Here is a 61,794-nt window from a genome sequence, read left to right as displayed (position 1 = left end):
CAAATTAAAAAAAAAAAAAAAAAAAACAACAACAACACCAACAAAAGCCAAAAGAAACCCCGGAACCCCCCCCCCCCCCCCCACAAAAAAACCACCATAGCAAAATCGCAACACTATATCACACCCAAATTAGAGGAAGTTGAAGCCTGGGCCGAGGTTGGCCATGATGGCATGGGCAAAGGTTTTGATAGAGGGGAATATAGTGTTGGGTTTGGAAATAGGGAGTGGATGGGTTTGGAGAGAGAGAGAGAGAGAGAGAGAGAGAGAGAGAGCTGAGACTTGAGCAAAAAAAGAGAGAAGACAAGAGAGAGGGCAGGGAGAGAAAAAAATTAATTAAAAAAGAAGTAAGAGATGTTATAATAACTTCTACTAGCTGCAAATTACTATAGCTAAGTGTTAAATTTTGATATATCATCTCAAATAGAGTAAGATTTTAGGTGTTTGAAGTGCTATTTTAGAAGCTCCAATGTTTTATTTTTTATTTTTATTTTTGGATAGGAGAAGCTCCAATATGAATAAAATGATTTTAGTCCATTCATTCCATATTACTCAAAGTGCAAAACTTAGGTACATAAGTGATATTCCTTAGGTTTTATTCTTAAAATTCAGCCATATGGCTATTTAAGTTAAAAATACACTTCCATCCTACAAGAAAAAAAAGGGGCCCTGTTTGGTATGCGAGTCCAAACATATGTTTTTAGTTTTTAAATAACATTATATGTATTTCCACACACTTTTTCATACACATGTATTTCAAAAAAACTGAAAACTATTGTTTAAATACACGTACCAAACGACCGTAAATAATTGAATTTTAAGGGTATGTTTGGTATATTGAATGAGGATTACGACAAAAATTGTAATCTTTATTACTAGTAATAAAATGTGTTGTAATGTAATAACTAAACATATTCATTAGTTTAGTTGTGAGTTATAATATTAAAATGAAACTTAACATTTATTTTAAGAAATATATTACTCATACAATTATATCTCCTTAAAAATTGTTATTTTTAAATTTAAGAAAGATATGTGTTATTTTTTATGATTTTTTATTTTTATAATTGATAGATTTATATGAAAAGTTTGTTTATTTGGAAATATATTAAATTTTAAAATTATTGCACTTACTAAGACATAGTTAATACAACATTTTAAAGAAGAATAGTTATTTTTCATTTTGAAAAATATCTATTCATAAGGAATGACTATTCCTTGTAATAAAAACATAATCAAACTAAAAAATAACTAAACTATAAGAATAACTATTACATTACAATACCTATTACAGTCTATCAAACATGCCTTAAAAAAAAAACCAATAGAATGTAACCAAAAATGAATAATAATACATTCAATACTATTGCATTAACATAAAACTCCCACAAAAATACTGGGCCTTATTACCCAAGTAGTACCCGATTTACTATAAAACTGCTGGCTCGGGGGGTTCGAGCCCCTCCCAAAAAAAAAAAAAAAAAAAGAAACTCACTCAAGAATTGTTTGTAGTATAGACTGGATGGTCTATAGTCTAGACTACATGCCCGACTTAGGTTGGCTGACATGTACACAACCCTACATGCCTAAACGATCAGCACGAATCTTTGATTAAGCACCGCGCAGGCCAAAGAGGCCCCCACTCCTCTCCACTATTCTATTATACAATCCCTATCCATTGTTTTTTAGTTTCCATTGGCACTTCTTCGACTCGACTCCCTCCCCAGCGTACAAAAAAAGCAAATATTTTTAGGCACAATTTATTCTTCTATTCTATATCAGCAACAAATCAGGCAGAGCCGCAGGAACAAAAGTCTCTCACACACTCAGAAATCCAACTAGTCCACCTATTATTTGCCAAATCCGTGCAACTGTTGTTTCCTTTTTATACCTAATCCATCCATTCCAACCCTTGCTCGCTAGCTCGCGCGGGCCTCAATCAAATAATTTCCTCTCTCTCTGCGACTTTTCATCGAACAGGTTTGCTTCATATGAACCCTTTCCTTGATATCATCGATTATTGTATTATTTGTCAATATTTCTTTCCTTATCCGTTTTGGATTTTCTCAATAGATTTCGCACTGAACCCAATACAGGTTTTCAGATTGTTTACTTGAAAAAACGGAAAAAAGAAAGAAAAGGAAAAAAAGCAGTTTTCACTTTTCATTACTTATATAGCACCTGGGTTTTGGCTTCTGATGTGGTATTTTTATTTTGGAATTTGGGTTTAAGTAAATTCATATTTTTTATGACCAGTTCTAGGGTTTCTTGCTAAATATATATATATATAGATATATATTATATTTTTAAAAGTAGTAACCAATGGTTAAGTTTCTTGCTAAATTCTATTTGAATTCATAATTATTAGAAGCAACGTTATCTGCATTCATCTTTGAGTTAATGACATTACATGGTGTGTTAGTATTGGTCGGTCCTTTGCAATCAGGGAATTATATTGGTTTAGCATCGGATTAATATATATAGTCTTTGCCAAAAGCATTGCAGCTCAACTAGCACCTCCTGATGTTTCCCATTGAGACATCCGGGGTTCCAATCCCCTTCTCCGCCCATTGTAATTATCGAATTTATAAAAATAAAATAAAATTTTATATTGTGCATCAACCGGTGAAATGCCATCATATAAACCCGATTTCAAACCCAACAGGTGTTAGAAAATTCTAAAGCCTAGTAAGAGAGAGTTGATTTCTACTAAACAATGACAACTTTGGAGAACATATCATATAATGCTTTTCTGTTTCATCTTGTTACATGACCAAAAAAAGGGGGTATGTAGGATGTTAATGAATGTGTGTAAGTTGTTGAATTTTTTTGAAGTATCCTGTTACTTGTAGGGCTTACAAGACTGTTAATCTGAGAATATCTTAACCAAAAACAATAGGATAGTTACTACCACAAGTTTAGGCAAAAAAGGCGAAGAATTCAATTTGAGAATGAGGGAATGTAGTGAGTAATGTTCTGAACTGGAAAGGAAGAAAATTTTTTTTTTTTTTTTTAATAAAAAATTTACGGTTGAAAGTATGGAAAATAGGTTTTACTGTACTTGAGCTAGATGCCAATTGCTTGTTGTTGCACACTTAAAATCAACTCTATTTGATTATTGACACGCAGTCTTATATTTTCGTTTTGCACTGGTTTTGTCTGATATATGCCATAGTGTTATAGTGTTGTAAACTTCTTCATACAAATTGGTGGATGGAAGTCTACTTCTTGGTTCGACTGGTGACAACATGCTGTGTCAGAAAAAAATTAGGGTTTTTATACTTTTATTTACTAGTTGGTTAATGGATTGATTTTTTTTTTTTTATTTAATAAGTAAGATTTAACTCGCTATTGTTTTTCCTTGTGATCCATTCAGTTGTTCATCTAAGTGATATTTAATATTTTTCAATGATGTTGATGGATTTGATTATTTGTGAAGCACAATGATATGTTGCAGGCTAATTGTAATACCCTTTTTTTTTTTTTTGGGTAGGAAATATGATTAGGCTATTCAAAGTAAAGGAAAAGCAGAGAGAACTTGCTGAAAGTGCCAATGGTGGGGCACCTATTAAGAAGCAAAGTGCTGGAGAATTGCGTCTTCATAAAGGTTCTCTTATCCATTTAGTGATGACACCATTTTGCTTTTAATTTTAGTTTTCTTATGGCAATATATTTTCTTTATCTATTGTTATTCTACTGTTTTATGTTGGCTTGCTTAGTTTCTGAAGGGTTTTATGAAGCAATGTAAGTCATTTTGGTAATAAGAGTCATGATAACTCTTAAGGGTTAGGGACTTGAGGAAGAAATGGAGCAACATGGATTACTGCTTAGATGATATCTTCAGTAATTTCAGCTATTCTTTTGGGTGAAGGAAGTTTGAGATGGATTAGGGTTCAATGGGGAGTTTATAGCCATTGATAATATGAATTGGTTATAAAAATTCATATACAAGCTCATCTGTTTCTACAAATTAAAGTCTATTTTATGAAACAAAGTCTGGTTGTTGTTGTTGGTTTTTTTTTTTTTTTTTTTTTCGTCGTTATTTTATTTTATATAAATTTTTAAACTGATACATTTTTTCCTGAAGGTGATGTTGCTTTCAATACACTTCTGTAGAGAATGCAGGGCCATGGTACATTTTGCTTTGTGTTCTATCATCTTAAGGGTTTCTGATTTTTGATTCATTTATTCTTGTTTAGCCCCAAGTTGCAGTCATATGATAGGGTCAAGACTATGTTAGAATAGGCATCTGTTGATGTAATGTCATCTGAAAATATTGAGTAGGTAGTTCCATCTAGATTGAAAAGGGATTGTGAATGGTTAGGATTATGTCATTGTTGGATGTACATATGGGATGAAATATTCAAATAAGATACCTCATATTTTATTGCCCCCACCCTTGGTACCTCAGCGGTAAAGGAGAGTTCCTGGACTAACTGTAAACCCAGAAGTCTCTAGTTCGACTCCTAGCTGAGACATTGCGCGATTTACCCAATGCCTGCTCAGTGGGGGAGTGTAGGCATCCAGGGTTTACCCCTCAGGGGTGGTCCCACTTGCCCGTACCTTGAGGGGGTTCCTTGTCATCAAAAAAAGAAGAAGAAGATACCTCATAATTTATGCCCACTAAGGGTGGTGTTTAAATCAACAATCAATTTGTGAGCACTACTGAAGTTTAAGGCCAACATCCTGATTAGATCCATTCCAAAATATTTTAACGGGATCATAATTTTTCAAGTTGGCTCCAGATTGAATAGAGGGCAGATCAAGTTAGGGTAATTTGAGAGGGGGTTCTGAGGATACACCAGTGGTTCCATCACCTCTTGTGGTGCCTGGGCACTGGGGTTTGAACCTTACCAGCACCCCGTTCCCCTATTTACCTTGCCAAAAAAAAAAAGTTTGGGTAGTTTGAGAGACGGACAGAGTCATTGGAGGTAGAATGATAATTGAACTTCTCAATCTTCTTGGCTGCAAAGGTAGCTGGTTGGTGCCATTATTGTTTATTTAGGTGGGGTTATAGGGGCATAGGACCTATGTAGCACAAGTACAAACATGATACGAAGTACAGCGACATGACATTTCTTGAAAAGCTAGGATACGACACATCGAGAATACGGCAATTAATTAATTAATATTTATTTATTTTTAGGTATACTAACAAAAAAAAAAAACAAATAATATTAATATTCAAAAAGTCCAACTTAGAGAGAGAAACTAAAAATAATTAGCAAACTAAGTCACTAACCAGACTAGCCAAAAATCAATTAGAAGACATGTTTAGTGACTCACAGAGTCACTGACTGACCCACCAAGTAACAAACTAAACATAGTAAAAAACGTTAAGTACAAAACACAGAGAGAGAGAGAGAGAGAGAGAGAGAGAGAGAGAGAAGACTTACTGATCAGCAGTCGATGATCTGTGGCTATAATTGGCTGTGAGTGTACTAGAGTGAGAGAAACAGAACTGTACGAGAGAATGAGCTAGAGTGAGAGAAATAGGTGTGAAATTTAAGGCTAGAATTGAAGAGGATTTTCGCTAAAGAAAAGATCGAATGGGGTGGAGTTGCCAGGTGTAATTATCTTTCTTTTTTTCCCCCTGTCTTGGTCTTTCTGTTCTGCAGATATGTCCTGACTGTGGCTGAGCCATGTCCGAAATAAAAAAATTGATATATTTTTTTCTGCTGGGTACGTACTTTGACACATTCGGACCTGTGTTGCCCAGTGTCTGTGCTTCTCAGCATAGGACAAGTTTAATAATGTTTGAAGCATGGTCCCTGGCTGATCAATTGACCAGCAGAAATGTTTACTCTATTGTTGGTAGTAACATGGTTCTTTGTGTTTGATGTGGACTATATGGGGGTGGAATGTAATTGGTGTATATTCAGAGATGCAGAAAGTACGTGGAATTAGTTGACAAACTTTTTCTTGCTCTTTTTTTGATTGATCTCATGCTTGAGGTTTTACAAATGGTGATTCCATTGCAGCCTTATTTTAGAGACATTTTCTTTTTGTATATAATTATTTCTTTTTATTTTTTTTAACGCATTTTCATGTTCATTGTCAATCTTTCTTCAATTTAATAATTCTTATCTAAAAAAAAAAACTTCTTATTTTGCTGTGAATTACCACTAATGTGTTGCTCCCTATGAGTGTGTTTGGTTGAGAGGATTTTGGGGGTGACAGAAGAAGGAAGAGGGAGTGAGGTTTTCATCTCTTCAATAGAGAAGAAAATAGGGAGGAAGGATAGAGGCATGGGACGGTATTTTCACCCGGTCCCACACATTTTGATCCACCCAAAAGGGGGAGAAATCGGAGAGGAAAACAAAGTGTAAGCTGTGGTTACCATTTGGCCATCCATGACTTCCAATGAACCAATCCTATCGGCACTTTCTTAACTCACAATCACAGACCTGCCTCGTGTTTCGTCATCTTCATCATCATCCCATTTGCATCCTATTTCTGTCACTGTAGCTCAAGGTTTTACCAGTTGCTAAGCTAAATGCTTGAAATTCCAATTACTATGGAACAAATTCACTTTAACACTGCTCCCATGACCCAGAAGTCATAGTTGTAGATTCCTAGTCTGTCATGCCTTTGATTGGGAAACAGTTGAACCTTTGAATTATGAACATAAAGATTCTGCCATGGATGACGAAGACGATATCTTTGGTGGGTTTGAATTGATACCTTGACTTCTTGTTGTCAGCCATATGCATCCCTTTCCACTGACCCTTCTCTATGTTAGGCCACTAGAAAAATCACGGGTCATGTATGTTGGGGTTTCTTGTTACATTTGTAGCAAATCATGTAGTTTGGAGAGCAATGGAGTAATGACATTATCATGGTTTGACTTTTGGTTAATTTTGGTCTGACTTCAATACCTTAAGTTTCTCTTTTCTTCAACTTTTTATATAGTCTAGTTTTTAAAGCATTGATTCTTTTCCCTCTAGGTTGAGAATCACAAATTGTAAACCATTGGTAGCTACTAGAAATTGAGGCACCATGGCTAGTGCTGGATGTGTAAAGAAATAGTAAGGTTGTAAATGAACTGAGATGTTTAGGCTTAAGTGATTGACTATTAAACAAGCCAAGATCAAATATAAGAACTTGTTTGTGAACAAGCCCATGAGTATGAGAAACGGTTTAAGTATATATAATGTCATATGTTATATGTATACAAATATATTTATATAGACTTGAGATTTGATTGTATAAGTTTGTACATAAGTTCGTTAGATATAAAATTATTATTTGTAATTTCTTGATAATATTAACAGTCTAATTTCTTAGATCATTTATTTCCTTCTACTTTTCTATTCTCCCAATCGAACAGAGCTTAAATTTCAATGACTTGCTCTCTTTTAGAATGACTGGCTTCTTATAGAATCTTAGGTTTCAGAAACTAGAGGTTCCCTTTCTTTTTGAAGCTTAGGATTCTACCAAGGGTTTCTCATAGGGAACTAGGGACAGACTTCCTAATTTCTGCCATCTAATACAATGTAGAATTTCTTCTAACAGATTTGCCTTGTCACCTCTTGCAGATATCTCTGAGCTCAATCTACCAAAATCGTGTATCATATCATTTCCCAATGGCAAGGATGACCTGATGAACTTTGAGGTTTCCATTCGACCTGATGAAGGATATTACTTGTATGGAATTTTTCTAACTTTAGTGTCTAGAATTTGTTCCAACAAGTGCATTTGCTTTGAAACAATAACAATGCATTTTAAGGGCATTTGCTTTAGATTAGAATTTTATTTGTGACTAGTCCTTAATACTGAAAGCAATAACAATTGAGCTGCCTTTTCTTCCATTTGTGGTTACAGGGGTGGCAATTTTTCGTTCTCCTTCCAGGTTTCTCCCATCTATCCACATGAGGCACCAAAGGTTAAGTGCAAAACCAAGGTAGACCTGTTCATTCTATCGATTTTGTTTTTGTTTTTTGTAAATTTCTCTTAATGGTATTTTCATTGGTTTATATGGTAAGCTAGCTTCTTATATAGAATGGTCCTGCTTGCAGCTCTACCATCCAAATATTGACTTGGAAGGCAATGTTTGCCTCAACATCTTACGTGAAGATTGGAAACCAGTCCTTAATATAAACACTATCATCTATGGATTGTATCATCTTTTCACAGTATGACTTGATGCTCTGGTGTTTAGATAATTAGATCCATGTGATTTTGTTGCCATCTAAATATGAATGCTGTTGTTCTTTTTCTTCCAATTATGTGTGCAGGAGCCAAATTATGAAGATCCCCTTAACCATGATGCAGCGGCAGTGTTGAGAGACAATCCCAAGATGTTTGAAGCTAATGTGAGGAGGGCTATGGCCGGGGGGTATGTGGGGCAAACCTTTTTCACGCGGTGTATGTAGGCTTTGTAGCACTGACTGCTGGTTCACATATTTCATCTATGAGTGGATGCTCACTGATTGGATTGTGAATTTATTTGAAAATTACAATTTCTGTCGTCCCTTTGTGATTTCTGGGTGGAGCTAGGGCATTGTTCCTGAAAGAACAAGCAATTAAAACCCAAATGAAGGTGGTGTGTTATTGTAACTTCTGTGATGCTGTTTGTATATTGATATGCAATATGTTAATGTGGGACAAGGATAGACTGGATATCCATTATTGGCATAAAAGGACACATTCTCTCTCTCATTTGTGGTACTTTACAATGCGTTGAACTTACTATACATCTACTGTGTTTATACTCGAGCGTTGGACTGGAATGGGTTCAAATTTTTTTTTGGGAGATCCCAGATGATTGGGAATCCCGTGGTGATGAAATCATACTGAAAAGGGTCTGAGGTGCTGTAGATGACTGCTATTTGGTAAGTAAGAACTGTGACATTAGAGTTTAGATGATCGGGAAGAAAACTGCATTTGGTTTTTTTTCCCAATAATTAAAAACTACCCCTTTTTCGTCCCTTCTGATTGGCGAAGATTAATGCCTTACAAGTTCGAAGTTCTAACTGCTGTAGATAAGAAGGTCCATCTTTCTGTTTTAGTGACATATCCCCATCTCCGACATGCTCAACACCACATTTATCCTTTTTAGTCAATCAAAGTAAAGCTGCCCATGAGCTTGCACGCTCGGCAAAAAGCATACATGATTGTGATTGTGATTGTGATTGTGATATTTAGATGGAGGATCCGTATGGAGAGCAACTCATTGCTCTTGATGTATAAACTTGTCGTCTTTTAACTTAAAAAACTCTAGAGTTAGGTTGAATTATGAAAAACGTCATTAACGGAAACTTAAGATTTTATGTGAACTCATTATACTGGTCAAGTCGTGATAAAGTTTTTGATAGTTGAATAAGAGTTTTGGAGTTTAGTTTCTGCCTACATTAAAAATCGATTAATGTTTTAATTTGATGATAAAAAGTGCAATTATTAGAAGCGAATGTCATATATTAAAACTTTATATATATAAAATGATATTTAAATATTTGATATTTCTATTTCTATTTTATCTTTAAGAGAATGATACAATAATTGTTTTATCCTTACTTTTTGCACCCACTTGAAATCACTTTTGGCCTAAAGCATTTTCACTGTTACCGTAGCATCAAATTCACAAAAATAGTCCCGCATATGGTAATGCAAAATGCAAAAAAAAAAATTTGCATTTTGCTACAATAGCATCTAAAAATAGGGAAAAATCTCTCATGCACCAGGCACATGAGATACCAACTCCTAAAAATAGATATCCACTATAGCAACATATATATCTGAAATATAATTATTTTATTTCATATCCAGTTATTTTAATCTCGGAAAAAAATAGAGTATTAAATGTAAGGCGTATTGTTAAAATGGTAATGTAAAACAGATAAAAAAAAAAGGAATATTTAAATAGAATAGTAAGATAATAGAATATAAGTTGTATTGTTAAAGTAATAATTTATAATAAATAAAGTAGTTTTTTTATAATGCTCTTTAGCAGTTCCGTTTGGGACACTCATCAAATTACAAATTGTCTTTTCTTAAAGGAATTGTACCCAACCAACCAATCAATATATCTTTTACTCTATATATAATATCTGAAGTCTAATCCTCAATTCTCTCTAATAAGACATGTTTCATATGAAATTCCCGAACCATCGCAATTGGCAATTCTCAAAGATACCGTGTAAAACACATTGCTAAGACACTTTTAAACTTCATACATTTCATGATGTCTTCTTTCTTTTTCTTTTTTTCTTTTTTTTTTTCTCTAAAATTTATATGAGAAACAATTGATTTGAAATATGATAATTTTGGCTCAAATTTAGTTTCTTTTGCAACAATTGAAACAATGTCCAACAAAAGGAAGAAAAAAAAAATTAATATCACACAATCAAGAATGTATAAAAATAATTGAAGGATATTTGCATTCTTGAGTTGGCATGAATCATGTCTATCTATATCAGTCATTATATCATGCAATTTTCAATTTTGTAAACACATATAATATTATCAAATCACCACATCACTCTTATTGTCTTTCTATTTTATCTATAAAGATTAGATTTTTTTTTTTTTTTTATAAGAAAAATTATTGAAATATTGAAGAAAACTAATAACAATTCTATTGCAGAACGAGAATATCACATACTTATCAATATAATATTACTAAAAACATTATCATGCGTCAAAGTGCCACTTATAATATAACTTTTTCTCTTGAGTTGGGTTTGTCTCGTTGAACACCATAATCATATTGTTAATGCTACTTTTACTTTAATTCACTTGTGACATATGGGGTCATAAATATTTCCTAAATATCATTGTGGGGGATAGGGTCTAAATAAGGGATATCACCCAAATAAGTTCGCGCCGAGAAGGCAATTGAGCCCAAATACTCATGATCTCAAGCTCAACACAATAAGGGCAATCTAGATAGAGAAACCGAGGAAGTCAGTCCGCCCAAGGAACCCCAGAAATGTACATTCCTCGGAAGACTATAGGCGAACTACCAGGATCATGTGATTGAAGACCGAGAAAGGAAGTAGAGACGTGCAAGCAACGCAAGGAGGAAGCTTCCAGGTAAAGCACCCATCACCTTCACATTTAATGCACTGCACCAATTTAGCCAGCCACATTAATAGCAAAATGACCCCTGAACAATGTTACCACACCTTGAATCCTACTCCACCACCACTAGCAGAGCAATGATGGGACAAGTATCTCTGAAATGATCAATAACCCTCCAACTGTAAGGCAAGGATGTAATCCAAGCAACTATATATAGTAGGAAAGATCCTCCTAAAAAGGAGGGGAGGGAGAAAAAAGAGAAGAAAGAAAGCAAAAGAGAAAGGAGAGAGAAAATGATAGGGAATTGTGTAACCTAAAAGCCTAACTATTATAAGAAATATCTGTTCCTCAGACAGACCCGAGAAAAGAGTTTGAGTAATATGACTTGTTCTTCCCATGATTAACTTCTTCACCTTTTGTTCTATGTATTGCTTTTCCTCCAAATTCACCAATTAAGGCTATTAAGGCTTAAAGGGTTGACCTTAACAATCCACCTATACATATAAATTGCATCAAGTTGGAGCTTTAGCCCACACCTATTCCTATTAGGCTTGGGTTCCCATCTTAGCCCCTACAATTATTGATGATTATACTAGGGGCATGAGTATATCTAATGAAATAAAAATCTATCACAAATTATTTGCTTTAATCCTTTCACCAAGTCATCCAACATGATCATTGGAAAAGGCCACAGCTACTGAGATCAATAGTAATCAAACATGGACCTTAGTTGATCTTTCAAAAGGAAAATGATCATTGGATGCAAATGAATATGTAAAGTAAAATACTAATCTCGATTAGTTGCAAATGAATTTTAAAGGGAATTTAGATTATTATGAGACACTTTCTTCAGTTGTTAAACTTACCACAATAAGGTGTTTCCTTCGCAATTGGTTTTTGACCCATCTAGATGTAAACAATGCTTTCCTGGTGATTTTAGCATTGGTATAGAGCCTTTACATAAAAACGGACTATTTAGCTTGCATAAGCCACAAGCAACTTTCCTTTCCTTCATGACTTATTGGATCTATTAAACACTCATTTAATATTGGGCCGTAGTTTGAAGTTGGATTTATGACAAACTTGCTTAATCTAAGCCTTAAGTTTTTAGAGAGCCCAGATAAAATAAAGCTTGGTTTGGTCCAGCTCAGCATAGCTTAAATAGTGGAGTAAACTAGGCCTCTTTTTCATTCATCGCCGCAAACACAAACCTAACCTTAACGCACAGCACAGCAGATAATTTAGAAACTTTATCATTATCCAATAGCAATGGAGATTGTGTCGGATTCCTTGTTTTCAGAATGAGAGGCAAGTCCAAGAGCATCGTTAATAATCATAGGTTCACTGTTGGACTTGCGTTTCATTCGCAAAACAATGGCTTCAAGACTCTTGAGACTACTTGATCTGTTAGCCACATATATATGGCTACACTTTCTTTTAGTCCAAGACTCGGCCACATATGGGTGATGAAAGAATATGGTGTGGCCGAGTCTTGAACTAAAAAGAAGTGTATACCAATTGTAGGAGTTGCATGCATCTTTGGCTGCATCATCAATGGGGGAAACTTCGGATCCACAAGTGTAGCTATCGTCAGGTAAAATGATCCTCTGGTCTCTGTTTTCAGAACCTTTCATTTGACCTTGTGGAGTGCATGGTTTTACTGGATGGCGGGTCATCTAAATACGAAATATAGCAAGTTAGAGTTTCTAGCAAGACACATCTTTTTTAAATTCATCTCGACAAGTATGAATCTGTTATTATCTTCTATTTTCTTTCCGAACTTTCTAGCCATGAAAGTATTGCTTTTGATATGGAATTTTTCCACCGCTTTGTTTTCGATGTAAAATGGTTTGTGTTTGAAAAAAGTGTTCGGTGTGTGAAAAAAATTGTCATATCACAACCTACCACGACCACAAGATTAGCACAATCCAACCCAACCACCCAGTAGATCGACGCAATTTGAGAAAATCGGTATCTGCCAAGCTTGCCACCACCATATCGGCCTAAAACCTGACTAGATCTACGGCACCAACCACTAGATCAGCGCGACCCCGTGGGATCCACAGCCCCTGCCTCAGCTGCGGTTGCCAAAAGCCAACCACCACGAACTAGGCTCCGACGACTACCTTTGTGATTGTGAGCAAGAGAGGTGAGGGGTGGAGGGTGGAGGTGTATGTCGAGTGTTCAATTGAATCTGTACTTGGGCTCTGGGTTAACAATAGCTCTATAAAGCTAATCAATGAAATTTACATACTAAAAGTTTGATTGGTTTTTTTTTTTTTATTGGTTGCATTGACTCTGATTTTTTGGTAGCTCAAAGCTCATCATTCATCTGGGTACCATTCTTTGGCATCACTGGTAATTAGTTTCATACGTATTTATTTCTTAGTTTTAATGTTGTTCGGAATAGAATGTTAGTCAGCTTTTGCAAGGAACAGAAAACTGTCTACAGGTGGAAGTTTAAAGCGTAGACCGGTAACATATGGCAGTCCTTTTATTTTTGGTAAAATCAGATTAGTCTTTGATGTTATAATAAATCATAATTTTAATGACAATCAACTCTGGTGTTCAAGAACATGCTCTGGAGTAGTGCTAGTACGAGACAACAGAGACTCGGTCAGACATTGTGGTTTTGAGTGAGAAGCATGTAGCAAAAGCTTTGGTAATTCTTACAATTTTAGGGTGATTCTATACAGCAAACGTTGGTGACTTGGTTCTCTCTTCTTCTTCGCAGTGTCTCTCACACGTAGGGCATATTTTGGATGAAGCCAGCGCTGGATCCTCTAGAGTAAATTTTTTTTTTCCTGTTACTAAATATAGTAATGAAGCTGCTCAGGGTTATTTGGTTTTTTTCTGTTACTAAACATAGTAATAAAGCTGCTCATGAGCTTATGCAAAAGGCATACATGATTGTGTCATTTGGATTGAGGATATTCCTGTGTAGATTGTAGAAAAAGTCATTGATGAATAACACCGTAAATAGCAACTTTAATTTATATGTTAACTCATTTGTCCTTGGTCAAGTAGTGATATTTCTTCCCCCCCTAATTTATATGTTCATTTTCTTTTCTTCCCCCCTTTTTTAAATAATTTGAATCTTGAGCAGAAAAATGAATTTTTGTTGTTTGGAGCTGTGCTTTTTGATGGAATTTGGAAATCTAGGAATCAATTTCTTTTTGAAAATATCCCTCTTAGTATTGATGACTTATATGCTAGTATTGGGAGGCTCCTTGCTGAATTCAAAAATTCCAAACCTGCTGAGGTGAATCCTGTGGGACCTACGGAGCGGCTTCAAGATTGGTCACCTCCTAGGAGATTCTTAATTAAAATTAATGTGGATGCTGCAATTGGGCCAAAATTTTCTGCTGTTGCTGCTGTGGCGAGAGATTGGAGAGGGAAGTTGGTCTTTGCTTGCTCTCAAAAGGTGAAATACCATTTTCCCTCTACAAGCTGAAGCTGTTGCACTGAAATGGGCGTTGTTGTTGGCAGCCAAGTTAGAATTTGAGGGTATTTATATTGAATCTGACTCTTAAGATATGTTGTGATGCTCTTATGAATCCTAGTCAAGCTTCACCTTGGAGGATTAGATCTATAGTTTTGGAGATGCAGGTTTTGCTTTCTGAGCTGTCTAATGTTTCTGTCTCTTGGGTTCCTAGATCAGCCAATATGGCTGCCCATTATCTAGCAAAGTGGTCCTTTGTCTTGTAATTTGTTTGGATCTTTTGATTTTGGTTGCTGCCACCCTAATTTTGCTTCTGTTGTTTGGGTTGATTCTGGCAGCTAATGCGTTTTTTTTTTTTGTTGTCTCTTTTTTCTTTTTAATATGGATTTTTCCTTCATCAAAAAAAAAAAAAGTAGTGATATTTCTATTATCTTGGCATATTGTGAAGAAGGCCTCAAGAAAATCCCGAAAGTTATTAGAGAAGTTAACAAGTGTGTTGATGTACTACTTGACAGAAGGGGAGCATGTTGTTTCTGTTGTTTAGTTAATGAATTTCACTTTTCTACCAAAAAATATTTCTATTACTCATCTTTTATTGAGTGATTATATTAGTATTTTGTCCCATTTCTGGCACCTAACTTGTTGCATCTAAAAAGACAAAAAAATCCCCACAACTCTCTTTAAACCAAACCCAAAAAATTTCTAATGAATATTATTTTCATTTCCTTATTTGAAAGTTTAAACATAAGCCTATCTTTTAATCCCTCCAAAATTAGGAGTAAAAATTAGAGAAAACAGAATTTGCTTTAATAATTTTTTATTAAAGTCTCCAAAATACTCTCTCTTTTTTTCTTCATAAAACATCCACATTTCTATTAAAAAATAAATGGTATAATAAGATTGTTATAAAATGATTCATTTCCATTCAATACTTAAACAATGTTTCTTTTCATTTCATTCCTTTCTTATCAAATATCCAAACAAGAGAGAGATAAATATGTAATTCCTTTCCATTTATTTTCATTCTTTTCTGTTATCTCATTTCATATTTCTTGACTTTATAATCTCCCAAACATAGTGTTAGTATATATTTTAGATATATAGAGTTCAATTAAATAAGTGTATATATTATTTGTTCTATTATCATGTCGTTGGCTTTATGATGATTTTTTTTAACCATTAGACTAAAATAATAATTGATTTTTAGTATACGTGGGATCTATGAATAATATTTTACAAACTTTTTCTCAAAGAAAAGAAAATATTCGACAAACTTGCAAAAAGACTCATTTATAATGGGTCATAGCTTGAATTTGGATCTATGACAAACTAGCTCAATCTAAGCCCTGTTATTAAAGATCCCAAATAAAGCTTGGTTTGGTCCAGCATGGCATAGAGCATGAATACAGAAATCTAACCTTAACGCACAGCATAATTCAGAAACACAATCAATCTGCCTCCGATCAGTCCCTTTGTGATGGTCATCCATTCGACCCACCAATGATGTCTGGACCTACGAAACATCAAATTTTATTATTGTCTCAACGTCTTCCGGACGACATTGTCTATGACATCCTGACTCTGCTGATAGCGAAATCCTTAATCCGATTGAGCTATGTTTCCAAATCTTGCTACTCCACCACCACCAACCCGGATTTCAAATTTTCAATAAGGCACACCTTGAGCAAGCTAAATCATTATCCAACAACAATGGCTATTTGTTTTTTATAGCAGAAAGAGAGCATCTTTCATTTTTTTACAAGAATTGTGTACATTTGCTTACAATACATTGACAATGACACCCCAGATTTCTGGGTTTGAGATGCCCTTTTCGGATGCCCACCCTACAAGCTTGGCTTTTGTAACGACATGTTCTGCTTTGATAGGCATGACGACCATGGAAATCATATAATATTTGTGAAGCCCAAGCATTAGAAAGCCTTAAGATGCTCTCTACTCCCAACTTCATTGACCCTAATCATAGGGTCGCTCTCGGACTTGTGTATCATTCTTAAAACAACGACTTCAAGATTCTGAAACTTACGTGGAAAGGGTTTTGTTGGCGAAGGCTAAGGTTTACACATTGAGTAGGATTCATGGAGAAGGGTTGTGGTATCATTATCAGTGGTTCCCGACTCATTACGTTTATTTTTAAATGGAGCTCTGCACTTTATAGCATATTCTGAGTACCACAAATTCATTTTATCCTTTGACGTCAATGATGAGAGATTCTATGAGATATTGCTTCCTCAAAATTACTTGGATGGTTTTGATGGAGTTTTTCGACACTGTCTTACAGTGTTCAAGGGAACGTTGGCATTGATTGCTTCAGTTGTACTCTACCTCTAGATTAGGAGAGTGACACTTGTGACATATGCCCCGAGTCTTGGATTAAAAAAAATGTACAGATGAAAGAGTTGCAAGCATCTTTGGCTGCACCATAATGGGGAACTTCTGATTGAGAATGTTAGTTCCTTTGGTCACCCTTTTCAGAGCCTTTCATTTGACCTTGAGAGTTTAAATGAGGAAAATCTTAGAATTCCACACCCTAGATGTATGCTTTACACAACTAATTTCTTAGAGAGTTTGGTTTTACTTGATAAAGGAGAAATTCTCATCTGAATACAAAAATTAGCAAGTTAGAGTTTCTAGCAAGGCAGCTGATAGGAAGTTTTAAGTTTTTGTTAATTATGTATTTTTCAATAAATTGAATTTATCTTGTGTTTTCTTTCTGTTTGTTCTTGGCATGAAAGTATTGATTTTATATATAAACTAAATTTTATTAAACTGCCTTAATGAGTACAGAGTACTAGTTTTGGAATCGAGTTGATAATTAAAATTTGTTTTGCCTATAAACTATTGATACTTGGTGGATGGTACCCTAAATTTTGATTTTTCTCAATACACCTTATTTGGATATCACAATTTGATCCAAGGCAACAAAATAAAAATAAAATAATGGACTAAGGTTTAGGGACACATAATTTTTCACAATTGCTTGTGGAATGTTGTAATGAAATAATGATAAAAGTGATTTTAGTGAGTGGTCTATGTGAAAGTAATGTTATTCCAATCACAACTTGTCACTTTATTAATAAAATGTAAAAAAAGTTGCGGGAAAAAAAAAAAAATTAGTCTGTAGCATTGCTATTTCCTGGGTCAAAACCATAATCACTTTTTTTTCTACAACAAAAATATGTCAGATAAAATAATAGCAACACCAGATAGAGCATACGTGCACAGCATCAGCAGAATATGCTAAAAAAAGCAGACATCATCAGAACATTGAGTCTTCTAGGCATATGCAATTCAGTTTTATTATTCCTTAACGAGCCATCATCTTTGCCGTGCTAGCCAACCCCAGAACTGTAAAAGAGAGTTCAAGTTGGACATACACCGGGACGAGGAGTGTTACCATTAAAATTTCATGAAATTGTATGAAATAGAAACTGAATTATACATAATTTTCTCATTAAAGCCAAAAAGGATCATCTTTTGAAGTTAAAAGTCCATCTTGTGTAGTTTATTTCAAGAGACAATTTGAACTAAAACTCTTGAGAAAATTTCCTAATCTTGAAAGTCATGAGTCCTAAATTTAAACTTACAGTATTGTTCACATTTGGTACTTCTGCAACTAAATTGATATTTCTCGTGTCATATCTTCCTCTTTCAAAGTGGCCAGTCTAGCATTTTCACGGTCCCGCCTAAAAGTATAATACAAAGGTGTGTAAAACAAGCAACACAAACCAAATGGTACCGCCATCATCGAGAGAAGTCCCTTAGACAATGCCAAAGCCTCTGGTGCAGACCCTCCTACTGGATCCACGGATTTTGAATCATAGCCATATATCTTTTCTGATATAATTCCAACCAAGGGAGCAGCAACAGAAGAGAATGATCCTTCAAAAGCACGATCAAATGCATAAATCATAGTCCTGTGTTTAGCAGGAACCACCTCAGCAAACACGGGGGCATTTACAGCAGAGCCATTCCAGCTAATGGTTAGACCCATTAGAAAGAGGGTGGTAGCAAAGGTGTAATAGCTGCTGACTGACTGTGGGATCACTCTAAGTAGGAACAATGAGAATGGGATGCCCATGAAGGCGCTGAACTGCGCACACATGATACGACCTGAGTGGGGGTAGATTTGAGATAATCTATCAGCAATTAGACCACCAAGGAGGGATCCCAGAGCACATCCGATAGCAAAAAGGCTAAGGAGGGTTGCTGTACCATTATGATCAAAACCTGCAAAAAGAACTAGATGGCATCATACCTCATTCATTTAAAACAGATAAATGGAATAGCTATACGCTACTCATCGAATGCCCATATAAGTAGGCATTATATACATGACTTACCAACTTTAAATTTTTAATAAATATAAGTGAAAGGCTAACAAGATAAGCAAATAATTTTCCCTTCTTTGTACTGAGTAATCTTTACTTTGGCACTCTATCATGATGGCAGGCTACAGATGCAAATGGTATAATATCATCTTCAATTTCAACATCTTTTGCTTGAAATAAACTTGCGAAATCATAGAAGTTTGCTTTTGTGCTCACCTAGTAGTTCAAACCACATAGTGAAGAACACCATGGCAGTCCATGGTAGCGACCCAACAATGCCCTGCAAGACAATGACCTGAAATGTTTGCACTTTCATAACAGTTTTCATTGCCATCCAAGACTCTCGCCAAAATGATGCCGTGCTAATAGCATTGCCCTTTTCCGTCAAAACCTTCCTGAAACAGAATGCATCCATTCAGCTAGGTCACCAAAAAACTGACATAAGAGGAGAAAATGCATTTGCTTGAAAATTACTTGAGTTCATTACAGCCAAGTCTATCATTCATTTATGATGACATGATTAAATAATATATGCACATGGAGGCAGCATTGAAACAGATAACAACTTGTGGTAAAAGGGAAAAGCAACTTTACTTTTCTTCAGCCTCTCCCGTATCATGATTGATGCTAACTGTTTTTCTAGGGTCTACCACAAACAAGAAAACAAGGAACCCAATTAGTGAACTCAATGCTGCCATCAGAATAAAGGCAAAACGCCATCCAGGCACACCCCAGTATTGGTGACCAGCCATAATTGTTGCTAGAACACCACCTCCTATGCCACCCAAGGAACCCACCAGGCTTAGCAGTCCAAATCCTGCTCCCCTCACACCATCCATATAGCTATCAGCAATGAAGGACTGGAGTGCTGGTATCACAATTGCTAAACCAAAGCCATTTATTGCTCTCCAGAATGCAACTTGAAGAAACTGCTGGCTAGCACCCACTGCAGCCGTTGATAGGGCCCAGCAGAAAGTGCCCATTGCAAGAACTGTAGGGCGATCATGGTTTATAACTAGTACTCCTGCCAAGGGTGATGCAAGTCCCTGCACAAAGTTCCTTATGAATGTAAGATACCCCAGGTCAGATGGCCCAGCATTGAAAGCTTCACTGACTTCTTTGTAAACAGATGGGAGGAGATTCTCATCAGCACGCTCCATTATGGCAGCCAAATTGATGAGAATGAGAGAGAGAGAAACCCCAAAAATCTTTCTTGTCCTGTGAAAAGTGAGCAATTGTAAGGATACATCAGAAGTCAATGCATTGAGTGAAACTCCTTTAAACAGGAACAAAATCTAAGGCATGAATTACACATCTTCAGGCATAATGTTGATTGTTTAAAATGGGATATGGACAGTGTCTCCCTACTAGAAAGAATTCTCAAAATATTAACTGATTTCTTATCAATGCTCCCCCTAATCACTCATTTTAAACTGTTAAATTTGCCAATCTTTTGATCCTTTTTGAGAACTGAGAAGCTATCTAAAGAATAGTTGCTGTGTTGTTTGGTTCCTCATACTGATTCAAGTTCCATCCCCCAAGCCTCATTGTGATACTCTGCTTCCTGTTTCTACTTGCCTAGCTCTATCCAGAAATAGGACCCCCAAGCTACTTATGGGCTATCTAATATCACGATTTAGTTAAAGGAAATCCCATTCACTCAAAGCACAAAAATCTAGCCAATGCATATGTTTTATGTAACAATAAGACTCTTCTTATACCAGCCAAACAATGAAAGGGTAACTACAGCATCTACAAAAGCATTACAGTAGAATTGTTCCCCTATGGCTACTCACTGATTTCTCTCCACATTTCCTTATTTAAGAATTGGCAAAATTTTAGAAACTTGAGTAGCAGCAACGGAAATAATTCATTGAAACATGTTGAATTTGGCTGAAGCTACAGAAGAGCTTAATTGTTCAAATTATTAAGAACGGACATTGTAAAAAAGTTATTACTATATACTTGTGAATTATGAACAATGTTGATGAAGACAGGTATAAGACTATATATCACTTTGTTATCATAAGACTATATGATAAGTAGGAGTATAAGACTATCACTTCTTAATCAAGGTCTAGGGTGTTTTTAAAGTCCAATAACAAGCCAAAGAAATACCATCTAAAAGAAGCCCTAATCAATTCCTTTTCAATCCTAGAGGCAAATCATCAACAAAACAACGACTACCTCTATAAAACAATAATAGCAAGATGTTAGTGCCAGAGATGTATAATTGCTCCAAGAGCATTTCAGAATTTTTTTAATAATTACAAGTTAGGAGTGGAGGATTTGAACTCTTAGACATCTCCGTTAGAAACACCAAAAGATGCTAGTTGAGTTACAAAACTCTTTTCTAATAGCATTTTAGATGAAATGTGCAATCCGCAGCTTTGAATAGATATTGAAGCAACAATGTCATTCTGGCACTGTAATTATCATTTTTTGCTCAGTAGTGTCAAACAAAAAATTGTAAAGGTTATGTGGAAGTATGTTTAGTATTTTTGTGTCTGTTTCACATAGACAACCTAAATCAGACCAACAAGTAATTAGAATGAATCTAATATTAGTATCATGTCAAAAAGAATTGATGAAAATGCAAAATTTATACGTCATACAATGTTATGAATATACAGTCTCAACTACCCCCACCCCCTCTCCCAAATTGAGCTGGTTGTTGTCCACTGAAGAGAGTTCTACCTTCCAAATCTTTGGTGCTTTGGTCATTGACCAAATTTAGAGAACTAGGAATGCAATTCTTTTTGAGAAAGCAGCGGTTGACATGGATAGAATCCAAATGGAGTTAATGGGCAGATATAAAGAGCATTTAGCCTCTGCCGTTCCAGCCACAACTAGAGAGCCCTTGACAAGGACGGTGGCTTGGACCCCGCCACTACACGGAGCCATTAAAATAAATTGTGATGCTGCTGTTAGCCAAAACAAATCCTATGTGGCTATTGTTACAAGAGATTGGAGAGGGACAATGATTTTTGCAATGACAAAAAGAGTAGAAACCACTATCCCTGTCCAAGCGGAAGCGGGGCAACACAGCAAGCACTTAGTCTTGGCACCAGACATGTTATAGTTGAGAGTGATGCAAAAATTTGTGTAGATGCCCTAAGAAAGCCAACTAAAGAAAGTCCATGGAGAATTGCAGTGCTGATTACTGATACGTTAAGGCTGGCTAAGTTCTTGCAAAACATCCAATTTAGTTGGATTCCTAGATCAGCTAACAATGCAGCCCATAGTTTAGCATCTGGGCTATTTTAAATAGGGTATCTGGTTCTTTTGTTATAGGCTGTGCCCCGCAAATATTTACTGAATTTATTTTAGCAGAGCAATCCTTTTGATGTATTTCATCCTAGTTTGTACTTGTCTCTGTTTTTTTAATTAAATTCTTCATGTTGCTCATCAAAAAAAAAAAAAAAAAACTACACCCCCTATCTAAATCTAATACCACACAATGGTATTGAATACAGATCTAAAATTTACAAATGACATATTGAAGCCACATCCTCAACGAAATCCAAATAAACAGTGATAAATAAGGACTTAATTAGCTTGACAAAACAAACAAACAAGGTATTTAATCCAACATAATAAAAGAAAAACGACACGTAAAGAAGAGAAAACATGGGAGAGAAATCATGAAAACTGACCTCATGTTCATGGCTTCCAAATGTCTGGGAAAAAGAGGCCTGGATCGAAGAGGAGCACCAAGCCTTGGAACCATGAATGAAAGAAAAGAATCCTCGGAAACTACGAAAGCGAAAGGACAAGACAAGGTCCCTCAGCATCTATGGTGGATCTGGTGCGGTCACTTGCACTGTCCGAACTCCAAACTCAAAAACTCAGACCCCACAACGGGGGACTGATCAGGCATTTCCATGAATAGAATATTCAAGCTTTGATTTTGTTTCTATATAAAACTCCCAGTATATCTATATCACAAGGATAACGAATCAATGATGCCCGTAAAAAATACGAATAAAATATCTGAAATTTATTGATGTCTTAATCGATTAAAACCCTCTAACAAGTTATGAATAAAAGTCTGTCACTCTGAATAAAATAGTCAAAGAAGGTTGTTGCTAGTTAGTCGTCGTGGGATCCGATTGTTTAAACTGTTTATTTTATCCATTTGGCCTCTTGTTTTCGAAATCGCTTTCAAAACGTGCGCGCCACGGAACTTATTGATCACTAGCTTTTGAAAAACTCTGGCCGGCAGTCTGGGCGTGGAAATTGTCCAATGGAATACAGGGAAATTCTAGGATGCCTGATCTATTTTTTGAGGTATAGATTGTTTATTATATTTATACACACAAGTCACGGTTTCTTTTTTGGATGAACAAGAAGTCCCGATTTTTCTTTTTTTATAGGAAAATATTGCAGAATAGCATTAAATTAAAAACAATCCGGTACATCAGAGGTTATAGCAGTTTCTAAGAAACTGGGGGTTTCTTCAACCCAAATCTTAAAATCAACAACAAATTTAGCATGATGAGATAACATATGGGCGGGCTTATTGCACTCCCTCTGAAAAAATAACAGAGAGAAAAATAAAAGTGTGTCAAATTTTTTTTTTTTTTTTTGAGAAGCATCAGATGACAATTTTTTTTTTTTTTGAGAAGCATCAGAGTGTCATCTAAGACATTAGCAACAGCAAGTGGGGAAATAGTAGGTCCCTGTAGAGCATTGCAGACAAGTCATGATTTCTAAGTACTTGTACTTACCCTTTTCCATTACCATAATTAATTTTCAACTTTTCTACTTCTTCGTCCTTATTTTTTTAATAAGTTTGAAATAGGTAAAGACTGTAAGAGTGTGCATGAGCCATGTTGGGTTGTGTTGAAGGGTTTCTTAATCCGGCCCACCATGGTTAGTTTTAAAAAATCCAACCCACCTTGATCAAGCTAGACTTATAGGTTGGACGGTGTTTTTTAATTGAATATTAGCACCAACTCAATACAAAATATTTATTATTAGTACCTTAAAGTTTAAATCAATACAAATAACAATAGATTTATATTAGTAGTGCATCAAACCAACACAACTCATCAAACCAAATAACATTTCATTTAGTTAATAAAATATTAAATAGTTTTATCTCAACCCAGTTAAGAAACAAACAAACATGAACTAGTTTTATTATTCTTTAATTAATAGGATATTATATAGTTCTATTCCAACTCAAAAAATATTTTTTTTGAGAATATCTCAACTCAATTGATAAACAAAAGAGTAAATAATAAAATCATATAATATCTATACTATCTATAAAAGGATTCCCTTCGTTGGACTAAACTATTTTTAACAAAATTACCCTCATCTATTATCCAATAACTTCTCTTATAAGTGTTTAAAAAATAGGGTCAATAATGTCAAATCAATTTCCCCTTTTTTTTATACGTTTAGACTTGCCCTTTTTTTTTTTTTTTGCTATATATATATATATTTTTCACATTCTTTTTCATTCTGTAAGGATGAGTTTTTTTTTTTTTTTTTGGATAGAATTGTTGATGTAGGTTACTGTGGGATGAGGATAGGGTTTTTCAATTTTTTTCATCTTTTTTTTTTTTTGGTAAAGGTCTTTTTCATCTTTGATGTAATCTTCCCAACAAAATAAGCAATGTTTAATTCCCACGTTTAACTCTAGTTGATTTTCAAACTAAACAGTTACTTCATTTTCACTTTTATTTCTTTCTTTTTTTTTTTCTTTTTTTTTTCCTTTTTTCCATTATCGATACTTAATTCTTCTTTTTTTGCATTTAATAAAAAAAAACTTAACTTTTTTTTTTTAAATACCCATTTTCCCTTCTTCTTAATCTCATCTCACATTTGGCTTCCCCCCCCCCCCCCTCAAATCTCTTTTGTTTTAATTTTGAAGAAAAAAAATATATTAAAAAGTATAGATAAAACTTAGGGATACATGCTAAAAATAATCTCTAACTTTCATGTAAAACTACATACAAAATAGGACAACTGTCACATTAGTTACTCAACTTCTTCAATTTATTTCTTCCTCAATTCCTCTCAGTTCTATGTTCCTTTTCTCTACACTATCATCATCATCTTTTCTAAATTCAAATCCAATAATGAGAAAACTTTACTTACAAAAACAAAAGTGCAGTTCTAATTGTTCTAGTTCAATGGGTATGTAAATGTACATTGCTCTTTTCTATTTTGTTTTATAAAGAAATCAACATCCTTCTAATTATTTGGACTTTGGGTCCTCTTCATTTCTTTATTTTCTTATGATTATCCTTTTTTTTAATATGCGTTTGAGGGTTAAAGCTTACTCATTACTTTTCTTTGATTACAATAGTATGGTGCTTTTCTTTAATTACTATTACAGTAGAACACAGACTGAATTAGAACACCAACTATGCAATTTGGATAAGTGTCAAATTGTGTAAAAGAAACACAAAAAAAAAAAAAAAAGGCCTTTACCCGAAAATGTAGTAATTCTAAATTATAGTTGTTGCAAATTATTAAACTATTATCCAAAAAATAGAAGATCACGCGTATGCTCAGAGGTTGGTCCTTTTTATTTGTTTGAAAAAAAAAATCATGTGCTACTTTCAGATACAGTTATTGAAATCATGTTTAAAAAAAAAAAATCATGTTCATCTCTTTTTCTTTTTCTTTTTTTTTTTTTTTTTTTTAATTATCTTTCTTGGATTTGACTTTTATGGGGTTCCAAAATACCCTCAAAAAATAAAAGGTAGCTCCTCTTAGAATTAGGTCAACAATGTCAAACACCACTCAACCTCCCCCTAAAAACATAAAACTCAGTGAACAAACTCAATACACAATCATTCACCTTCCGTCTCACACTGTTTTTTCAGACCCATTTTATGAATCAATACTACTGAAAAGGTATGTAAACCTTTAATTTTGGTAGCACATCCTCTTTGTACACAATATATATACACTGAATTTGTATTTTGTTCATGCAGATTTTCGCTAGAGCCATTTTATGATAGAATTGCACAATCAACATGGTTGGAAAGGAACGTATGCAATAGTAAACCTTAAATTTTGGTAATAATTAAATTTTCTTACGTTCATTAAATTTTGTTTGACAGGGTGTTTTTTGTTTATGCTGATTTTTTGCTAGAGCCATTTTGTGATAAAGCTGCACAATCAACACTACTTGAAAGGAAGGTATGTAACCATAAACCTTAAATTTTGGTTGACAAAGTGTTCACTAAATTTTTTTTTTTTTTTAGAGAAAAAAATACAAAATTCATGCATAATTTTTTTGCTAGATCCATTTCGTGATAGAGCTGCACAATCAAAATTGCTGAAAAAAAGAGAGTATGTAATAGTAAACTTTAAACTTTGGTAGTCATTGAATTGATTATTACTGTTCATTTGAGTTGTATCATTTGAGACGTATCATTTGAGTCGTATGGTAATGGATTGGATGATCTTTTATCCAAATTATTGTCATATGATCTTTCATCATCTTGATTTGGGAAATTCCGTCCTCAAAATGGAAATAAAAAGAGAGAAGGCTTTCATTAAAAAAAAAAAAAGGGCTTTCTTATAAGCAGGTAGCCAAAGTACCAAGTGACGCAGTAAGAGTCCACCAGTAGGCTTCATACCTATCCTGCGAAATCATAACTTCACATCGCATTCCCAACTTCAACCTCGCCAAAATTAACCCAACCACAAAATTAACTAACAATGAATGATCAGATCACATGGCCACACCACAAAACTTATCCAAAACAAAACCAACACGTCTACAATGCCAGAACACTACACACTACGCACCAACCCCACCACCCCATTTCTCCTCATGTAAATCTCCAAGTGTCCGTCCAGACCCTTAAAATAGAACGTGGTCGCTTAGAGACTCTTCTATTTTTTGGAGTAAATATTAATAATTTACATCTATTATAATTTGAGAAGACTACATTTTCTGATCACAAAAAAACCTAGTGATGTAATGAATATTATGCATTTATGGAGATTTATGCGTTTATGAATGAAATAATTTTTGTGCTACATTTCATCACACTCCTAGGAATTACGGTGAACGGATAATGCACCAACCCCAAATTAGTATATAAGAAAGTTTTACTCTTTAGAAGAAAAAAAATAGAAGAGGCTCACGATTGTGATTTTTTTTTTAAATGAGAGTTATTAATGTTTTTTTTTTTCTTTTTTTTTAATCCTAAAAGGTAGCTACTTAGTCCTAAAATGTAGCCTCTTAGAGCATTCCCATAAGCTCTTCTATAAAAAAAAAATGTTATTTTGACATACCAAAAACTTACTTTATTATTTTATCACATTATTTTACAGTATACCATTCATCGCATGTTCTAAACATTAAAATAATATATACAACATATTAAATAATTATTTACCCAAAACCTAGCAATATACAAACACACAACCTAGTGGCAGTCACCACCAACCATGAACCAACAACCACTGCCACAAACTACAACCACAATCACCAGATCCTCCAACAAATTCCAAATCCAAAAACCTCAACAAAAGAGAAAAAAAAATCTTCAACAAAACCTCAACCCAACAAACCAATCAATGACCAAACTCAACCAACCATTGGCGGCGAGAGCTGTGGAGGACGACGCAGCTTTAGATCAGCGAGCTTCAAATCAGCGAGCAGAGCTTTAGATTGGTGAGCTCTGCTTCAGATCAGAGAGCAAAGATCAGCGAGCTGAGCTTCAGATCGGCGTGCTGTGCTTCAGATCGGTGAACAAAGATCTTGAGCAGTGGAGAGAGAGAAAGAGAGAAGAAATGAGAAATACTCCCATCAAGTACAAAAGAAATGATAAAAAATTTAGGCGAAAAGCACATTTTAATCCCTACATTTTCAAACGATTTCTATTTTAGTCCCTACATTTTATTTTTACCACTTTTAGTCCCTATTCTGAAAAACGGTTTTTATTTTGGTCCCTGCCGTTACATCATAAATAGATATTGCTGACGTGGCAAACGGTAAGAATAAATAATATTTGTTTAATGTCTATGTGGCTTAATTAATAATAATAAAAAAAGTTTTTTGGCATTAAAAATTGCCACGTCAGCATCTAAATTAAAAAAAATTAATTTATTAATTTTAACTAAATAAAAAAAATTAAAAACAGAACTAAAAACAAAAAATCGTATGAATTGAGATTTGAGTGGATTTTGAACCTAAAAATTTTGAAACCCAAAAAATTATCCTTTTTTTGGGAAGAATACAAAGAACTCTGAACAGAACATGAATTCATGTTCTTCAAGCTCTGGATAGCCCCAAATGGAAAAAATAAACAAAACAAATATTATGTCGAAGAGCCCCATACTATCTTACTCAATTCAAACACAAACCAAATTTAAAGCCCCTCTCTCTCTCTCTCTCTCAAATCAAGATCCATGGCCTCCTCAAAGCCCCTCTCTCTTTAGATCAAGACCCAATCATCACCTTTATGGCCATGGTTTTCAGATCTCGTCTTTTCTTATCTCAAGCTCTCTTCTCACACAAACCCTCAGCTCTCTCTCTCTCTAGATCGATCTAAACCCTCGGCCACTGTTGTATGGTGTTTGGATTTGAAAACCATAAACCAAACCCAGAAAGGACCCATTGCCGTTCGTGGCTGTGGTGGTCAACGGTGAAGGATTAAAGCTTAAGGAGCTTCGGCCTGGGTTCCTCACGGTGAAACAAAAGTAGAAGATTGGATGGTTGTGATTGGTTTGAAGATCGGTGAAGGATTAAAGCTTGTGGATGTGGATGTGGTGGGTTTGAAGATTTTGGATCATTGGTTTGAGTTTAGTTTTGGATCGTTGGGTTTCAAATCACGGATCGTTGTGATTTTGTGTTTAGATTGTTGGGTTGTTGCTGAAGATGGATTGATGGGTTTGTGTTTGTATTTGTGTTTGTTTTCTTGTTGATTTTTGGGTATGTGTTTTCTTTTTTGTGTTTGGCTGACAAGAGAGATCTACTGCTGGGTTTGTGTTTGTGTTCTTACTGGAGATCAGTTTTTGTTTTTGTGTTTGGTTGATAAGAAACAGTAAGAAAATACTAGAAAATCTGGGCATGTGTTCTTATATTTAAAATCTGGGTTTGTGGCCTTTAGTGTTCTTGTTGAAGAGGAAGACAGATCTAAATTGTTTTGTTGTTGTTGTTGTTGTTGTTGTTTTTTTTTTTTTTTTTTTTTTTTTTTTTTTTTTTTAATTTCTGGGTTTGTGTTATTGGATCTGGGTATGTGTTCTTGTTGTTCTTATTCAATACACATTTAGATCTCAATTCATACGATTTTTAGTTTTTAATTTTATTTAAAATTTTTTTTAGTTAAAATTAATAAATTAATTTTTTTAATTTAAATGCTGACGTGGCATTTTTTAATGCCAAAAAACTTTTTTTATTATTAATTAAGCCACGTAGACATTAAACAAATATTATTTATTCTTGCCGTTTGTCATGTCAGCAATATCCGTTTATGATGTAACGGCAGGGACCAAAACAAGAATCGTTTTTCAGGATAGGGACTAAAAGTGGTAAAAATAAAATATAGAGACTAAAATGAAAATCGCCTGAAATGTAGAGACTAAAATGTGTTTTTTGCCAAAAATTTATGCAACATGCTACAGTGCCGTTTCATTTATCAAACCGCATTATAGCATGTTGCAAAAAAATTTGGGATTTAGAACATCTCATGAAGCATGAAAATTGGTGTTTGGTGTGTAAAATGCCAAATTTTTGGCATTTGACACACCTGATGGTAATGCTCTACACATCCATAATAAAAGTTTGAAATGCCCAAAAAAAAAAAAGTTAAATAGTATTTTTTTTTTTTTTTTAATGGGAAAGCCTCTCAGCTTGTCAAGTTTTTTTAGTCCTAAAATGTAGCCCCTTAATACACATCCATAACAAAAGTTTCCAATGACAAAAACATCACAAACAAAAGAAAAAATTAAATAGTTTTAATTTTTTTTTTCTAATGAGAAAGGCTTTCACATGAGCAATAATATCATTTAATTTAAAAAAATGAAAAGAAGTTGTAGTGAAAGCCTGAAAGACACAACAATTGTTAGGGATAAATATAAAGCTAAACTATAGGAGTTTCAACATAGAATTACACAAATTGATAAAATATAAACATAGGCAAGATTTTTTTTTTTTTAAATAAAAAAAGTCTTAAACAACTTCATTTTTTTATTATATTTTATTATTTTGGAGGAGAAAGATTGATAGATTTCATTAAACAGAAATTAGCCATAATTGGCTATGAGTACATTATTAAACAACCACTTGATAGATGACTACCACTTTATTATATAATCCTTGAATCATACAATAATACCATCTCTCACCTGAACTCAATGTGCCTACTCTGCAATTTAGCAAAATTGTTAATATGTGACCCTAAAAAAAAGAGATAAAAAAAATTAGGATTAAATATAAGAAAAACAGAAAACATTAAATAAATAGGATAGGAGGATAGTTCGTACGAAAATAAACGCAGTCCTAAAATAGAAAAAAAAAATAAAAAAAAAAAAATAAATAAAAAACAGATAGTCTAGCAAAGGATAAATATCAAAACTTTATAACGTTTAAAACAACATTGACCTAACGCTCCTAACAGAGAATAAGTATAGAGCAAAAGTAACATACCAATATTCTAGAGTTGCAATTTGACAAAGGAATGAAGGATGAGAGGGAAAAAAAAAAAAAAAAGGCAAAGCAATCTTAGTTTAGTTTGTAAAATCCTTCAACAGACCAAAGCTTGAATAAAAAAATCATCTTTACATCACCCCAATTGCAAAGCACCAGACCAACTACACCTTCAGACCAAAAGACTCCATATTGTTCTGTGATGGGTTTTCTCGCAGTTGGGGGAAAGAGAGAAAAAGAGCATAAGACTGAGAGGATTTGAGGATGAAACAAATACAATTTATGATGAAGGAGAATTTAAAAACTAACGTGAGTGTGGTCTTATTTTGTAAATAGTGTTTTACGTGGGAGTTAAAAAAGTATTTTAACCAAATTTTGCCCCTACTTAAACATAAGCTGTAGGGGCATTTTGAAAAAAAAAAAAATGTTTAGTCCAAACTGAGGAAACCCTTTAAATAGTGGTATAAATATAAGATAAATAAAGGTTAAATAATATAAACTGTTTTCTAAATATCACATAACCGATATTTTTTCTTACTTTTTTATTTTTCATTTTTTAAAAATGAATATGTAATTATCCTTACCAATGTGAAAATAGGTTAATGGCAAATGCGGTTGGAAAGCAATTAGAATTGTGAACAAAAGATACGGCTCCACCAACTTCTTCACCATAGCTTGCATAGTGTGGATATGATTTTTTACGAAGATTCTAATAGTGAATTTATATACAATTTATTTCAATGTAAATATTTCAAATTCCTTAAATTGATCTATCAACTTCTTAATAATAGATTCCATAAACAAAAACAATTGCACACGCTATTTTAAATAAACCGCTTATAATTACAAAATCATATTATACATTTTCACTTATGTAAATTTTTTATAATTTATTTTGATAGTCTAAAAATTAACACTAATACGCATTCTTCGTTATTGGAAAAACTAGCCTCTAAACACGTGCATTGTGCGTGCTCAGATGCTCTTATATTTTTTTGGATAAAAATTAATAATTTACATCTATTATAATTTGGGATTACTACATTTTCTAATCACCAAAAAACCTATGAGTGTGATGAGTATTATATGTTTGTGGGTGAATTTTTTTTTTATTTTTTATCACACTCTTAGGTTTTTTTGTGAATGAAAAATGTAGTAATCCTAAATTATAATAGATGCAAGTTATTAGCCTTTACCCAAAAAAAATAGAAAAGTCTCTAAGTACGCACAACGCGTCTGCTTAAAGGCTAGTATATTTTAAATATATATTGCTTTTTTGTGAATGAAAAATGTAGTAATCCTAAATTATAATACATGCAAATTATTAGCCTTTACCCAAAAAAATAGAAAAGTCTCTAAGCACGCACAACGCGTCTGCTTAGAGGCTAGTATATTTTAAATATATATTAAATATAGGTGGGTTAGATTGAGTTTGGCGAATTTATTTATCTGCTAACCTGCACCTAACCTGACCCACCTTAAAAAATATTTTGACAATCCAACTCAACCCACCAACCCTAAAAACCAACCCAGCCCGATGGATTGGGTTGGATTGAGTCAATTTTGACAGATCGCCAGGTTAGCTACACACCCATCAAGTGTTTTACTCTCTTTTTTTTTAATGCCCCACACCTTAACGAGGACATTTCTTTTATTATTTTTAGTAAAAAAGCTAGAAAAAACCTTAAGGAGCCTTTGAGGTTTGAAAAAAAAATCAATAATTCTAAAAATTATTAAGTTGTTTCTAAAACATGGTTACTTGGTGTTTTCTTTTCTTACATTCATAATAATTCCCATTCATGAATTTTTGAAAGAGAAATGTTATGTCCACAATATTTTCACAACAAATCTCAAGTAACAAGTTGTTACCAGCTGTAATTGGTGAGTAAAAAGTAAAATAGATTGTTCAAATTAGAACAATAAAACAGTAATAATTTACCACCTAAAATTTGTTAGAAAAATATTATGGATGTAACACTTCTCTTTTCAAAAACAGAAAGTTCTAAGGACACAACAAATATCACAACATTTTTATGACACCATTGTTTTCACTTGTGGTGGGTCCTATTCTAAAATTTTATTTTGACTTACGAGAGATTGACACCTCAACTGTTATGAAAACAATGGCATTTTGTGACATTTAATTTAATTTTTTTTTATTATAAATTTTAAAAACAAGTGTTTTACTATTTTTTTTTTAATGCACAAAGCTTAGGACTTTATTTTTGGGAGTAAAAAAGTTTTTTTTAAAAAAAAAAAAACTTATGAATTTATGAGGTCTGAAGAAATTGACACATTAGCTATTTGAAGAAAAAAAAAAAAAAAAAGGTGTTCTTAGAATACTGTGAATATGTGATATGATGATTTCTCCTCTCAAATTTAAGGTGAATCCCACCATGTTTGAAGTCAAACCTTTGTTCTTTGATTCTAACCATTTAACTAGTTCTCCTTGGTAAAAATAGTTAAATACCACGTTTTGGCAAAATTTATGGCAAACTAGCACTATTTTGGAAATATTTAACAATATACCACTTTTTTAGTATTCAAATTTCACAAAATCGAGTTCTAAATAGTACTCGAGTTCCTAAGAGAGTCGCCAGCGTAACATTGCTGACCTGGAATTTGAGGAATTAGAAAAACAATGTGGTACTCAGTATTGTGGAAATCGAGTATTTTTTTATAGTACTCAAGCTTAACAAAGTTGAGTACTTTGTTTTTCTTTTTCTTTTTACTTTTTGTTTCATACAAAACTTTTACTTATTTCATCTTTAACTGCTTGTGATTGTTGTGTCCACCATGTTGGATGCATCATAGCAACGTGGGTCTAGCCCACACTTGATAAAACACCTCATTAAAGAGGTGGTTGGACAAGCCACAAAAGTCAGCCTATTTTCTTCTTAGGCAGTGACTTAGGTGTGTTAGACACTCTGAGGAGAAAAAGAAGAAAAGAAAGGGGCTGATTGTGATGGCCCAATTTGATTGATTGTGTGATGTGTGTGGGTGTGTGATGAGTCTCACATCGGGTATTTACTGGGTTAAACTGGGTTTTATTAACAACTGCAAGGAACCTCAATTATGACTAGTGCTTTTGAGGTATAACGCAGATGTGACTAACGCTTTTCCTTGGATCATTACATATGGTATCAAAGCCGGCCCGGTAACCCCGCGTGGGCTCGAAGACACTACCCACAGAGTGGGCCATAACGAGGACGTTAGGGATTTAAGTGGGGGAGATTGTGATGCCCCAATTTAATTGATTGTGTGATGTGTGTGGGTGTGTGATAAGTCCCACATCAGGTATTTACTGGGTTGAACTGGGCTTTATTAACAACTACAAGGAACCTCAATTGTGACTAGTCTTTTTGAGGTATAGCGCAGATGTGACTAGCGCTTTTCTTTGGGTCGTTACACCAATGCATTAAGGCTATTCGGCCTAAGGGAGAGCTGAAGGAAAAAGAAAGTGGCTAAAGCAAAGTCAAGGCAAGTAAGTTGCATTTATTGTGATTTGATGTCAACCGTGCGAAAGGAGGAAAATAAGGAAAAGATGAAGAAATAAAAGGGGAGGTCATTCGGCTAGTGAGCAAGAAGTGAAGTCCCAAAGAAAGTGAGGACTAAGTGCAATCTTGAAGAATTGCGTGAGTGAAAAGAAAATGAGAGTTTTTTTTTTTTTTTTTTTAAACTCAAGTTGTATCTCTAAGTGTTGGAATCTCTATTTAAAAGAGTGAAATTATTCAGAATTTGTCCCGTGATTAATCCCTTCAAGGAGAAAGGGTTTTCACGTAAATTTTTGTGTTCTTGTGTGGTTGTGCTTCCGCTGTATTTGCTGAAATTTATTCACAGTTATATAGAATTTTTCCCAACACACTTAACTAATGTAGGGCCAGGCCAGCCACGTGGATGATGTGTTAAAAAAAACTATATTAAATTTTGTCGACACATACGTATACAACAAACAATTTTTCATGTCATGGCTTCTAACAATGATGAACTGAAAGGTTCTATCCATATGTGTCTTTGGTGATCTCTAATTATGAACATCAAATAAAATTACCAACTCTTATCATTTTTTTGTGCAGTACTTTTACAATAGTATACTCAATGAGACCTTTGCCATCCGATCATTTGTTTAGGTGTTATCCAGTGTAAGGGCCATTTTGCATTTTGCTGACTTCTGAACATCTCATGGGCACCTTTAGTGAATAGTTACTGTCAGACTACCTTGTGCTTAGCTAACTGCAACTCCAGTTACTTGCACATGAACTTTTTCAAGTCTAGACACTGTACTTAGTTTGGTGGACGCAACGATCACAAGCAGTTGAAGATGAAATAAGTAAAAGTTTTGTACGAAACAAAAAAGTAGAAAAAGGAAAAAAAAAAAAAAAACAAATTACTCGACTTTGTTAAGCTCGAGTACTATAAAGACGTACTCGATTTCCATAATATCGAGTACCATATTCTAGGTCAACAGTGTCACGCTGGCGACTCACCTAGGAACTCGAGTTCACTGAACTCAAGTGCTATTTAGAACTCGATTTTGTGAAATTTGAGTACTAAAAAAGTGATAAATTGCTAAATATTTTTGAAACAGTGCTAGTTTGTCACAAATTTTACCAAAACGTGATACGTAGCTATTTTTGCCAGTTCTCCTTTATACTTCAAAGTTCAAACCCTTTCTAGTACAAAAGAAACTTCAAAGTTCAAACCCTTATCTAGTACAAAAGAAAGAACAATTATCGGTCTTTCTTTTCTGGGTTATCAATTATCAGTCTTAGGCCCAGAAGGGTGTTGTATGACCATCAGACGGGCCATCTGCGTTAACATCCCCATTCTTCCCTTGGCGACCTTCTTAGGTCTGGCTAGTTGCCACTTGCCACTCTCTATAATTTACAGATTCAGCTTTCCTCATAGGTTGCTTCCAAAATACACAACCCAGCCTACTAGACAAATATTTACGACTATATATCTTGCAAAGCCCATTTGCACTCATGATTTGGACCATTTGCAAAGTCCATTTGCGAAGCTCATAACTATTTGTCTTACCAGGCTATTTGTGTACATTCCGATCGGACATGGTTAGCGAAAATAGTCAAAATAGCTCCTATGATTTAAGATTTACTGTAATCATGTTGATTTATAATCCAATAAAATTTCTATCTTCAACTCAAATCTAGAGACAAAGTTTAATATGTATCTTTTTTTATTATAAGAAAATAATATATTACAATAAATTATGAAATATTTTAAAATAAATAATGAAACTTATTTTAAAATAATATTATAACTTTTGTTAATTAAGTTTAAATTGAAGTAATTTTAAAATATTTTTTAAACTATATTAATAATTTAAATAATAATACTTATTATGTGCCATATAACCGAATTATAGTTACAAAATATATATATATATATAACCGAATTATGTATGATTATTCGACTCTTCAATAAAAGATAATTAGTTGTTGTAAAAAGACAGTACCGAGTGAGAATATGATCATTTACATTTATAATAATAATAATTTTTAAAATTTAACATGTACAGAGGTTTCTAAGAAAAAAAAAATACATCTTTATAGTTATATGTTATTTTAAATTTTAAATAACTTAACATTAAATAAATCTTTAAGTGGTATAAAATTGGATATTTCAAAAACAAAAACATTAAAAAAAAAAAAAAGTACTATATAGGTATATATAATTATACTACTTTTTGTCCCCCAATGAAATTATTGACGAATAACTTGCTCAACTCCTCGAAAGAACTTACAGAATTCGGGGGTATTTTGCTGAACCATACACGTGCTGGTCCCTTAAGGGTGGTAGGGAAGGCTCTGCACATAATCTCGTTCGGAACTCCTTGGAGATGCATTGTTGTCTTGAAAGTAGCGATATGATAGAAGGGATCACGTGCTCCATCGTATGAGTCCAGGGAAGGCATTTTAAACTTAGGCGGCAAGGGATGCCCATTGATGGAAGCAGTAAAAAGGGAGGCTGTTCGGTGGACCAAATCCTCTACGGGATTTGCCCTTCTCATGTTCTCCTTCATCTTATCCATAACCTTCCTCATCTGATCCATTTCCTTTTCCAGATGTGGCACCCTTCGCGAAGTGGTGCCTCTTGATTGAATCTCAGGCTCAGCATTTCCTCCATCTCCTCAACTCTGGGATTGTCTCTCAGCTTGCCCTTCTCCTCGCTGCCTTTCTATCTCCCTAGTCAACTCTTGGTTTTGGCGGGTTAATTCCGCCATCGCGGCCGCCATGGATTGTATGTGTTGGATGGAAGGCGACTGCGTGACAGGCGCTGATTGGTGATTTCGATGGGGATGGCTAGAAGCATCCCTACTTCCTTGATGGCCTGGGCTAGTAGCCCTCGATCTGGTCCTAACCATTCGACTTTTGTCCCAGGAAAAGCAAATCGCAAATCGTTTTACGAAATTCTTCCCACAGACGGCGCCAACTGATGATGTATGGAATCAGTTAGTTGAACACTTCGGCTTCGGTGGACTACAGCGCTAGCGGAGGCCTACAAAGAGAGAAAGCAGTCAAAGGGTGACCGGGGTGAGCCGGCCAAACACCCTCCGATGATGAAGTTAGTTTTTCTCTTCTAATGGAGTTCCAACTTTACTCAATGTAAAATCTTAGGAAATTCATACCTTTGCATGGTGAAGACCGGGCCTTATATAGGGTACTCTAGGGCGGTTACTAGTTCAATAACTTCCCCTAGAATCTTGGAATTCGGACATAACCTCCTCAACGACTACAAAAAATCATAACTGCCGTTGGAAGTTACATGCATTGGAGGGACTGGCGGCGATGAACGCGGGTTGATGAACCGCTACGAAGTTCGCCAAGTGTTTGCGTAGTCGTCCATGTGATCTGCGCATGGACGACTCTTTGTTGTGTCGTTGTGTGGTCGTCCATGCACCTTGTGCATGGACGATTCTCTCGATTTGATTTCCTGGAATGATCAATTGCCCAACATCCCAATGACGAGATATCTGGACGAATTGAAGATGGCCTGATGTTTGGCAAACCGCAACTCTCTGGACGACCCTTCTGGACGAACCATAGATGTGATCTTTTTGTTATACATCAAAATTCATAGTGGGATTCACCATGAATGTGAGAGAAATAAGCATTATTTCTCCATACTTCGAAATACTCAAGAATTTTCCCTTACTGAGAAGCCACGAGTTCTTATACAAATAATGCTAAGATAATAACTTTTCTCACAAATTTTGTCACAATGTACTCACAAAGCAAGTCATGGGTGGTAGAGTTATGAACTCACAATTTTTACTCTACCATTCACAACTTATCAGACAAACAAGTTATAAAAAAAGTTATAATCTTAGCATTTGTTCTTCTTCCCAAACTAAAAAGAGAATGAATTAATAAATCTTATTTCTCTCTTTAAAAAAAAAAAAAATTAATAAATTGTTATGGGAGGGAGTAATGGGAACATCCCCCACGTGCTCTCTTCAACCAATGACGACGATAAGAGCAACGGGCCTCCTTGGACGGGCGGTGGTCCCCGCATAACACAAGACTCCCTCGAAGTCTTTAGTCTTACCACCGCGCGCGTCTTGCGTCTTCGCACGTGCGGTAAGTCTTTGTTGTCTTCCTTGCTTGCCTCGCCAGCTATCTGTTCCCGTTCCCCTTCCCATTCAACCTTTGCTGGATCCGCACGTGCCCAATGCAAAAAAAAAAAAAAAAAAATGCTTAATGCAATTACAATTTGCAAGCTTACAACTTTCAACGTCTCTTTTTGATTTGGACATTTTCTTGCTATTATTTATTTTATTTTATTTTTGTGTGCAACCAAACATTTTTGTACTAGTTTGTTGGTATTTGATTGAAAATTGGTCGGACCCCTCTTGACGAGCCGAGTTTGATTATCCACCCAGTCAAGCCGGTTCTTATTTTCTGGCTTGCTTTTGTTTGAAATTTCAATTTATCTTGGTAGAGGTGTTTCTCTTATTAAGTTATTATCAGTTATAATTTAAATTTATTATTAATTTTTTTTTTTTACAAATAACAGTAAATAATAACATATTATTTAAAATTTGTTATAAAAATATGGTAAACATACCATTTTTTATTTATTTTAATTCTTAATTTATGTATAATTTTTAGCTTTATTTTTATTTATATATTTATAATTTATTTTAAACAAAATAAAATAATAAAAATAAATAGAAACATATTCTTGTCACAGGAATAAAATATGGGATAGGAAATTAGGAAAGACAAAAGAAAAAGGAAGGCCTGCAAACATAGAAGCTATATAACTGAGGATTGGTTGAAACTTTTATTTTATTTTATTTTTTTAATTGCTATATGGCAATGGGCAAAATGATTAAATATCCTTTTTTTTTTTTTTTAATATGTAGCGAAATATCAATTTTTCAAAGTATTTAGCAACATGTTCCTAGTTTTGAAAAGTAGAACTTGACATTAGTAATATTGAGTTCTACATGTGTTTTGTCATTTAATTTTTTTAGAAAATTTAAGTGGAACTTGACATTACTTTTATCGAATTATACTTAAAAATACACATATAACTTGATTTAGATGATATCGAGTTTTACACCAAACTTAATTTTGTTAAAATTGAGTTTCAAATTAAACATGGTTATTTTGCTAGAAACTTTAGAAAATGATTTTTTTTTTTTTAGTAAGGGTAAGCCTTCTAATAAAGTGGTTTGAGTTTGAATCTGGCTCTTCACTTATTAAATGTTTATAAAATAATATTGCTATAATATAAACATTTGGGTTTGGCAACCGAATTTATTTATTGAGATTCATGCACATGTTACGACTTACGAGTTATCCCTCCAGTTAAAATATCAAGTTTATATTCTCTTGATGGTCATTGGTGCACGTACTATGTGAATAGCTACATCCTTCCCTCTCAAAAAACCAAAAAAAAAAAAAAAAAAATTGCCTAGATCCATATAAAAAACAATAATTCTCTATGATCACAAAAAAGTCACAATTGTCAAGATTGTAAGATTATTTACTACTTTATATCGCATAAGTGATAAATTCTTATTAATAAATGATAAACTAGTATCAATAAGAAGTTCATATGAGAATGATAAAATTATGTTGACTCGTGGGAAAATGTTTATAAAGTATTGCTTTTGTTAAAAAAGAAAGAGTTGTTCAAGTGCATGAACAATTGAGTATACATGCATTGAAAATAACCAATGATTCATTTTTTTTTTTGTTTTTTAATTATTTATTTAGTTTTATTGGTGTAACACCTGTGTGCTCTATGTTACAATCAATGGTTCTTAAAATAAAACCAAAGAAGCCTACGTAATTTTAACACGTATCAGACTATCACCCATGGCTACTATACATCATGTCCTCGTTCTTGCAAATATTTTGTTTCGCTTTCTTTCAACCACTCTTTAATGATTTATATTTATCCTTGTGTTGTTTAGTTAATAGAATATTAGCTAACTTTTTTTTAATGTTAAATCGTTAATACGATAAATATATATATATATATATATATTTTTTTTTTTTTATAAAACTACATCAGTACATAATCATCTAGGAAATTATTACCTAGCAAAAAATACGATACATGTTACAAAATGTCATTAGGTGATTTGCATAAAGTGTGTTAATTATAAAGAAAACTAGTATGTATAATATAAAAGGGCTTGTCAAATTGAGGATTGGGTGAAAACCTAGTATGTAATACTTCCACTTTTGGAGATGTCCAACACTTGTGCTAAAAAGAAAGTCTAACAAATTGGAATCAAAATATAGAAAAATGTATGTTTACGATGGAGATTCAAAAGGAATTGCAGAAAATTATTTTAGTAGTAATAAAGATAACAAGGTGTTTGTAAAATACAAATACAAAGTTTCCAGATAATGACTGTGTGAATAATCTTAAAGCTAAGTTTAGAATTGTTTTAGAAGAAAAATGTCAGAGCCTGTTGTATGACAACTATAAGATACATTTAGAAATGAGATGGTTGTATTAGATACACCACAAAACATTATTCTATAGATTGCTAGTACACTAGTACCATATCATAGTGGGAGGATTATCAAATTACCTAATAAATTCATACTTTTAAGATAAACTTGTGAAGTCATCCCATATGGATATGAATTTGATCCTTGGTCCTATGTAAAGGCAATAGATGATATAAATATAGATTACTGGATCAAAGTTATGTAAATAGAATTAGATTCTATTTAAAGTTGTAGAGGCGCTTAATGGCATTAAGTCTATTGTTTTCAAATAGGTCTACAAGAAAACGAGATTGATAGATAGAATGTGTAAACCTTAAAAGTTAAGACTAGTGGCTAAAAGATTTATTCAAAAAGAAATAGATCGATTATGAAAATATTTTTTCACCAATAGTTATGTTTGATTCTATCTAGATTCTCTTATTTGTTATATTTCATTTGGATGAAATATGACAATGGATATCAAGAAAGCTTCTTTTAGTGGCAATCTTGAGGAAAACATTTATATGATGTAGCTAGACTAGTTCATAGCAAAGAACTAGTTGTATTTAGTATGCAAGTTGCTTAAAATCTATTTATGGACTAAAGCAAGCATCTAGATCAGACTATATCATCTTTGATCAAGAAATCAAATTGTTCGATTTGATCAAGTAGTGCCTTATGAGTGTAAAAGCTATATAGAGTAATAAATCTCTTAATGTATGTTGATGACATTCTAATCATTTAGAATGATGTATAGATATTCTCATCAATATAATTTTTTTGTTGTCAATACCAGATTGATATGAAGTACTTGAGTGAGACTGGTCACATCCTAAGAGTTAAACTTTGGTAAGATTCAAAAATTAGGATGTTGGGTCTATCTCAAACTACTTAAATAGATTAGATTCTAACCAAGTATAGCATGTGATACTTCAAGAATGGATTCCGTCCTTTCATGTTTGAAGTTCTTTTGTTTAGGATTATAGTCCTAAGACATATAGAAGGAAGAGCGTATGAAGACGGTTCCTTATACCATGTTAAAGGACGTCTCGGTTATGCCATGTTATATACTAGGCCAAATATCTATTTTGCAGTGGACATAGTAGACAAATATCAACTAAAGTCCAGGATTACTTAACTTAGTGGGAGTAAAGAATATACTCAAATATCTTAGGAGAATGAAGGATTATATGCTTGTCCACCAAAGTGAGGAATTGATAGTTACTAGTTGTACAATACTGATTGCTAATTTGATTATGATTCATGAAATTTAACTTCAGGATATGTATTCATCCTAAGTGGTGAAGATACACGTTAAGCGTAAGTATTATCTCAATAGAGAGATATATGATTTACTTTAAAGGGAAATAAGTGTTAGATATATTCAAAATTGTTTTTGAGGGCAAGTGGGAGATTGTTAAGGTTTGTGTAGTAAAATCCAATTTATTGGCATGTTATAAATAATTAAATTGTTTAATTATATAAGACTGTGGGGCCTATGAGCTTGATAACCTCGGCCCATCATGAAACCGGCCCAAGGCCCAGGCCGAGGTGCATAGGCCATTTTTTGTTGTTAGGCTGAATTGGGGAAAGCCTCTTTCCCAATCCACGCCGAGGACCACCTCATCCTCGGCCTGACGAGGGGGATTTTAGGGAGAGACTAACCCCAGAGTAAGCTGTCATTCTCACATTTAATGCATTCAACTAACTCCCCAGGCCGCATTAATGGGGAGGTAACCCCTTGGCAGGATAACGTTGATCAGAGTGAACCACTTGAGTACTGATAAGGCCTCTGATGGGACGGATGGCCAGGAAAGAAGGCAAATAGATGACCAACAGATGGAAAGAGAGGATAGGAAGATGAAAACTATAAAAGAAAAGTTAGTAAAGTAAGAAGGAGGGGGGGAGAAAAAAAGAACGAAAAAAAGGGGGAAAAGGAAAAAAGCAAAAAGGAGAGAACCATCAGGCCTCCTCGGCCACAGGCCGAGGAGTATTCCCCCGCTTATAAAGAAACCCTTAGCAGTTTTTATAGAAAAAGTTCATGCATGGTGATCGACGGCCAGCACCTAAACTTCTTAGCCCACTCTCTATAAATTTATTGTTTGGGCTTATTAGGCTGAAAACCCATCACTCAGGGTCAGTCCAAATCGAGTCCCTACAATTGGCACCGTCTGTGGGAAGGATTAGGGTACAAGCTAATAGCCACCTGCTATTCCTACAATCAGAGGCCCAGGTGGAGCCGCCCTAAGGAGAAGCTAGCCGGAGGGAAGTGTCAACTCGTGCTTTTATTTGGCACCAAGAGAATGGGAGAGCTTGACACGCGGTGGAGGAGGTGAAGGACAATCATGCCCTCAGGCCCCCAACCACTCCCTCCTCGGCTAGGCAGAGCTGGAACAAAGAGAGGAGCAGACGCAGGGGCTCCGGGATACCCTCCCCCATGATGTTCCCTCGATTCTCTCCGTTCCTCTCAAGTGTTGGCCGTCGGAGATGGCAACACTCGAGCACCGCCCATGAGGTGAATTCGCACGTCTTCCTCGTCGGGGGTGTGCTCCGGGGAAAGACATTAGGTTCTCTAACAACATCCCTCTGGGATACCTCGAAGGGCACCATCAGGGTTACGCCTAGACTCTGCCGCACCGAAAGCCCAGTGGGGGCTGCGGCTATACCGGTTTTTGTCAAGTCCCGGGAACAATTCCGGCGGGATTGTTAAAAGGGTATGGGAAGTTGGAAGAAAGTGTTTTGTTCTGTTTGTGTTGAGAGATTCATGGGTTGTGGAGAAACCATCTCCTTTACGAAACAAAAAGTAGAAAAAGGGAAAGAAAAAAAAAAAAAAAAAAAAAAAACAAAGTACTCGACTTTGTTAAGCTTGAGTACTATAAAGACGTACTCGATTTCCATAATATCGAGTACCATATTCTAGGTCAGCAGTGTCACACTGGCGACTCACCTAGGAATTCGAGTTCACTGAACTCGAGTGCTATTTAGAACTCGATTTTGTGAAACTCGAGTACTAAAAAAGTGATAAGTTGCTAAATATTTTCGAAACAGTACTAGTTTATCACAAATTTTACCAAAACGTGATACTTAGCTATTTTTGCCGGTTCTCCTTTATACTTCAAAGTTCAAACCCTTATCTAGTACAAAAGAAAGAACAATTATCGGTCTTTCTTTTCTGGGTTATCAATTATCAGTCTTAGGCCCAGAAGGGTGTTGTATGACCATCAGACGGCCCATCTGCGTTAACATCCCCATTCTTCCCTTGGCGACCTTCTTAGGTCTAGCTAGTTGCCACTTGCCACTCTCTATAATTTACAGATTCAGCTTTCGTCATAGGTTGCTTCCAAAATACACAACCCGGCCTACTAGACAAATATTTACGACTATATATCTTGCAAAGCCCATTTGCGAAGCTCATAACTATTTGTCTTACCAGGCTATTTGTGTACATTCTGATCGGACATGGTTAGCGAAAATAGTCAAAATACCTCCTATGATTTAAGATTTACTGTAATCATGTTGATTTATAATCCAATAAAATTTCTATCTTCAACTCAACTCTAGAGACAAAGTTTAATATGTATCTTTTTTTATTATAAGAAAATAATATATTACAATAAATTATGAAATATTTTAAAATAAATAATGAAACTTATTTTAAAATAATATTATAACTTTTGTTAATTAAGTTTAAATTGAAGTAATTTTAAAATATTTTTTAAACTATATTAATAATTTAAATAATAATACTTATTATGTGCCATATAACCGAATTATAGTTACAAAATATATATATATATATAACCGAATTATGTATGATTATTCGACTCTTCAATAAAAGATAATTAGTTGTTGTAAAAAGACAGTACCGAGTGAGAATATGATCATTTACATTTATAATAATAATAATTTTTAAAATTTAACATGTACAGAGGTTTCTAAGAAAAAAAAAATACATCTTTATAGTTATATGTTATTTTAAATTTTAAATAACTTAACATTAAATAAATCTTTAAGTGGTATAAAATTGGATATTTCAAAAACAAAAACATTAAAAAAAAAAAAAAGTACTATATAGGTATATATAATTATACTACTTACTAGGTAGTACTACTTACCGAGAAATAATTCTTAAGTACTCCCAAAATACAGAGAATTATATTCCATTCTCTCACATTTATGATAGAGTTCACTTATTAAATTTATATTGGGATCTGCCATAAATATGAGAGAAATGAGCATTATTTCTCCATACTTCGAAATACTCAAGAATTTTCCCTTCCTGAGAAGCCACGAGTTCTTATACAAATAATACTAAGATAATAACTTTTCTCACAAATTTTGTCACAATGTGCTCACAAAGCAAGTCGTGGGTGGTAGAGTTATGAACTCACAATTTTTACTCTACCATTCACAACTTATCACATAAACAAGTTGTAAAAAAAAGTTATAGCCTTAGCATTTGTTCTTCTTCCCAAACTAAAAAGAAAATGAATTAATAAATGTTATTTCTCTCTAAAAAAGAAATAATAAATTGTTATGGGAGGGAGTAATGGGAACAACCCCCACGTGCTCTCTTCAACCAATGACGACGAATAACAGCAACGGGCCTTCTTGGACGGGCGGTGGTCCCCGCACAACACAAGACTCTCGAAGTCTTTAAGTCTTACCACCGCACGCGTCTTGCGTCTTCGCACGTGCGGCAAGTCTTCGTTGTCTTCCTTGCTTGCCTCGCCAGCTAGCTGTTCCCGTTCCCCTTCCCATTCAACCTTTGCTGGATCCGCACGTGCCCAATGCCAAAAAAAAAAAAAAAGCTTAATGCAATTGCAATTTGCAAGCTTACAACTTTCAACGTCTCTTTTTGATTTGGACATTTTCTTGCTATTATTTATTTTATTTTATTTTTGTGTGCAACCAAACATTTTTGTACTAGTTTGTTGGTATTTGATTGAAAATTGGTCGGACCCCTCTTGACGAGCCGAGTTTGATTATCCACCCAGTCAAGCCGGTTCTTATTTTCTGGCTTGCTTTTGTTTGAAATTTCAATTTATCTTGGTAGAGGTGTTTCTCTTATTAAGTTATTATCAGTTATAATTTAAATTTATTATTAATTTTTTTTTTTTACAAATAACAGTAAATAATAACATATTATTTAAAATTTGTTATAAAAATATGGTAAACTTTTTAGCTTTATTTTTATTTATATATTTATAATTTATTTTAAACAAAATAAAATAATAAAAATAAATAGAAACATATTCTTGTCACAGGAATAAAATATGGGATAGGAAATTAGGAAAGACAAAAGAAAAAGGAAGGCCTGCAAACATAGAAGCTATATAACTGAGGATTGGTTGAAACTTTTATTTTATTTTATTTTTTTAATTGCTATATGGCAATGGGCAAAATGATTAAATATCCTTTTTTTTTTTTTTTAATATGTAGCGAAATATCAATTTTTCAAAGTATTTAGCAACATGTTCCTAGTTTTGAAAAGTAGAACTTGACATTAGTAATATTGAGTTCTACATGTGTTTTGTCATTTAATTTTTTTAGAAAATTTAAGTGGAACTTGACATTACTTTTATCGAATTATACTTAAAAATACACATATAACTTGATTTAGATGATATCGAGTTTTACACCAAACTTAATTTTGTTAAAATTGAGTTTCAAATTAAACATGGTTATTTTGCTAGAAACTTTAGAAAATGATTTTTTTTTTTTTAGTAAGGGTAAGCCTTCTAATAAAGTGGTTTGAGTTTGAATCTGGCTCTTCACTTATTAAATGTTTATAAAATAATATTGCTATAATATAAACATTTGGGTTTGGCAACCGAATTTATTTATTGAGATTCATGCACATGTTACGACTTACGAGTTATCCCTCCAGTTAAAATATCAAGTTTATATTCTCTTGATGGTCATTGGTGCACGTACTATGTGAATAGCTACATCCTTCCCTCTCAAAAAACCAAAAAAAAAAAAAAAAAAATTGCCTAGATCCATATAAAAAACAATAATTCTCTATGATCACAAAAAAGTCACAATTGTCAAGATTGTAAGATTATTTACTACTTTATATCGCATAAGTGATAAATTCTTATTAATAAATGATAAACTAGTATCAATAAGAAGTTCGTATGAGAATGATAAAATTATGTTGACTCGTGGGAAAATGTTTATAAAGTATTGCTTTTGTTAAAAAAGAAAGAGTTGTTCAAGTGCATGAACAATTGAGTATACATGCATTGAAAATAACCAATGATTCTTTTTTTTTTTGTTTTTTAATTATTTATTTAGTTTTATTGGTGTAACACCTGTGTGCTCTATGTTACAATCAATGGTTCTTAAAATAAAACCAAAGAAGCCTACGTAATTTTAACACCATCAGACTATCACCCATGGCTACTATACATCATGTCCTCGTTCTTGCAAATATTGTGTTTCGCTTTCTTTCAACCACTCTTTAATGATTTATATTTATCCTTGTATTGTTTAGATAATAGAGTATTAGCTAACTTTTTTTTAACGTTAAATTGTTAATACAATATATATATATATATATATTTTTATAAAACTACATCAGTACATAATCATCTAGGAAATTATTACCTAGCAAAAAATACGATACATGTTACAAAATGTCATTAGGTGATTTGCATAAAGTGTGTTAATTATAAAGAAAACTAGTATATATAAAATATAAAAGGGTTTGTCAAATTGAGGATTGGGTGAAAACCTAGTATGTAATACTTCCACTTTTAGAGATGTCCAACACTTGTGCTAAAAAGAAAGTCTGACAAATTGGAATCAAAATGTAGAAAAATGTATGTTTACGATGGAGATTCAAAAGGAATTGTAGAAAATTATTTTAGTAGTAATAAATATAACAAGGTGTTTGTAAAGTACAAATACAAAGTTTCTAGATAATGACTATGTGAATAATCTTAAAGCTAAGTGTAGAATTGTTTTAGAAGAAAAATGTCAAGAGTCTGTAGTATGACAACTATAAGATACATTTAGAAATGAGATGGTTGTATTAGATATACCACAAAACATTATTCTATAGATAGCCAGTACACTAGTACCATATCATAGTGGGAGGATTATCAAATTACCTAATAAATTCATTCTTTTAAGATAAACTTGTGAAGTCATCCCATATGGATATGAATTTGATCCTTGGTCTTATGTAAAGGCAATAGATGATATAAATATGGATTACTGGATCAAATTTATGTAAATAGAATTAGATTCTATTTAAAGTCTAGAACTTGTAGAGGTGCTTAATGGCATTAAGTCTATTGTTTTCAAATAGGTCTACAAGAAAACGAGATTGATAGATAGAATGTGTAAACCTTAAAAGTTAAGACTAGTGGCGAAAAGATTTATTTAGAAAGAAATAGATCGATTATGAAAAGATTTTTTCACCAATAGTCATGTTTGATTCTATCTAGATTCTCTTATTTGTTATATTTCATTTAGATGAAATATGACAATGGATATCAAGAAAGCTTCTCTTAGTGGCAATCTTGAGGAAAACATTTATATGATGTAGCTAGACTAGTTCATAGCAAACAACTAGTTGTATTTAGTATGCAAGTTGCTTAAAATCTATTTATGGACTAAAGCAAGCATCTAGATCAGACTATATCATCTTTGATCAAGCAATTAAATTGTTCGATTTGATCAAGTAGTGCCTTATGAGTGTAAAAGCTATATAGAGTAATAAATCTCTTAATGTATGTTGATGACATTCTAATCATTTAGAATGATGTATAGATATTCTCATCAATATAATTTTTTTGTTGTCAAGACTAGATTGATATGAAGTACTTAAGTGAGACTGGTCACGTCCTAAGAGTTAAACTTTGGTAAGATTAAAAAATTAGGATGTTGGGTCTATCTCAAACTACTTAAATAGATTAGATTCTAGCCAAATATAGCATGTGATACTTCAACAATGGATTCCGTCCTTTCATGTTTGAAGTTCTTTTGTTTAGGATTATAGTCCTAAGACATATAAAAGGAAGAGAGTATGAAGACGGTTACTTATACCATGTTAAAAGGAAGTCTTGATTATGCCATGTTATATACTAGGCCAAATATCTATTTTGCAGTGGACATAGTAGACAAATATCAATTAAAGTCCAGAATTACTTAACTTAGTCGGAGTAAAGAATATACTCAAATATCTTAGGAGAATGAGGGATTATATGCTTGTCCACCAAAGTGAGGAATTGATAGTTACTAGTTGTACAAATACTGATTACTAATTTGATTATGATTCATGAAATTTAACTTCAGGATATGTATTCATCCTAAGTGGTGAAGATATACATTAAGCATAAGTATTATCTCAATAGAGAGATATGAGTTCATGGGATGTAGTAGTAGAAAATATAATTTATGCAATAAATCTGGCTGAAACTTATTTCTAGACCTTACCTTAGGGTAACTATGATTTACTTTAAAGGGAAATAAGTGTTAGATATATTCAAAATTGTTTTTGAGGGCAAGTGGGAGATTGTTAAGGTTTGTGCAGTAAAATCCAATTTATTGGCATGTAATAATTAAACTCTTTAATTATATAAGACTATTTATAAATGAACTAATAGGACATTATCATAGTCCTTGAGATGCATTGTATTTGATTTAGTTACAGAAGATATAAATTACAAATTCTTTGTAAACTCAAAATATAGTTCGTAATCAGTGATGAAATTGAGCTTTTCATCTGTGTACGGCACTGGGATATCCAGGCCCATTTGGGCCTTGAGCTCTAGCTCGACAGTATGGCCCATATTGCCCCTAGGCCCAGGTCTCATGCCACCTTAAAACCCATTGAGCAAATGGTCTTAATTAGTACGCACCATGCTTCATCACCCGAACCATGCCCGGTGAACCACTTATCGAGCATTAAGACAATTTATCGGGTTTACCTCTTCTCAACTGCCCGGCAGTGCCTTGGGGAATATCGCTACCAAGCAGTTCTACTTAGGTGGGAATCAGTTCCAATGCCACTCTTACCACACCTCACTCCCAACTAAACACCCAGTTAAGGTTAACGACATTGGACCTTATCTCCAACTAACCATGAAAGTAATCATAACTCCCTACTAATTTTTGGGCTATAAATATGAGAAGTTAAGAAAGAAAAGGGGGATGAAAAAAGTTCTAAAAGAGACTGAGTGAAAGAAGTGGGAATTAAGCTTGAGCAGTAATAGTAGGGAGAGATAGTTCTGTTGGGTCTATGTATAAGGAACTACCTAAGGTAGGAAATCCAAAACCCACGCTACAAATAGATTGTGAGCCCAAGTGAGGGTTGACCCATTAGCCTCACTTTTGGCGCACAATTTGTAAAGACTATAACGCATCAACTAAGATGGTTTGTCTTGATTATGGAAGTGAAGACTTCTAGTTGATGTGTTGATATGTCTTAAGTGTGTAAGACACATTGAACTGGATCATTATGAGATTAATTATTCAATTAATAACTGTCACTTGAATAATTAATCTCATGAATTCTAATGTCATAAATTCTCAATTCTGAAAGGATAATAAACCCGATCATGAAATGTAGGTTACTTTGATATATTAGGAATGAAATTTAGATTAACGGTCAAAACCTCAGTATGTTGGGTAACCACATATAGTATTAAGGGAACACATATTCTTAAGATGAAATTTATAATCTCTTTCTATAGAGACACAAAATATCTCGTTGAGATAAATTTAATGAGAATTGGTTATTCATGACCAGCCACTTTAGTAAGAGTTACTAAAGTTTATATTTATTGAAATTAGATTTTATAAATATGAATAACTAAAAGATTAAATTGGGTACTTAAAGAGTAAAATAGTTGTTTACAAAGTGACACTTTATTATGACTTTGTTCACTATGGATATTTCATGAAGGGGTCGAATGATATTATATTAGAGTTTTGTGATATAATTTATTAATAAGGCCTAGAGTGCAATTATATCTCTATAGTGGTACTTGCTATATAATTAATGGTAACTTTGGACTTGTCAAGAGTTGACAGATAAGTCTGAGGCCCATTGGAGTTAGAGTCTTATTAGTCCATTTGGTCCCATCACAAGCCACACACTTAAGCCCAATTGGATTTGCCCAAAAGGCTAATCCAATTAGATAATCAGTTTTTATTTAATAAAAGTTATTAAATAAAGTAACTGCCAAGGTAATTAAAAACGTACGTATGATTAAAAGAAGAGATAACAGTTTTTCTCTAAAGAATCTTTTGAGTACACTTTTCCAAAAAGGAAAATCAATGTACTTAAGAACTGATTAAGAGATCACTCATCTTGGACACCATGTGGAATTGGGATGAAGATTGAAAGTATTCTCAAGTCTTGTTTTTGAATTTTACTGCTTCAAGGTATGCTTTCTATTATTTGTTTCTAAAATTTAGAAATTCCTTGTTATCTCACATGAATGAAGTAGATCATTGTATTGCTTCCGCTATGGGTTTTTTATGAGATGCAAATCCAGTTATATTTCTTGAGGTTTAAAACAACTAAGACAATAAATTTGTGGAATCTAGTTAGCTTAATTATAAAATAAAATAAAAATTATTTTTGTCTAATGATAAAGAGTGATCATCCATTAAAAATTATGATAAATTACACCAACCCTACTTAAGGTTTATCGAAACGAAAACCATCGAAAACATTTGATTAAATGACACTCAATTTTGAGGGTTTTATAATAAGCCAATGCTTGACTTTTCTAACAAAATGTTCCGCTTAAAAAAATATTACTATACTATGGATGAAATGACATTCATCCATTAAGATTTTTATAGATACAACAACAATAAAGTCTTAGTTCTAAAATTTGAGGTTGACTATAGATTCTCGATAGATTAGATTAGATTGGCCAATATGAAGATTTGTACAAATAAATAATATTTATAAATAAAAAAACAAACATTTTATTAAAAAAGTACAAGTATGAGATTTGTATGGACGTATTTGTTACATTTATATAAACATCAAGAGTGAGTCTCATTTATATAAAAAAAAAAAAAAAAATTGGGGGGAGGGGGGGGTTTGGTGTCATTGTCTGTGCGTCAATACTAAATTACTAATAACTATGTACGGCCCCGTGATATCCATGCCCCCTTGGGCCTTGGATTGTGGATCAATAGTATGGCCCAAGGGCGCAACCTTCGCCCTACCCAGGATCCCAGCCCAAGCCCACAAAATCTACGAGCCTTAGGTTGAATGTTGTTTGGAGGCCTAAGGAGCGGGTAGCCGACGCTAGCTCACATCTTGCCTTGCCAATGTGGTCTCTGCTCAGCAAGTCGTCCCCGAGCAAGGCTGCGCTAGTTCGATCGTACCACCCTTTACATGCTCGGCAGTGCCTCAGGGAACATCCCTGCCGAGCATATCTGCGAGAGTGGAAACCAAGTTCCAAAGCCACTCTCATCGCGTTCCACTACCACCTAACCACCCACTTATGGTTAATGATATTGGACCTCACATTGCACTACCCATGAAAGCAATCATAGTCTCCCCACTATTTTAGAGCTATAAGTATGAGAAGATGGAGGAAGAAAAGGGGGGGGGTGAGAGAGAGAGAGAGAGAGAGAGAGAGAGAGAGAGAGAGAGAGAGAGAGAGAGGGAAACATTGAGTCTCTGGGTTGTGAATAGCCCAAAGTAGGAAATCCAAGACCCACTTCCCAAGTAAGTTGTGAGCCCAGGTGAGGTTAAGCCCAATGATCTCAGTTTGGTGCGCACAAACTAAATTATTGTTGGAACGAAAATATTTGAGTTCATTGGATAGAAAAATTTTCATCTATGAACTTATAAAAATTAGATTCACCAATTTTGTATAGTCTAAAATTATATATAATTTTTAAGCTAAATTACATATTGCACCACTTTAGTTTTAATTTGTTTTCAATTCAATCATTTAACTTCAATTTTTCATATAATTCACACCTATAAGTTCACCATAATACTATTGTTTCGAAAAGTGGAAAAATACTAAAACTAACTACAATAAAAATGGCTAGGTTTAAACCATATTAAAATTGAATGATTGCAATGGGGAAAAAAAATGAAACTTAAAGAATTGAATTAATAATATGTCAAAGTTAGAGGGTGTAGTTTACAATTTAGTATAATCTTTACTATGGAATTAAAATTTTATATTATTAATAAATTTTAAAAAATAATTTGATATCTTTTTAAATTTTTTACTCTATAACTTAATCCAATTTCAAGTTATTACACATACTTATATTATTAAAAATTTTATACTCAAACTCTATTTACAAATACATTATTATGCTTGTTTAATAGTTGAACCTAAACCTAAGTTTGAGTTTGACTCATTCGCTAAATAAATCAATTTAAATATGCTTCTACTAGAATTGAGTAAGAGTTTTCCATAATTAACTCAATTTATTTATAACCCTATTAATAATTATCTTTTTTAATAGCTAAAAAAAATAGACAGAGAGAGGCGACCCGAGTCTATTAATAAGTATTCTAATGGTGCAAACTAAGTAATAATAAATATTCAATTATAAATTTCATTGACAACAAACTATGAATAATTCAATGTTTTATACACATAAATATATCTAAAGTTGAGTGTGATTTATTGATATTTTTCATAGTTTGACTTTTTTTTTTTGTAAATAAGTGGCAAGTTATATTAATAGTTGGTGACAAAGTGATATGAGTAATGGACCAAAATGTATATTTAAAAAAAAAATTAAAGTAAAATTATGTACAAATATCAAGAAAACCATCTTAATTCATACTAAAATTGTGTTTGCAAACCAATAGAATTGTAAAGAGATAAAATATTTTAATCATAGTTTTACAAAGATATTAAAAAAAAAAAAATCAAATAATTCGTAAATAAGCCCAACAAGAAAATTAGTAATGAACTTAAACTTGACTCGAGTTAAAAAAAAAAAAATCAACTGAACGAACTTAAAGTTTACGGCCCTACTTGCAGTCAATTTACGCAAATGGCAAAGGAAAAATCACGAAGTGGTCAAATCTCTAATCGTCCCTGGCGTGTAGCCTTCGTTGCGTAGTTAACGAAGGAATATCGACAGGGCTGAGCCGATCGAGCCGTGCGATTCTTCTCGCCTTGAAAGGACCACATTCACGTTTTGTGCTCTCTGTTCGACACGTCAAACCTCGCAGTGGTCCACACGGAGCGGACCCCAGCAAGCGCTGTCTTTCTTTTTAGTATTTTATTTTATAGGTTTCTGCGTCGCACGTGTGAAGCCGACTGATCCCCCCTGCAAAAGTACCGTGATGCGTAACATTAAAATGATTTGGACTCGCGGTGTGGCTTTTGTGGGCCCCCCGACCCTTTTTCTGACCTCCTTGTTTGTCCATATCTCTACCGTTCAAACTGAACATCACGTCAGTGCAAAACCACAAATTCCGGAGAAGGGCATCTTTCTATAACATCACCATACAAATTTTCCATGTGTGACCGATCACGCTTTTCAAACACAAAGTCCCCCTTATCTCAAAAACCCATATCTTAAGATTTGCAAGTTGATCTGGTCCAATGAACAATTTGAAATGGTTGGTAAATGGGAATTCTCTTTACTCTTCAAATGAGAGTGAACGGCTAAAAATGAAAAAATTTTAGACCAAAGAAAACGATATAATTTATGTTACACTTGTCTACATGACATAGTGAACTAAAGAAAAAAAATAGTAAATTTATATGAAAGTGGCAAGTAACCAGTTATTGTCTAATGTGTAAAATAATTATAATAAAAATTATAACAATTTATATAGTATTAAAACTTCTCAGGTTATAGGCTTTTTTTTATATGACATGGACATCATTAGTCACAAAAATTAATGATAAGGGCAATATGGTATCTATCATTTTTATTATCCAATCAATTAATATATTAGGATTCGGACTCTACTATTGCCTACCTATAAGGCACGGTTTGTTTTTGGCTTTTCCAATCACATACAAGCCAATTGTCAATAATGGAGTCTACTACTATTTGATCGCTGGCTGAGTTGTTTTTGACAACAACATTTACATAATGTTTGCTCCAGTGTATCTCTCAGATACAAAATTAAATGTGCCAGTGAGAAACTTTGACTGATCTCAAGCCTAAAGTGGCCTATGATCTTCTGATGATCGTATAGGTTCCCTGCACAAGGTCACATGATCCCCAAAGTTCAATCTCTCTAGAAGCCAAATTAGAAAATCAGTGTCTTTTTATGTAATTTCATATTTTTTGTGTGGAGGAGAAATTTCACATGAGTTATATTTAATATTTTGTTGGGGGTATTTTTTAGGGTACTGCTAGGGGGGCTTTTCTTATGGTTTCTTTTTCCTATACGGAACAAAACTCCATGTGGCACACTCATTGCCGCAGACATGGACAGCACCGGCCCCGTAAGGCTACATTGTGTTTACAAACTAACCAACCAATCCATGTGCCTTTGATTAATGGGGACTGATCAATGGCTTCTTTTGGACCCACTTCACTATTTCCTAAACACTCCCCAAAATGAAAACTTAAATTATATAAACAATTCCCTACAACAGTTCCTCTAAAATCACTATTCATATGACACGATTTTTGTCATGATAAATCGATGACAAATTGTGTGAATTCGTATTACTCTACATAAACCTATTATTAATACTAAATTATATCAAACACGTAACAAATTGTGGAAAAAAATTATATTTATTTTTTTAAAATTAATGTTAGGAACTAACTCATCTTTAAAAGAAAAAGATGCTTAAAAGCTTATAAATACTTGGTTAAATTTACATTTAATTCATGCAAAACATTAAAATCATAACAATTAAAAATAACGTGATTCATTCTAATATAACCCTAATCCACTATTAACAACCAGTCATATCAAACACATAAAAAATTGTGAAAAAAATTGAGTTTATCTATTTTTCTCTAGATTAAAAGTAATGTTATTCATTTTAATATGACGCGACTATATAATAATTTATTATTTAAAATTTGTTGTAAAATTAAAATTATTCCCTCAACAAGAGTACATTCCCACAATTGAAGTTGCCTTTTCTCTGTTTTCAAAAAAAAAAAAAAATCTTTCCTTTCACGTAACATGCAGTAATAATTATAGTCGACATAATATTTCTCATCTCAAAAAATGAAAAAATAATTTTATCCAATCCAAATTACCAAATAACCCATTTGGTACTTATCAGAAAAAAAAAAAAAAAAAAAAAAAAAAAAAAAAAAAAAAAAAAAAAAAACCCATTTGGTGGACCAGACTACAGACAGCCTCTCTCACTCCTCAATTTTCAGTGTGAAAAGGAGGCAGCATTTCTTTCTTTTATCTTCAACTACAAAATACAAAATACATGATTAAAGAAAGCGCAAATCCTCGTGAGGCAGAGTAGTCTGTTCCTCTCTCTGCCCAACCCAATCCAACACACCCTCCCCCTCTCCTTCCCTCCTTCCTAAAAGCAATAAACAAATCTAAGAAGAAGAAGAAGAAGAAGTCTAGACTCTAGAGATAGAAACCAAGAAGCTAGAGAGAGAGAGAGAGAGAGAGAGAGAGAGAGAGAGAGAAATGGCGGGCGGGGGCTCATCGGGGAGGTTGCCGACGTGGAAGGAAAGAGAGAACAACAAGAGAAGGGAGCGAAGAAGAAGAGCAATCGCAGCTAAGATATACTCTGGTCTTAGAGCTCAGGGGAACTATAAGCTACCTAAACACTGTGACAACAACGAGGTCTTGAAGGCTCTCTGTATCGAAGCTGGTTGGGTCGTCGAAGAAGATGGCACCACCTATCGCAAGGTTTCGCTCGCTTTTCACACTCTCTCTTTTCTGCTCCTTCTAGATTTATATCTGTTGTTTTCTGTGTTTGTTGTTCATCTCTTTTTTCATTTTATAAATCTGGGTTTCTTCGTTTGTATTCATAGATCTACATGCATGGGTTGGTTGCATTGTAATCTAGATCTTCATCGAGGAAATGGGTCTTAAGAGTTCTGCAATTTATAAACTAAAATCAATCAGAGTTGTGTTTTTGATTTGATATCCTTTGTGGGTTTGGAATCAATTGCAAAATAAGAACAGGTAAAGGGGGGTTTGTGCTTCATGAGGTTGCTTTTTTTTTTAATCTTAAATCTGTAGAAGTGGTTGGTACCAAAGCTACAGGGATTAGGGAGTTCTCTCAGTAAATCACTTGGTTTCTTTCCTTTACTATCTAAACTTCTCTCTTTAATTATACATATTTTATATGGAAGGGTGTATTGGGTTCATTATATAGCTTGTTTAGATTTGTATATCAGAATTTAGATAGGATCTGAGGTTGCTTAATTTGCCTGGTTTAAGAGCAGATTTAGATTCCTTGCATTGTGTTTGCAACTTACAGTGAAGACATTGAAATTGAATCACTCTCTTTTATTACTATGCATTATTGTGTTGCAATTAATCCCTTTTCAATTCCTGCTCATAGACTGGCTAGCAGATATTGATTTGCTTGCATTTATTGAGCTCAAACTGGTATTTGGGGCCTGGGGGGAGAGACCAAAAAACCATGAGAATTGAGCAATGTTTTTGCTGCTTCAGCAATCAATTACTAACAATTATTATTATTATTATTATTATTATTATTTTTTCCGTTGGAAACTCATCTTGTGTCTAACTTTTTTTTATGTTAATAACTATCACGCAGGGATGCAAGCCACCCCCAGCTGAGATGGCAGGGACTTCAACAAACATCAGCACATGTTCCTCTGTTCAATTAAGCCCACAATCCTCAAATTTTCCTAGTCCTGTACCATCCTATCATGCCAGCCCATCATCGTCCTCATTCCCAAGCCCCACTCGATTTGATGCAAATCCCTCTTACCTCCTCCCATTCCTACGCAATATTGCCTCCATACCTACAAATCTTCCTCCTCTTAGAATATCCAACAGTGCTCCTGTAACGCCACCCCTTTCTTCACCAACCTCAAGAGGTTCAAAACGAAAACCGGACTGGGAGTCCCTTTCCAATGGTTCCCTAAACTCCTTTCGCCACCCCCTATTTGCAGCCTCTGCCCCGTCAAGCCCTACACGACGTCACCATGCTACACCTGCCACAATACCAGAATGTGATGAATCTGATGCTTCCACAGTTGACTCTGGTCGTTGGGTCAGTTTCCAGACAGTTCCACCCCAAGCGGCTCCTCCTTCACCTACATTTAATCTAATGAAACCAGTGGCCCAACAGAGCTGTCTCCAAGATGGGGTTGATGTGCATGAAGGCTTTGACTGGGGAACTGCAGCAGAGAGAGGGAGAGGCACAGAGTTTGAGTTCGAGAGTGGCAGAGTAAAGGCATGGGAGGGTGAGAGAATTCATGAGGTAGGGATGGAGGATCTGGAGCTTACACTGGGGAGTGGGAAGACCCGTGGTGAAGCATCAGGCTGATGATCATATCTTGCTTGAGAATGTATAAACTGGAGGCAAGAATTCACCATGTATGTGGGTTGAGCTGTGCATTCTCAATGGTACTCTGTTTTCTTAGCTGGCTGAGCGGCATTCCTTGGGGCCTCATTATGACTTCTGTCACTTTAATTTGACATCGGTGCGTCCAATCTTTTCTTCATCTGTACAGTTCTCTTTAGCTAGGAGCCATCACACGATTATAAACCAATAGGATTTAATTATAATATGATCGAATATTTAATGAGCTTCATGGAAGCACTGCTTTCCTAATTAGTTAATGTGGTGAGAGAAGCAGGTTCATAGGGAGGTCATATTCCTGTTACCATTGCTTATGTTTGGGGTATCTTCAATTCTTGATTTATTATAGGGCCCTATTTGAATTGTCAACGGGTTTAATCGGGTTATCTTTTTTTTTTTTTTGGGTGTGTGGGTATACTTTTTTATTGGTCTAAGCCCAAAAGGTTTGGGATTATGAGCCCAATGAACTCAGAACAATGAATTTGTAGAGAATGGGAGAAAGAACTAGGCTGATTGTGGACTAAGCAATAGTTAACTATGGTATTAAGAAGGAACTGATGAAAAACACACTTCACAGTCTTTCAACTTGATGTCAGAAGAGGAATATCATTCAATGAAAATTCATACAACTCTCCAACTCTCCCAAAATCCCCCCTCTTCTCTAGAAGCTCTTTCTTTATATAGCATCCTCCTCATCATCCTCATCGTCCACATGTTCTTCATCTAAGTTCCACTTGAGTATGTGTCACGTCAGATTTCTTCTTTACCTTTCCGTGAGTGGTGGTAGCTGGATTGGCACTGTTCAAGGTCTTCTTCACATTAGTGCGGCCAGAAAAAGCAAATACAGTGCATTTAATGTGGTGGTAGTAGCTTTTCCTTTTAGATATTTCTCCATTATTCTTATCTCCAGGCATGTCCAAAGCTTATCCAGATTGTTGAAGTTATTAGTAAGCTCATTCGAACTCCCCAGATATTTATTTGACCAAGAATCTTTACATCCGAGAAGAATGATCTTTTCGGAATGCTGGTGCTCTTTCGGACGGATCTTCTTCACTCCCAAGTATCTTTCTTTCATGTGGAGTACTCCTCAACAATTTTAGCCTCTTCGGACATATAGTAACCTTCACATAGGGATTTGGGCTCAATATATAAGTTTGAGTTTCTGCCCTCCACAATGTTTAATTAACAACCAAATACCAAAATATTTATCAATAATATGGAAATATTTTAAGTTCTAAGTTCAAGTTCCAAATTTATAATCCAAAATAAGTTATCAAATGAAAACTAGTAAGTAAAATATGAAATCTGAGAACAAGATTAATATTAAGGTGAAGTGAATATATAATTATTCTCATTATAGGGTTCTTATGACCATCGTCTTATCATCATCATCCATTTCATCATCTATGTAGACATTGTAAAATTGTATACTAGAGCTGCAAAAGAGATCAAAATACAACTTCATACTAATTATTCAAGTTATACATTCAACAACAATTACAAGCATCCCAAAAAAAATCAATCAATCAATATACAAATACAAGCATACAAATAAAATTATATATAAGAAAAAATTTTAGTAATATTATAAACAAATTAGTATATTGATCAAACAAATTTAACAACATTATAGATTAAATGTAGCAAAGCCAATATAAATTCTTTATTTAGAAATGATGAAGCATTCCTTCTTTTGATTACAAGTGTACTAAAAACTAGAAAACATTTGCTTAGTTAACATAATTTTATAAAAATAAAAAATAAAAAGTCATACATTATAAATAGAAAAATAAAAACTCTTAAAGTTTCATAAAACCAAAAATTTATCCCTTAAAAAAAAAAAAAAAAAAACTGATGTTGGTAGTCATCGGTAGGATCCATACGATCCTGTATGATCTTACCATTTTTATGATCCTAGAGTGATTCTAAACATTTTGGTGAGATGAGATCGTAAAATCGTGCGATTGTATAATTCAGATCGCAATTTTGACAACCATGAATGTGTGCTTAGAGAGATGCTNTTTTTTTTGGGTGTGTGGGGGATACTTACTATCTTATTGGCAAACAAATCCATTCTATTTCATCTATGAGTGTAGATCATCTACTAGCAACTCCTGTGAAGAATTTTGGTCCATCTTCTATTTCTTAGCCCCTTTTTCATGTGTCTCAAATTCCTTGTGGGGAGCTCAAACACATTCAATGGATAATTCATAATTTTGTTTTGTTGCACCATAAAGTAATTTTTAGCAGTCTATGTACGTAAGTTGATCTGTGGGATGGCGTAAGAGTTTGATTGTGTTGGTTCTTAAGACTTTTTTATGGTCATCAGCAGGTTTTTTCGTACCATAGCTTTTCTTTTCTGCAGGCAGAGAAGTGCATAAAATATGCGAAGCTGTGAAAAATTGAAATAACTCTAGAAGCAATTTATTTCTCCAGTATGGTCATTTCTGAATTATGAAATAACTCTAGAAGCGATTTATTTCTCCAGTATGGTCATTTCTGAATTATGATGCGTGTTTATTATCCACGTGCATGTCACGCCCAGCTCTCTACAGTTTGTTGTCTTTGTTTGTGGGTCAAACAAAGCGTCTAGAAAGTAGAAAGTAGACGCGAAACCAGAGGGCCCTTTCCCATGTGATATGCCTTATAATGGAAACAAGGTGACCTTTGTCATGCCTGATGTTGTAGCTCACCAACCATTCTAGTAACTCTCTTTCATTTCCCAGCTTAATAATCCAAACAGGAAAAAGGGTCTCTCCATATGTGATTAAGATTATATTTCTTTTATATGTAAAAGTGTCACGTCATTTGGGCTTGTTTGATTCTATTTTTGGAGGTCTCGAAAAGTGCTTTAAGAGAAGCTGAGAAGGAGATGAGAATCGTGGTGGGAAGTAGAGCCTGTATGAAATACATAAGAAAAGTAGATATAGCTTGGTGGCAAAGTTATTCACGAAAAAAAAAGTTTCAATTGTGGGGCTATGATTGAAACCCTATAATATTTTTGTGGAAACCAAAAGGAACTAGGTGGAGCAAGGTTTTACTCATGCTTTATTTTGTTCATATACTAGGAGGATATAGCAATTTGTGGGGGTCCAAATCAATGATTGCATAGACGTTTATGGGACATGGTAGAAAGACTCAAAAGAAAAATTCATGCAACGTGGGGATGGACCTAAATTCGCTCTAATTGCTTAGTCCCTATGTCAAAAGCTCAAAATAGAAATAATGTGTAAGGATTTAGTGATGCTAGTGCAATAGGAAAGCCTACCTACAGCTGAAGAGTTTTTAGAGGTTTGAGAATGAATAGGTGCACCAAGGAGAAACCACACAGCCTGAACCAACTCACCTCAGATTTAGTTGTGGGAGCTAGATTCACGGATCAACAGTGTTCAAGAGTGGGCGTGCTCATCAGGAACTCGAAAGGAATGTGCATAGTAGCGTTGAGGAATTGGTAAGAGTACAGCTCGTGAACTCCAATGATGAGGCAGAAGCATTGGCGTTGCAAAGAGCTATAAATACGGTTGAGTAATGAGATCACAGAGGGCGTAAATGTGGCTGTATGCAAGGTTGTAAATGTGCTGTATGCAATTCAATCGGATTTGTATGTATGTGTGATCAGGTTGTGAGATGCGTAATCGTAGGATTGGATCGTAGATCGTAAGATTTTACATATTTTCATAATTAAGAAAAAACAGATTGATAATGATTGTATGTTGAATAATCACGTAAATTGTGAATTTATCCAAAAAAAAAAAAGATTTGCATTATATGATGTAATTTGCATGTGTAATCGCTACGCTATACTAAAGAAAAATATATTTAAGTTTTGACTCAATGTATCTAAAAGTAGTTAATCAATAAGAGATGATAGTGATAATCTAAACTAAGCAAAGTACTGACTAAA

General features: G+C 34.0%; 3 protein-coding genes and 1 long non-coding RNA gene across 5 annotated transcripts; 3 read left to right on the top strand and 1 right to left on the bottom strand.

The window, feature by feature from the left end:
- The first annotated feature begins 1,644 nt into the window (after positions 1-1,644).
- LOC111993666 (NEDD8-conjugating enzyme Ubc12) lies at positions 1,645-8,658 on the top strand. The gene is made up of 6 exons (XM_024025487.2): positions 1,645-1,977; positions 3,491-3,604; positions 7,536-7,644; positions 7,822-7,900; positions 8,016-8,132; positions 8,235-8,658. Exons 2-6 carry the CDS (start codon positions 3,496-3,498, stop codon positions 8,370-8,372), a joined length of 552 nt encoding a protein of 183 aa, XP_023881255.1. The 5' UTR covers positions 1,645-1,977; positions 3,491-3,495; the 3' UTR covers positions 8,373-8,658.
- A 3,571-nt stretch (positions 8,659-12,229) lies between these two features.
- On the top strand, positions 12,230-14,790 carry LOC112010782 (uncharacterized). Its single transcript, XR_010631805.1, has 2 exons — positions 12,230-13,807; positions 14,236-14,790. It is a non-coding gene; the product is annotated as an uncharacterized LOC112010782 (long non-coding RNA).
- Positions 14,791-17,579: 2,789 nt separating this feature from the next.
- On the bottom strand, positions 17,580-23,041 carry LOC111993667 (uncharacterized). Of its 2 annotated transcripts, XM_024025489.2 has the most exons (5): positions 22,467-23,041; positions 19,405-20,028; positions 19,027-19,205; positions 18,067-18,709; positions 17,580-17,827 (listed from the first exon to the last, which is right to left on the bottom strand). In XM_024025489.2, exons 1-4 carry the CDS (start codon positions 22,538-22,540, stop codon positions 18,096-18,098), a joined length of 1,491 nt encoding a protein of 496 aa, XP_023881257.1. In that variant the 5' UTR covers positions 22,541-23,041; the 3' UTR covers positions 17,580-17,827; positions 18,067-18,095. The 2 variants fall into 2 exon arrangements, with proteins under 2 accessions (XP_023881257.1, XP_023881256.1); XM_024025488.2 differs by lacking the exon at positions 17,580-17,827 and having other exon boundaries at positions 17,905-18,709; positions 22,467-23,039.
- Positions 23,042-55,761: 32,720 nt separating this feature from the next.
- Positions 55,762-58,259, top strand: LOC111993664 (BES1/BZR1 homolog protein 2). Its single transcript, XM_024025485.2, has 2 exons — positions 55,762-56,236; positions 57,117-58,259. The coding sequence occupies exons 1-2, from the start codon at positions 56,012-56,014 to the stop codon at positions 57,852-57,854; spliced, it is 963 nt and encodes a 320-aa protein (XP_023881253.1). The 5' UTR covers positions 55,762-56,011; the 3' UTR covers positions 57,855-58,259.
- Positions 58,260-61,794: the final 3,535 nt, after the last annotated feature.

Source organism: Quercus suber, unplaced genomic scaffold (genome assembly GCF_002906115.3).
Source record: "Quercus suber isolate HL8 unplaced genomic scaffold, Cork oak 2.0 scaffold_243, whole genome shotgun sequence".
NCBI classification, from domain to species: domain Eukaryota; kingdom Viridiplantae; phylum Streptophyta; class Magnoliopsida; order Fagales; family Fagaceae; genus Quercus; species Quercus suber.
The sequence above is the reverse complement of the archived record's forward strand: the minus strand, read 5'-3'. Positions and strand labels throughout refer to the sequence as shown.

Excerpts from the sequence above, each read along its gene's own strand:
- LOC111993666 (XM_024025487.2), top strand. The coding sequence starts at position 3,496 with ATGATTAGGCTATTCAAAGTAAAGGAAAAGCAGAGAGAACTTGCTGAA. Across the intron at positions 7,645-7,821 it reads CCTGATGAAGGATATTACTT|GGGTGGCAATTTTTCGTTCT; the intron begins GTATGGAATTTT and ends TTGTGGTTACAG. Across the intron at positions 8,133-8,234 it reads GATTGTATCATCTTTTCACA|GAGCCAAATTATGAAGATCC; the intron begins GTATGACTTGAT and ends TTATGTGTGCAG.
- LOC111993667 (XM_024025489.2), bottom strand. The coding sequence starts at position 22,540 with ATGGTTCCAAGGCTTGGTGCTCCTCTTCGATCCAGGCCTCTTTTTCCC. Across the intron at positions 20,029-22,466 it reads TTGGAAGCCATGAACATGAG|GACAAGAAAGATTTTTGGGG; the intron begins GTCAGTTTTCAT and ends CACTTTTCACAG. Across the intron at positions 19,206-19,404 it reads ACGGGAGAGGCTGAAGAAAA|GAAGGTTTTGACGGAAAAGG; the intron begins GTAAAGTTGCTT and ends ATTCTGTTTCAG.
- LOC111993664 (XM_024025485.2), top strand. The coding sequence starts at position 56,012 with ATGGCGGGCGGGGGCTCATCGGGGAGGTTGCCGACGTGGAAGGAAAGA. Across the intron at positions 56,237-57,116 it reads ATGGCACCACCTATCGCAAG|GGATGCAAGCCACCCCCAGC; the intron begins GTTTCGCTCGCT and ends ACTATCACGCAG.